The 56,501-nt window shown below is 40.8% G+C and overlaps 2 protein-coding genes across 2 annotated transcripts; one reads left to right on the top strand and one right to left on the bottom strand.

Moving 5' to 3' along the window:
* Positions 1 to 12,483: 12,483 nt before the first annotated feature.
* MDH1B (malate dehydrogenase 1B) lies at positions 12,484 to 37,029 on the bottom strand. Its single transcript, XM_060151170.1, has 10 exons — positions 37,008 to 37,029; positions 32,740 to 32,852; positions 29,018 to 29,152; positions 28,683 to 28,825; positions 26,058 to 26,554; positions 22,743 to 22,884; positions 21,234 to 21,397; positions 17,812 to 17,951; positions 17,456 to 17,507; positions 12,484 to 12,581 (listed from the first exon to the last, which is right to left on the bottom strand). Exons 1-10 carry the CDS (start codon positions 37,027 to 37,029, stop codon positions 12,484 to 12,486), a joined length of 1,506 nt encoding a protein of 501 aa, XP_060007153.1.
* Positions 37,030 to 37,264: 235 nt separating this feature from the next.
* FASTKD2 (FAST kinase domains 2) lies at positions 37,265 to 52,739 on the top strand. Its single transcript, XM_060152225.1, has 12 exons — positions 37,265 to 37,404; positions 38,087 to 38,903; positions 41,870 to 41,973; positions 42,664 to 42,772; positions 43,072 to 43,195; positions 43,465 to 43,604; positions 44,738 to 44,910; positions 47,894 to 48,057; positions 49,040 to 49,252; positions 49,655 to 49,742; positions 51,436 to 51,550; positions 52,532 to 52,739. The coding sequence occupies exons 2-12, from the start codon at positions 38,187 to 38,189 to the stop codon at positions 52,649 to 52,651; spliced, it is 2,067 nt and encodes a 688-aa protein (XP_060008208.1). The 5' UTR covers positions 37,265 to 37,404; positions 38,087 to 38,186; the 3' UTR covers positions 52,652 to 52,739.
* The last annotated feature ends 3,762 nt before the right edge of the window (positions 52,740 to 56,501 follow it).

Genomic DNA, 56,501 nt, shown 5'->3' with positions numbered 1-56,501 from the left:
GTAGTCCCTTACATAAATTACAGGATAATTTTATATACATATTTACATACATGATGAACAATTTTAACAAATCAAGTTACTAAAATTGACTCAAGAAGAAATAGAGAAAAGAGAACCTTTGTGAACTGTTGGTGGGAATGTAAATTTGTGCTGCCATATGGAAAACAATATGGAGATGGATCAAAAATTTAAAAATAGAACTATCATGTCATCCAGCAATCCTACTGCTGGCTATATAGCCAAAGGAAATAAAATCAGTATCTCAGAGCTATATCTGCACTCCTATGTTCATTCCAACATTCTTCACAGTAGTCAAGATATGGAAGCAACCTAAATGTCTGACAGTGGATGAATGGATAAAGAAAATATGACATATATATATAATGGAATATTACTTAGCCTTACAAAAGGAGGAAATCCTGCCATTTGGGACAATATGGATGAGCCTGGAGGATATTATGCTAATTTGAAATAAGCCAGACACAGAAAGACAAATAGCACATGATCTCACTTACACATGGAATTCTAAAAGAAAAGAAGGAAAAAGTCTACTTCAAAGCAACAGAGAGTAGCATGGTCGTTCCCCGTTACCAGAGGCAGAAGAGGGTGAAGGACATGCAGGGAAGCGGGTAGACATTGATCTAAGGGTACAAACTCATTCTTCGGGCTTCCCTGAGGTCTTCCAGGACCACCCTATCTGAAGTAGCTTCAACATATAACTCCATTTTATTCATAACTATTAGCACAACCTGTGGTCATCTTGGTACTTTATTTGTTTACTGATTTATCATTGTTTTCTCTACTAGAAAGCAAGCTCCTCAGGGGCAGGAATAAGAGCTCTTTTGTCTTGTTTGCTCATGTGTGATACTGTAACTCGTAATAAGAAAAATATATTTGGGGGCTTCCCAGGTGGCGCAGTGGTTGAGAGTCTGCCTGCCGATGCAGGGGACACGGGTTCGTGCCCCGGTCCGGGAAGATCCCACATGCCATGGAGCGGCTGGGCCCGTGAGCCATGGTCGCTGAGCCCACGCGTCTGGAGCCTGTGCTCTGCAACGGGAGAGGCCACAACAGTGAGAGGCCCGCGTACCACAAAAAAAAAAAAAAAAAAAAAGGAATATATATTTGGATTTTGTCCCTTTGTCCCCTTTCTGGCACTGAGCTCCTAAAACCCTTGGAATTTCCTAAGGGATGAAAGTGATAAATTGCCTTTTATTATGTTAATGAGATGACTTTTGGAAGCACTTAAGGATAGGGGGCTGGTTACCAGAGGAACCAACCACCTGCTTAGCGGGTTAGAACTTTAAGTCTCACCACTTTGACCTCTGGGGAGGGGAGAGGGGCTGGAGGTTGCAGCAACTGCCAATGACCAATGATTTAATCCATCATTCCTACAATGAAGTTTCCATAAAACCCCAAAAGGATGGGGTTCAGAGAGCTTCCAGGTTGGTGAACACTGGTGAACACATGGAGATTTGGGAAGGGTGGCATGCTGGGGAGGGCATGGAAGCTTTGCAACATTTCCCCATATACTGCCCTGTGCTTCTCTTCCATCTGGCTCTTGAGTTATATCCTTTTAAAACAAATTGTTAATTTGTTAAGTAAAATGCTTCCGTGAGTTCTGTGAGTTGCCCTAGGAAATTAATCTAACCCAAGGAGGGGATCTGATCTATAGCCATTGGTCAGAAGCACAGGTGACAACCTGGCCTTTTGATTGGTGTCTGAAATAGTATGTGTGTGTGTGTGTGTGTGTGTGTGTGTGTGTGTGTGTGTGTGTGTGTGTGTACTGGGGGGGCAGTCTTATAGGACTGAGCTCTTAGCCTGTGGGATCTGACCCTATCTCCAGGTAGATTGTGTTAAAATTGAGTTCGATTGCAGGACATGCAGCTGATGTCAGAAAATTGTTTAGTGGTGGGAAAGACCCCTACACTTCAGAATTAGGAGCAGAATTACTCTGCATCCTCAGTGCTTGCTTCCCATACTGTATGAGCCATTGTAAGCACCCAAGAAATGTGTTGAATAAAATCAATCAGGAGAGACTCGTTAGCATTGTGCATGGCGCGAGTGCCCCGCCTATGATCTATGTTGCATATTGCTTTCCTGTGGAGATGAAAGTTAATTATAGTCTGAGGCTCTCAGATTTCCAAATTATTTAAATACTCCTCCTTGTTCTGACTCCAAACCTTCTGATTATAATCTGTGTCTCCAAGTAGCTTGCACAGGAAGTGAAGTCACTCTCAGGGCTGTGGACATCTGCTCTCCTGGATAGGTTCTATTTTAAATCTAAGACTAATAAATTGTCATTCTTGTTCCATCATTAGTCTTGGTTGGTGTTGTGAGGATCATTAATAGTGCCCACACACTATACTTCTGATTGTGCAAGGATGAAGAATAGGCTTTGGTGGTGGATTCTACCAAGGTAATATCACCCTAGGAGATAACCTACTCACTTCCTTGGAGACTTACTGGTTTTCCTTTTTTATAGATACTTCAAAAAATAATAATGAGTACTGTCAGAATGTAGAAGAGAGGGACAAAAACATACATTGATTGATCGCAATTATGTGTCAGGCATTATTCCAGGTGCTTAGAAAACAGAGAATGGATGATGATCCTGCCATTTTAGTATGGGAGATGGACAATATGATAATAACATATGAACAAACAATAATATTGATTATTGTAAGTGCTATGGAATAAAATGAAAAGTAGAGCAGGATAAGGGGGTTTAGATATTGCTGAATATTACAGTCTTTCATAGTGTGGCATGTGTAGACTCCATTAAGAAAGTGAAATTTGAGCAAAGATGTGAAGGAAGTGAAGGTGTTCGCTAAGTACCATTTAGAGAAAGAGTGTTCCAGGTAGAGGCTCTGGGGTGGGAGTCTGCCTGGCAGATGTAAATTGTAGCTAAGAGGCCAGTGTGGCCAGAGCAGAGTGGGATGAGCAGGGAGGAGAGGAGTAGGAAAGATCAGAGGGATGCAAAGGTGAGGTGGGAACAGGCCAATGTACGGACTTGACCTTTACCCCTTGACCTTGATCTTTACTCTCAGTAGTAAACTGAGAGCCTCTACAGGCTTTTAAACATAGATGAGATACTACCTGATTTACAGGAGAATATTTTGAAGTTAGTGCCAACAGGACTTCCTAAGAGATTGGGTGTAGAATGTGAGGGAAAGAAAAGTAAAGGGCGACTCCAAGGGTTTTGGTTGGAGCAGTTGGGAGGATGAAGTTCCCCTTCACTGAGATTTTGAGGGAGGAACAAGTTTGAGGTGTGAGATGTTGGAATAAAAGGGAAATTTGGGGCTTGTTAACTTATTTGCCTATTTGCAATTTAACTAGGAATCTCAAGTAGAATAGAGGAGTATCAAGTTTGGAAGAGAGGACAGCTTGGAGATATAAATTTGGGAGTCACCTACACACAGATGGTATGTAAAGCCATGCAACTAGATGGAATTATTAACAGATGAGTGTAGATAGAGGAGATAACCAAGGATAGACCCTTGGGGCACGCCAACCTTACGAGAGGACAAGAGGAGGAACCAGCAAAGGAAACAGAAAAAGTGGGACACCTCATGGGGATGAATTAGGAAGAAAACCAAGAGAGTGCTGTGCGCTGGAAGGTAAGTGTAACCGAGAGGAGGAAATGATCCACCATGTCAAACACTGCTGATAGGTGAAGTCTGTATGAGAACTACAGACACATCCTGGGCTTCTTCAGTCATCGCAGTAACTTCTGGGGGCTGTGGGTGTAAACTTGACTTGATGGCATTACTCAAGTGTGACTACTGCATGCTGTTCTTGGGCAAGAGACACTCGGGCCTGGGGCCACTTTCCCTGAGATTGAGATAGGTAGTGTACCTACACGGAAGGAGGAAACCGTGGCTCTGCAAAACCCTTGCTTACGGCCCCTTTGTATAGAAACCATGCTTCCTTGGACCAAATGAGAAACTTGTGATTAGAGATTCCTGAGGGCTTATAATTTCTGCCCAGAAGAAATTAATCTAAGGCGCAGAGCAGCTGCTCAGGCTTGGGAGGGTTACGGGTTTTGCTTCCAGCAGCTCAGCTGTAAGCTTGGGTAACCTTTCTGTGTCCTCTGCAGAATGAGTAAGCGTGCAGCTCTGGGCCAGGACCATTTTTAGACGTAAAGATGCTCATGTTAAGGCCAAGAAAGGAGCAAATGAAGGTTATATATGACATTTCCCACCTGGTAGGAGTAGAGGGAGGAAAAGGTTCTTTAACCTATTTCTGTCTGTTGGAATCCCATAATTTTCATCTCTCTGATATAAAAAGAAATGATCTGGCCAACAGAGGGAAGGTCACCCCACTGTGTCAGACCTCAAGTAGCTTCAGTGAGGTAAGATTCTAGGCGGGGCAAATGGTCTATGCAAATGTGGTGGGGCAGCAAACCTAAGGCTCACAGGATTGTGGCGAACCCGTTTGGATGACATTCAGAAGTCCTAAAACAACATGCTGGTAAGTGTGGAGAGGAATCCTGCAGTCAGAAAGTGAAATTCAGACTGAAGTACCAAGACTGTAGATGTGGATAAAGGGAACTGGGGAGGTAGCTGACTGAGGAGGTGACTGCCCGTTGGCTGGAGTGGTGGTTGTGAAAGTGTGGCCCTCAGATCGGCAGCATCAGTGTCCCCTGGGAACTTGTGAAGAATGCAAGTTCTCAGGCCCCACATAAGACCTGCTGAATCAGAAACTCTGGAGATGGGGCACAGCACTCTGTTTTTAACAGGTGATTCCGATTCATGCTAATGCTGAAAACCACTTGTCCATTGAGCTAGGCTGATGACATTTACTCACTGGAATTGACTATTAAAAACATGAAAGCATATACGCACCATAATACATAAAATAGATAACCAACAAGGACTTACTGTGTAGCACAGGGAACTATACTCAATATTTTGTAATAACCGCTAAGGGAAAAGACTCTGAAAAAGAATATATATATATATGCATATATGTATAACTGAATCACTTTGCTGTACACTTGAAACTAACACATTGTAAACCAACTCTACTAACTTCAATTAAAAAAATAAAATAAAAAAGAAATTAAAATATAAAAAAATATGAAAGTCAATACAGGTTTTGAACCTGACTGAGTGGGAGAATTGTCTAAATTATCTAAATATATTTCTGATTTATTCCCCTAGAACAAATGACAATAACAAAGTGAAAGATATTTCTCGATCAAGTTATGTAGCTTTTGGCTGTAAGTATATATAGGCATATATATAAGTATGTATTTGTTGGATGTAAGTAACAGAAACCACAACTCACAGGGGCTTAAACCATAAAGTTATTTGTTGTTTATTGGACAGGAATTCTGAAGGTGGTCCAGGGTTGGCTCAGAGGCTCTTTGAAGTCATTGAGGCCTTGGGCTCAGGCACCAGGCTTTTTCTATCCTTCTACACTGCCACTCTCCTGGTGGCACCCTGCTGGTGATGTCTCACCTCATGGCCACAAAATGGCTGCCCAAGCTGCAAGCATTAGGTCCTGGTAGAGTAGCATTTTAAGCAGGAAGGAAGTAGGTGGAAGTCAAAGTGATTTCTCCTTGCATACCATTCATTCCTTCATTCCTTCATTCCCTCTTTCTCTCTGCCTTCCACACCCTCTCTCTCTCACACATACACACATCCCCACTGGAAGACGATTCCTCCTTATGTATCACTGCACAAAACTGGGTCACATGCCTGCCCCTAGACCAATCACTGGCAAATGGGACTAGCTAAGATCTATCAAGATTCATGGCCTAGAGTTGGGCCCATTGCCCATCCCAACAAAATCAGAGTTCTGTTAGTCAAGAGAATGGGAGCAGGGCTGTAGGGAGGGCAACTAAGAGTGCCTGCTACAGTTATAGGATATGTACACTTAACCTATATTTCAGTGACCAATAAAGTAATTACTTTATTCATATAATGCCTTTCTCTGAGTCATAGTCTAAAAGTTCTACTGAATTTTCTTCCCTCATGCCTTTATCATGACAGTTTTAATAACACGGAGAAATTATTTTTTAATAATCTCACATTAAAGTTACTCCTAATGGGAAGATCAGACTTGAGATTTCCCAAGTTGGGTCATTACAAATAATAAGCTAGTGTGAGAGCTAGTGCATCAGCTGAAAAATGAACAAACAAACAAAAACAAAATAGTAATTATCTGAAAGATATTATGTTTGAAATGGCACCCTCATTATTTTTCAACAAATAGCAAGCACATATAATTCCATATCTTGTATTAATTTTGGACAAATGTATGGTAGTAGGCATAGTGGTTAAAATCACTTTGTTCTCTTCTCCTATGGGAGTCTAACCTGGACCATCCTGGTCATCCCATAGTGGTTCAAACAAGCAATTGTTCAGATTCATACTGGGAAGTACAGCCTGCTGGGGATGGGGCTGAATATTTCCTACAGTGTCCCTAGAGAGGAGAAACTCTGCCCATGTCTCTCTCTAACCCCTTCCTAGATGTCCAGCTATTGGAGAAGCAGCGATTATCTGATTGGTCAGGGCTTGACACCCACTGGGAAGAGTCTCACTAAAGGGCAGGGCTACTGGATTGAAAGGTGATTGTGTTCATGGTTGTATTCTCTGTTCAGACTTTTCCTCTTGGTTCTGGCTGATAACTGATGGGCATAGCTGACTCCAGGGGAATGGAACCGGAAGCTTTGCTCGAGTTTCTTAGTCTGAGTCACACGTTCTAATCGAGTTCAATTTTACCGTGAAGAAGCCCTGTGTGCTGACGGGCAACTGCCACATGCCCCACTGTGTGTTGTAGAGCACCAGGGGATTTCCCCTCCAGTTACTGTTCTTTGTGGTCTCACCCCTTTGGTTGAGAAACCCACAAGAAGGGGCAGAGGAAGTGGTAGGATTAGGGCACAAAACCTCACCTGAAGTCCTTAAGTTTTCTTCATAATAAATGAGGTGCTGACTTCGGAAATAAGCCAAAGTTAGTCATGGTTTTAAAATCATCCATTTTATTATGATGGTATAGAAGCAATGCAGAAGCATCTGAAAGCTCCCTGAATTTTCAGAAAGTAACTTGTACCTGAAACACCATTTAAAACTACAGAGAGGGACTCCCCTGATGGCGCAGTGGTTGAGAATCCACCTGCCAATGCAGGGGACAAGGGTTCAAGCTCTGGTCCGGGAAGATCCCACATGCCACGGAGCAACTAGGCCCGTGAGCCACAACTACTGAGCCTGTGTGTCTGGAGCCTGTGCTCTGCAACAAGAGAGGCCGCGATAGTGAGAGGCCCGCACACCGCGATGAAGTGTGGCCCCCGCTTGCCGCAACTGGAGAAAGCCCTCGCACAGAAACGAAGACCCAACACAGCCAAAAATAAATAAATAAAATAAAGAATTATTAAAAAAAAAAAAAAAAACTACAGAGAAACACAGGTATCAGCAATTTTTAACATCACTCCTGGTCTTTCAAAAGTTCCTAACTGGCCTTTGTAAACGGTCTTATTAGCTCGAAATATATGAGCAGATGGGTATGACTCCTACTACTTTAATAAAATACTGTAATTTTCTTCTTAAACCATGCAATTATAAGGTAAAATATTACGCTTTTCTTTTAAAATTCCATTTACTCAGGCTACATATGGTGTCAAGAAACAGAAATCTACTCAATATAGACTAAACTAAAAGCAAATCCAAGGAAAAGCAATACACAGCCGGTTCTTATGAAGGCGGTAAACCTGACGGGCTCTGAAGACCTCACAGGCAGAACTTGGTGGCCTTCTCTTGTTCACTACAATTACCATCACTCAGACACAAACTTACTCATTTTTTCTCAGTTCAGATCTTTTGAGAGAGCAAGAGAAAACTCTGATTGGTTCTCCTTGAGTCAGGTGTATCCATTCTGGCCCAATCAGCTGAGGTCAAGGTGGTAAGGACATCTGAGCAAACATGGCCACCTAGGCCCATGTCTTAGGTATGGCCTGCGGGAGAAACAGGTTCTCTCAGAAGGATGTGTGGGCAAGGATGGAATGACTGACAATTTTTTTTTTCAATTTTATTTTAGTGTAGTTTTAAAAGCAGCAGTTAACACCAAACTATTTAGAGAGAGTGCAATAATAAGCAAACATATAAATGGATACAAGTAACAGAAAATGACTGAACTCTGACTTTTTGTGTGTGTGCTGTCACTGTTATTTAATTGTCTCACATAATGTTATCCAAGACTGAAGTAAACCTTTCGAATTATTCTTCTCTAAATACAGACATTCATGGGTCTTTCCCTATTTATTACACTACCAAATAATTTTATAGTTGATCTAATTTGATCTGCTACTCTTCCATAGTTTTGTCTTCAGAATCTGTAAAAGGAAGGAAATGAAACGATGTAACTATTTTAAAAATATGTTAGTAACATGTTTTTATTAGCTTTTCTTTGGCTATCCTTTTCCTTCTGTTTACTGGATTCCTGTATTCAATCTGATTCAATAGCTGAGGAAGTGCATGTGTGAGAAGGATCCTATGAGGGGAATCAAACCATATGATCATCATTAGACAGTTTCATATCAAAACAAAATTCTGGCCGCTTTCCTGACCTTAATCTATGTCTATGTGCCATCTCTCTTGGCTCCTTTGCTTCTCATTTTGAAATTTTTTAGCAGCTATATTGTCAGTTCCGTTTCCTCTTTTGGCCCTACTTTTCCTCCATGCACCAATTCTAATTCCCCATAGCTAACCCCACGCCAAAGCCCATCACACTGCACATTTTCAGACTGGAAGGTGCAATGGATCTATTAATCTTATTGGATATGTAAATGAAAGTGTGGAGCCATGGGTGAATATCCTGACTGGTCAACCACAAAGAAACCTACATCTGCCTTGTTTGCATAAAATATCATGACAACTCAATTACGATCTTTGAAAATCTGGACCTGCAGATATATTTGTGTCCATTTCCTCACTTACTCATTCTGAGGGGAGGATTCGGTTGTCACTGTCAAATATAAAAGTAGGAAGCTAAGCTCTAGAGAATCAGCAAACATGGCTGAATTTCTGGGGGTGTGGGAACGCGGAGGGTTTGAGAAGAATCATATCACAGGGACACTTGACCTCTTCTACCCAGTTCCATTTATAAAAGGAAAGTCCACCTTTTTTTTTTTTTTTTTTGCGGCACGCGGCCCTCTCACTGCTGTGGCCTCTCCCGTCGCGGAGCACAGGCTCTGGATGCGCAGGCTCAGTGGCCATGGCTCACGGGCCCAGGCGCTCCGCGGCATGTGGGATCTTCCCGGACCGGGGCACGAACCAATGTCCCCTGCATCGGCAGGCGGAGTCTCAACCACTGTGCCACCAGGGAAGCCCGAAAGACCACCTTTTAACATTAATGTTTGTCTACCAGCTACCATGTGTGTGTTCTTGACTTTGTGACTTTTCAGAGCTGGTTTGAGGAATCAGATCTAAAAAATCTACTGCAGTACATAGAGAATTAAAAGAACTGAGTTTTTTTAGTATTTAAAGGACATTGAGTTTTGCAGTTATTTTCATTTTTTCCTTTTTCCTTCTACTCCAAGTTTCTCTGAATGCCTTGTCCTCTTTGAAAGTTGCAAGATGCCAGATCACTTCTATATGGCATCATGGATAAACCACTGTCAGGGGCAAACAGGTGTCTAGCCAAACGGCTCAGTGTAGCATCTTTCTACCAACTTCCCTGTGAAACCTTGGTCCCCACAAGATAAATCACTGGCAATGTTTCAGTGTTTGCCATCTCCCTCCTGTACACAGAATTTTAAGTAAAGAAGTAGTAAAGATGGAAACAGACTAGATTATTATTATCTTCTAGATATACAGGTCGTATAGGCAGATTTAGAAAATATATAAGCCTATATACAAATATATACAAGATACATATATGTATGCATGTATAAAAATTCCCAGGTTTTCCCTGTTAAAGAGAATTCTAACTTGGACTTGTCAGGGTCTTCCTTTCACCCACATTCTGAGGAGGATCCTGACTTGCCGTGTCAGCTATTTTGAGCTTTGTAATGAAGGACTGAGAAGAAAAGGTGAGAAGGATGAGACATAGAGGCTGGAGCTGAACTTATTGGAGAGAGTTTGAGGTGAGTATGACATGGAAGCAATTTCAGCATTAAAAAAAAATTTGCTTCCATCTTTTATCCCTCCTTCAAAGTGTTTATGAATAAAAGAAACAGAGTTATTTCAAAGTTACTTCGGTTGCTGGACTGTGTTCTCTGACCACAGGGTCGTTCTCTAAGACTGGACAATGTGTGTCACGACCATTAGCACCACGCAGACTGCTTATCACTTGACAGACGTACCATCTAACAAAATTAGATCTTTTTCATCATCTGGCATTAGATCAGAAAACAAATCTTTATATTCTGAAACTAATATTAGATAAAACATGGTGGTTTAGAATATAACTAACAGCCCGTGAGATGTTCTTTGTGAGTGCTTTTCAAACTTTGTTGACCAAAACCCAGTGTAAAAAAAAAAATACATTTTACGTTCCAGTCCAGTACCTTCACTTGTGTGCATATAATGAAACAAAAAAGTTAAATGAACGAAATACTCACCCTTTTCTAATCTATTCTTATCCTTCTCTTATCTTTCCTAATACTTATCTTTTTCTTTCTATCCTATTCTCATTCATTGGGAAAAAAATCTGCTCTCCTTACTTACCCTTTTAGCATCAATTTTATTCTAGTTCAAGGAAAAACGCCAGTTATTAAATCCATTTCATGACCCACTAAATTTTTTTCACAACTCACCAAACCCACAATATGGAAAGCACTGTATCTCGTTATATTTGATTCCAATGCTCATTGAATAAACAGCCCTCACAACAACCTGAAATCAACCCCATTTTCTTCACTTAATTACCACTAAAGTTCTTTAAGATTATGAATTAGTTAAGCCTAAGAGCCTTAAAATTTGAATGACCAACTTAAATCGCTCTGTTGCAAAGACTTGGGAATACATACTCAACAATCTGGCTTTTCTTCCTCCATCCTGGGAAGCTGGTGGTCATCCCCTTCATGAGAGACCGTAGACCTTTTTCTCAGTTCTCTCACGGGGGCTGTAGTGCCCTCCCTCCTTCCCATGAGTGTTGCTTATCACCAGCTGGGCCGACTAGAATAGTGGTGCTGCCACCCAGGTACCCAGATACACTGTCTGACTGGGCCTCTTAACGATATGTATTCTGGCTGGAACTGAATTCGCCACGCTCTTCTGGACGGTGACTTGGGCTGCTTGAGCATCTTCCGGAGGGTCAGTGATGAAGCTAGATTAGTTCTCTAAGCGTGCCCCCATCGATTTCATGTTCTCAGCTATGTTGCTGAGCCCTCCACCAACTATTCAGCCAAACAACGATGGCCTCTACCTACCTTTTCCAGCTTTCTTCATCCTTTTTGGATCCCCTACTCTAGCCCAGCTGCCCTACTTATCATCTTCTGAATATAACTTGATGCTGCCTCTGGTTCACACTTCTGGCCATGGCTTGATCCCCTGAAATGCCTGCTTTGCCCCTGTTTTTCCTTCTGGTGGGACACCTTTCACAACCTCTTCCCTACCTGCCCCTCTACTTGCACACCTCCTCTTCACCAAATTACATGAGTAATTCCTACTCCTCCTAGACTCAGCTTCCATTTCATCTCTTCCCGAAAGCCTTTCCTAACACTCTCTATGTCAGGAGACCCCCTATGTGGTCCCACTATACCCTCTATCATAACACTTACCTCTCCATAAGGTAGTTTTCGCTTTGCTTTGCAGTCACCCACGCTAGATGGTGAGCACTTTGAGGGCAAGGACAATGTTCAATGTATGTTTATGTCCCTAGCACCTCTCACAGTTTCTTCTTTCAATGGTGGTAAAAACATATAACATGAAATCCACCTTCTTCACAAAATTTTACATCTACAGTACAGAACTGTTAACCACACGCACATCATTGTACAGCAGATGTCTAGAATTTTTTCATCTTGTGTGACTGAACCAGCACAGCTTCTGAATAAATACATGCTATTGGATTATTTTTAGCCATCTTAAGTCTCAACTAGATTTCTAGATATTATTAAAGTTTTCCCTTCATACATCACAAGGATCTTTTCTTTCCTTGTGAGTTTCTAGATTATATACTTTCTTTCCTTGTGTACTACTTTGCCCTGTTTCATCAAGCTTTTTAATTTATTGTGTGTCTTCGCATTTACTTTCTCATATTCTCATGGCTCCTTTCCCCCAGATGTGATTGTGTGGCCACAACTCCCTTACTGTGGGCCCCGGTGTCTCTCACAGTGACCAGCATCTAGAAGGTGCTCAGTGAATGTCTGGTACCTTCCTTCAAAGATTTCAATAGATTTTTAACAATGATTTTTCTTTTTTGAATATAGGATGAAGGTGATGAAAGACTTAACTCTCATTTTTTATGGCTAATAAATGATCAAACTCCTTTCTTTGAAGTTTAGTATTAAGCCTTGGATACAAAGGGTACTTTTTTTTTTCAAGTGATATACCTACCATCTGAGACTTTCCAATGTTCCCGGTTGTCATTTGTGGTAGGTAAGGTGGTCTTTTCATCTTCTTTGGCTAAGTCGGTTTCTGAAAGTCAGGAAATTAAATTAATTGAAAAGATTAAACAAACCTCATACATGAATCATCTCATTGATATGGTAATAAGCAGACATCTCCAAACTCTACAAAGTTCTGATTATTTTCAATGCTCTGAGCTTGGAATCTCTGGAAAAGTGTTTTAATGGTGACAGAGTTAAGATCAATGAATGAATATATATATATATATATATATATATATGCCTTGACTTTTATTAATAAAACACAGCATAAAATCAGGTCATTTTCTTTCACAAAACCATCTACAGTGCAAGTGTTATGGGAAATTTAGGACTACCTACCAGTCAATGGAGTCAAATTTAGAGTGACTGCCTTACAGCTCATTATCGTAAGAGGAGTTTGCAACTCTAGTCTGCTAGGCAGGAGGAGAGGGCCTTAAATTCTGAGAATAATTCGAGGTAAAACCAACTGGTCATTGGACTTCTGTGCCCACCCGCTCCACCTCCACGCTGCCTTGGGGCTTTGTTTGGTTTGGCCCACGCCTGGTGACTTGACCACCAGCCACAACCGGCTCTCAATTCCCAAACCCCACGCTCTGCCCTTCCTCCCAGTGCTGGTGCTGTGACCTCACTAAAGCCTCTTGGGTCTGACCAAGGGCGGTCCTCTGTCCCCTGCCGGCTTCTTTTCAGTGAATCCATTCTGAGAGGCAGCAACTGCTCTGATTGGTTGTCATCCGCGCCATACTGATTGTTAAATATTTTCAACATCACCCCTGCCTGGGGCTTTTAAATTTTATTTCTATTTATTACGTCCTTCCTTGTCCAGTGGAGACCCCTGTAGTCCATCACTTCATCAGCTTCCTTGCAATTGTCCTCATCTTCACTGCCTCACCTGCTTCCTTCCCAAGTGCTAAGTAAAGTAACAAAACTGTACTCATTTTCCATTCCCATATTCAAAGCCAATGAGCAAATCACCTCAGCACTCATTTAGGGCACCAGTAAAACAAGGACACAAAAAAATATGAGAACAATAAAAACTTTGGGAAAAAAATTTGATATTCCAAATGAAGTCATCATGGAAATACTCAGAATTTTGTTGGAATACTGTACAGTGTTAGTTTTATTCTAATTGCATTTATTCTAATTGCAGGGGTGGCAGTACTCTCTAATATTTCAGGGCTCACTACAGATCATACATCTAGGTTTCCTCTCCTGCATCCAGGCAGCCGAGCACCGTTGCAGGGAATCACGCAACTGTACATTGGAGTTACTACAAATTTCACGGTCTCTAAATTCCACTGAGCCTTCAGCTCTGAAAAAAAAAAATCTGGCTTTTTCCATTTTTCTTCTTTCCTTTCCTCTTAACAAATTATTTCAAATCTTCACCTCTTCCCTTATAACCCTAGCCCTTCCCCTAGATTTTAATCTTTGGGACCTGGCCTTGCTGCCCATTTTGTTCTGAATCCCCCCATCCAACATAATTCCCTGCATCCCATCCATCACCTCTTCCCTTCTCTTAGGTCTCAGCAGCAGAGACGCTTCCTGTGTGAAGCTGACCCCGTGCTCTGAAGCTTGTTTTCTACTGCTGTCTTGATGATTTTTCTCTTCCCGCCCCTCCATCTTCACCCTCTCACTCTCCAATGGTAGTTAAACGTTAACACCCATCCATCCAGATATCTATCTCTCCACTTATTTATATTTTTGAATGTGTCAAACATGCACCTGGAATGAAATTCAAAAGCCACGGGAGACCATGCAGTGAAGAAGTCTTCCTTCCCCAGCCACTCAGGCCCTTCCCCACAGGATCACCATGGTTATCGGCTTCTAAAAAACTACCACCTAGTTGCTGATGACTGCGTAGCCTCATCTCCAGCCCAAATCTCTCTGCTGGCTTCCAGAGATATGTGTCCCTCACCCACTGGACATAAATTCCTCTTGAAAATCTGCTCCTTCTATACTCCTTACCTTGCCCACAGCTTCCCAATCATTTTCATGACTTAGCACACACAGCAAATGTCAAGGACAATAGAGGTAACCAGCCTGGAGACTCCAGCTGCCCCATACTCAGTCTGTGGAGCTAAGGGGACCATTAGCTCCACACCCCCAACCCATTTGTGGCTGATGGTTTGGGAACTGCTGTCTTAGGGCATGACACCACCATATGTCGAGATGCCAAAAACATTGGGACATACTTGACCCTCCGGAGCTCTCTCTTAGCCTCTATCTCAGATTGGTCAAGTTCTGTCAACTTTCTATCTTCAAATCTAGCCCCTTCTCTACATCTTCATGGCCACTTTTTGGTTAGGGCCCTCATCATTTCTCTACTTGCAAAAAGATTGGTCTTACTACTTTTGGTCTCTCCCATCCAATTCATTCTTCTCATTAAGAACAGAATGATCATTTCAAAATTTGAACTTGCTCCTGTCCCTCCCCTGCCTAAAATCCTTCACTGGTTTTAACAAGATAAGTAACCTCTCCACCTCCTGACATTTCTCACTTCAAATTTTATTTTCCAGATAAAATGAATTGGCGGTTCACAGAAAGTTCTGCCTTATGTCTTTACCTTTGTACACCTTGTTGCTCCCTCTGAATGAACCAACCCTCCCATTTATCCCCACCTTAGCTAATGTCTCCTTTCCTCTCATGACTTGGTTTAGATGTCACCTCCTTCAGAAAGCCCTTCTATTGTGTGAAAATCCTGATGGGGCCCTTCTCCCTGTTCTCAGCACCCAGCATGTTCCTCAGGCCCGCAGCACTAAGCACCCCAGCTCCATAGGGAGCGGGGTCCTCCCCTCCCACTCTGGTCTCACTTCTGCCTTCCTCATTCCACAAAATTGCTCTTATCAAAGTCACAAATGACCTCTGTGTCCTACATCCATTGGGTACTTTTCAGGCCTCATTTTATTTGACCTCCTCGTAGCATCTGACAGTGTAGACCAGCCCTCATTCCTGAAACACTCTCCGCCTTTAGGACTTCCATGGTGTCAGATTTCAGGGGCTGTCCTGACTGATCACCCCTTTTTCACAGTCCTCTGTCAGCTGTTCCTGTTCTACTTAACCATTAAAGGCTAAGTTCCTCCAGGTACCCCTGCTCTCTCCAATCTCCATCATGCTCATGGCCTCATTCCTATTTATAGGCAACAACTCCCAATTTGATTAACTGCAGTCCCGATCTTGCTGAGCTCCAGAAAGTATGCAGTTCTCTATGTAATGTATCCATTTGAGATATCCTGTAGGTATTTCAGAATCAAAATGTAAGAAACTAAACTAATCCTTCCTCTACTCTTGCAGTGCACCCGTCCTCTGCCACCCAACAGACACACGCATAGGCAAACACACACACTCTCTCTCTCTCTCTCTGTCTTTCTCAGATAATTTCCTCTACTATTATTTCCCATATTGGTAAACCCACCCCATTGCTCAAGCAAACGAAGTCTGAGTCCTCTGACATTCCCCAGAGCCAGTCTGTCATCAAGTCTTTGATAATTCCACCTCCTAAATATCTCTCAAAATTCTCCAGCCTCCAGCCTCAGCTGTAATCACCGCTTCCTTGTGTCACTCTGCTACCCTCCTGATACCGGTCTCCCTGCAAACAGCCTAGCCTTGTTCCAATTTATTTTCCAAACTAATCACAACCCGATTGGGTCATTCTCCATCCAGAAGCCTCTGCAACTCTCATCTACCCTTCGTGTCTCTCTCAGCTTCATCTCATTAGGCTTTGGCCACACAAACTATTTTTGGTGGTTTTTCAAACAAGGTGACATGATTTCCTGCCTCAAGGTCTTTGCTCACATCCCCAGGTATAAGCTCTCACAGCACAGCACCCTGTACTTCTCGTGCCTAAGACTCACCACAGCTGCAGACATTTGTGTAAATTATGATCCCCTGATGGACTGTAGGTTTCAAAAGGCAAGAACAGGTCTATCTTCATCACCCCCATATTTCTAGCTCTTAGCACTGGCTTACAGTTGACACTCCATAAACACCGGTACATGGAAGGGATGTTGGGCTCTCAAAAGGCACTTGAGTGCCTGTAAGTGAATTAATTTATTTATGTTTGTATTTTCATATTTCAGATGAGATTTTCTTTAAGACAAAAGAAAGAAAGATGAGACCACTTCCTTGTAAGTTTACAATTAGAGAAAATACCAATAGGAAAAACAAGCTTATTGAAATTTATTTTTTTAAAGTTACCTAAAAGTAACTGTAGTGTTGTGGGTTGTATTGTGTCCCCCCCAAAAATGTTGAAGTCCTGCTCCCTGGTCTCAGTAAATGTGACCGTACTTGAAATTAGTTTTAGCAGATATAATCAAGTTAGGATGGGGTCAGACTGGATTAAGGTGGGCCCCCAATGCAATTACTGGTGTTCTTGTAGAGAGAGAGATTTGGCAACATAGACACACCCAGAGGGAAGACAGACTTGTGAGGACCGTGGCTGAGACTGGAATGAAGCAGCTACAAGGCAAGAATGCCAATCACTGCCACCAGAAGCTAGAAGAGGCACGGAAGGGATTCTTCCCTAGAGCCTTCAGAGGGAACACGGCCTTGCTGACACATTGATTTAGGTCTTCTGGTCTCCAGGACTAGGAGACAATAAATTTCTGTTGTTTTAACCCACCCAGTTTGTGGTAATTTGTTATGGCAGCCCTAGGAAACTAATACATATGGTATACATAAACTTTATAAGGCAATAGTGTCTTTAGGATGTGATTTCTTTAGCATTCTTTTAAGAAACTTTATTTCAAAGGACACACTAAACCTGGTAGTTTATTTTGTCAATAAGTTACCTTAAAAGTGATGAAATATGAATTATACTTATTTATATTAAATAGTGATTCCATTTTAACATATATTTTAATACTCTTTTAATAGCAGCCCAGTAAAACATCGTATCTAAAAGATTACCTGATTGATACGGCTGAAAATTTATCAACTCTCCAAGTGCAACAAGTTTCTCCTGTGGAAAAATTTTGTAATCAGAGAATTAAATGACCACAATTATTAACGATCATTCTTTAATAGAAAAACACTTTGATTCTTGATGTTTAAGTAACCAACAACTGTTTTTAACATACTAGCAATTACATAACCAAATGAGGAGTGTTCTTCTGCTGATTTCTTCAAACCTTTATTGCCTCCTTATTGTTCTTAGGAATAAGAGGCGAATCGAACCCACAGAAAATCAGTGTATGCCTTGATCTAGGGCAATCGGTTTCAGGCTATTATTGAAGTCAGTTCCCTCGGAGCTATTCTGACATTACCTGAATTAGATCACTTGTCATTCTGGTCATTATTTTTTCACTTATTTCAATATCTTCGAGATCTGTAAGAACCACCCAAGTTCCATTCTCAAATTTCACAGGCATAGAAAAGACAATCCCTTCAGGAATACCAAACTGGCCTGCAGGGAGCAAACACAAAGCAAAGCAAAATGAAAGCACTCAGATAAATAAACCTTCCTGGTAACACTGTAGATAAGGACAGACATAGTACATGCTTTTTAATGATAATGGTGGATTTAATGATAATGGAGGAATTCCTGCAAATTCCTCCCCAGGGAAGATTGAAACACTTACTAGAGAAGTATTTATTGAGCACCTCTCCAAGTTCTGACAACTTGCCCTTCTGTGTTTCTCTCAGAAGGAAGAACCATTGTTCCGTCTTTATCCCTTTTGTCCCTGCTGGGTTCAGATGCCCTGCCTCTGCCTTGGGAACTAATGCAGTCCTTCTCTTCCACCTTTTCTGGATTCCTTTTGTCTGCTTCCTTGGCTTTTCCTTGCCCCCCTAGGTAGCCCCTGAGCCCGAGCACGTGTCCAATCTTGCCTTTGCTCTTCCAGCCTACTGCTGCAGTCACAGAGCCAAGGGGCAGGCAGTGGGAAGGGAAAGTCGGTGATCTCACAGTTCCTAGTTCCCAGTTGAAATGTGCTCCAAATTAAAGAAATGGATAATGCTTATTACTAACTGAGCAACCTTCAGATAAAATGTCTCCCGTTTTTTGTGTCTCAATCAAATAAGAAAATTATTCTTGCCATTCTAGTCATCAAAAATGTTGTCAGTATGGAGGTTCCTTAAAAGACAAAAAACAGTTACCATATGATCCTGCAATCCCACTCCTGGGCATATAGCTGAAGAAAATTCTAATTTGAAAAGATATATGCACCCCAATATTCACTGTAGCACTATTTAAAATAGCCAAGACGTGGAAGCAACCTAAATGTCCATCGACAGATGAACGGATAAAGAACATGTGTTACTTTTATACAATGGAATATTACTCAGCCATAAAAAAGAATGAAATAATGCCACTTGCAGCAACATGGATGGACCTAGAGATTATCATACTAAGTGAAATAAGAGAAAGACAAATACCATATATCACTTATATGTGGAATCTGAAAAAAAAGATACAGATGAACTTATTTATGAAACAGAAATAGACGCACAGACATAGAAAACTCACGGTTACCAAAGGGAAAGGAGGGGCTAAATTAGGAGGACGGGATTAACATATATACTCTAAAATACGTAAAATAAATAACCAACAAGGAACTACTGTATAATACAGGGAACTATACTTAATATTTTGTAATAACCTATAAGGGAAAAGAATCTGAAAAATAATATATATATATAACTGAATCACTGAACTGTACACCTGAAACTAACATGACATTGTCAATCAACTATATTTCAATTAAAAAAAAATGTTGTCACTAGGGCAAAATATTGAGGAGAGTCAAGAAACCAGGATCTAAAAGACTTTTCCGTAGAGGATGTCCCAGGCCCTCTGTTCACTCTCTGTTTGAGAGCCAGCCTTATGAGTGAACAACGGATGAGGGTCTACATATGTGTTACCATTTCAGGGACACAATGATCCCTTGCTCTTCACCTCACTTGCCCCCAACACTGAACTGCTTATTGATGAATTCCTACAGAGATTAATTCAACTTTTTTTTGTCTGCACCGCGTGGCTTGCAGGATCTTAGTTCCCTGACCAGGAATCGAACAGTAGAAGCGGGGAATACTAACCACTGGACAGCCAGGGAATTCCCTAATTAAACTTTTACAGATAAAGATGAGGTTTTAGGTGTCTATTTCATTAAAAAGGTAACACAGTGATTTGAACTCACACTTGCGGATGTTCGTGCACATTAACTTTAATTGAACAAGACACACTGAGAGTCTACCCATGAAGGAGCAACAAGTAGACCCAGCCAAAGCCCTGCCCTCAGGGTGGGTGAACTCTAATGCAGAGGGCATATGCAACTAACCACCCCATCCGTAAAGGCAGGCTGTGATACGCTCTCTGATAGAGGAACAAATGCTATGTGAGTACAGAGGAGAGACAGAGATTAATTCTGACTTGGGGGGCTTAGGGAGATTTCCGTGAGCTGCACCATAGTCACTGAAACAATGGGAAGGATCGTGGTTCCATTAATAACATAAAGGATACAAGAGGTGGATCAGACTGGGGAGGATGACAACAGGTTCAGTTTGGTGTGTGTTGGTTTGAAGTGACAGCATGACATCCAGGTGGCAATGTCTGACAAGGTAGGGCTCAGCAGCAAGGCTGAGATGGGAATGGATGGGCTTGTTCAGGGAGAATGTAAAGCACAAAGGGAAGACATGCTTTAGGTCTTCAGTGCACAGAGCACCAGCTATTCTCTCTTTCCTATTTTTCAATAAATAGTAGAAGTGCTCTGAATAGCTTTTAGCAGATTAAAATACTAAGGATATAAAAATATATCCACAGTATTTGTGGATGGAGAGCAAGCTTTCCACATTCCGGCTGCTGCCTGGTACTCTGAGATCTGGGTCTTGCTGTGCCCTTTGTATCGTGGGTCTGTGTCTTTGCTCCTGCAGCTCCTGTGCCCAGATGTTCTTCCCATACTTGTCTGTCAGGTAAACAACTACTCAAGCTTGCAGGTGGGACTTCCTGAAGTGTCACCTCCTTTATGATGCAGGTCCTGATTCTTCCTGCTGCCTGCTGAAAACTGACCTTGCTTTCCCTTCCTCAGTAGGGATACAGTGAGAAAAACTTAACAGAATTATTTCATTTATGTATGTGGCTCTCCTTTACTGTGATGTGAGCTTCCTGAAAGGCAAAAGCCGGGCCTACTCCCTATGTGTGTTCCCAGTGCATGCACACAAAATACTGTTGCACTGCTGAATGGATAACTGAAGGAATGCAGGCATGAATGAATGATTATGGAATTGTGAAAATCCGGAGAGCTTACAGAGCCTTTAAAGAGGTAGGAGCGGGCTTCCCTGGTGGCGCAGTGGTTGAGAATCTGCCTGCTAATGCAGGGCACACGGGTTCGTCCCCCGGTCTGGGAAGATCCCACATGCCGCGGAGCAACTAGGCCCGTGAGCCACAACTACTAAGCCTGCGCGTCTGGAGCCTGTGCTCCGCAACAAGAGAGGCCGCGATGGTGAGAGGCCCACGCACCGCGATGAAGAGTGGCCCCCGTTTGCCACAACTAGAGAAAGCCCTCGCACAGAAACGAAGACCCAACACAGCCAAAAGTAAATAAATAAATAAATAAAATTTAAAAGTAACTGTACCATTTAAAAAAAAAAAAAAAAGAGGTAGGAGCCTGTCTAGGTAAGGACACAGAAGTAGGAGCACAAGGCATACATGGAGGTTTTAAAATATCGTAAGATATGAAAAACCCAGATTTACCTTCACTCAGTACCCCTAAAGACACAATCTCCCCAGGGGGTGAGCCATGGTACCAGTATTTCAACGTAGTGGCTATACTGTGTGCAGCTAAGATGCCCCCAAATTGTCTTCCTGTGGCGGTGAACTTTTTAAGACCTTCCACAAATTCTCTGTTTACCCACTCACTGTAAGGAGAGAAAGAAACAATTTTACAATGGAGGAGGGAATAGGAATGAATAAGAATGTTCCCTGGGTCAATGGATCTGAGTACAAGAAATCACCTCCACAAAACAGAAATATGACTTCCTGTGCCCCTTCTTCAAGCTTCTTTAATCCCATAAAGAGTCAACTGAAAAGTAATGAACCAGAGCAGAAAGGAGTCCTAAAGTTTCAAACTAAAAACTTGATACCATAAATACGGAACACAGAAAAGTGGCCAAAGGCTGCAAGAACAATTAATTTCATCACAAAGAATTTATTCTCCATAGAGGCTATCTTGGAACCAGTGGTATCCTTCATTTTAAATAAAATAGTATCATGAAATGTTGAATCAGTCACATTGAGAACTAAGGAAATAATTAAGTTTTCTAATCTGAAGTTTAAACTCGGGGAACAGTCCAGCTGGACTAGAAAAAGCACGAAACAGCTGCCCTTGCTAAGCCGGCACGATACAGCTCCAGGAGATGCTGCCCACACCCACGCAGCAATGCAAGACAATGAGTCCAGGGACACAATTTCTAGGTGTGGGTAAAGGAAGGGAAGGGAAGAAAGGGGTGATGGAAAGGACATGCTACCACTGGGAAAGTGCTGCAAAGTTTCGAAACTTGTTACAAAGGCGTTCCTCCCCCTTCCTCCTTCCATGCCCTTTTCGTAATGGTGGTGTTGACTGTGACAGGCACAGTTTCTAAGTGCTTTGCCTGTCTTAACCCACTTCATCTTCCCAATGACCCTATAAGACCCGCACTCTGTTACCATTTCCACTTGGCAGATGGAAAAACCGAGGCACAGAGACGTTAAGTAACTTCTCTAAAGTCACACAGCTAATGAGTGGCTGAATGAGAATTCCAACCCAGGTGGCTTGGCTCCAGAGATGGTGCCCCTTACCACGTCTCAATTCTGCCTTTCCTGGAACCCAACACCCAGCATGGCCTGGGCCTGCTCACCATTATAATTCCTTACTCTCGAAGCTTTTTCAACTAATTTCAACTTGGACAGAGGTCTTTACATTAAATAAGATTCACTTTACATATGTTTGCTTTAGTGATAACATTAATGGAATCTGTGAGCCACTTTAAGGATAATCTGAAATATAAAAATTCAAAATTCCAAAATCAAATAAATTGGGTGTGGGGACAGACTAGTTGAAATTCTGTGGAATTCTCTACATTTCTTCAATAGAAAGCATAAATGAGGATGAGTGTGAACAGTTACTTCTGCACACTGATTTCTAAGATGATTTTTAAATGATTATAATAACATTACACGTTTATTCAATATTGTTAGACTACTTCACTTAAAAAGATACTGTACCTATCAAAAATCAGGCTTAAAACAGGGCGTGAATAGTGAGGAGGTCCCCAAACAGCACTCTCATATCTGTAAACTTTGGCTTTTCTCAGATCGACGTAGTTATTTCCACTAATATTACCCCAAATTATCACATCTTTGATGCCTGTGAAGAAAAGAAATTTTAAAAAATAACGTAATATAAAAAATTGACTGTAGTCTACTTTCTGTTTGTGTGTTTGTTTTACAATTGGTCCTTTTGCTATAAAACAAACTTAAGTTTATGCTCCCTAAAAATGTGCAAACAATGTGGCTCATCTCCTTTATCATCAGGGTCTGGCCATTCCTAATAATGCACGTGGATGGCGTGAACATAGGACTGACTTCAGGGAACACTGAAATGCTCCCTGAAAGAAAGCGCTACTGAAAATTATACCCCCGCTCTGGTCCTAACTTCACCACTCTGCTTGCCATGAAGAGGATTTTTTATCTGCTTTGATTCTGACAGAGAGTCCCTGATTTTAGACTGGAATAGAAATTCGGGCAAGTCACTTGACTCCCTGGGTGGATCTCGTTTCCTGCAGAATGGAGGTGCTGGAATAAGAGGACCCCGAGGAACATCTTAATCAAAGAAGAGATATTGAATTAGCTTGTATGTGTGAGGCACCTTTAGGTGGCAGGCTCAGAAGAAAACAAATCAGCCCAAATCCTTGCAATATTCTGGGGGTAGAGGGGAGTGGGTGAGAAAACAACTACTATACAACATGATACATACTACCAAGAAAAAGAAGAGGATGGGGGTAGAGAGAAATAGGAATTGGTATTTCATATGATTCTAATATATGAAATTCTCTCTAATAATTCTCTCTAATAATTGTGGATTTTCTGGGAATGTATCTGAAGTGAAAATAGGGGATTTTATGGATTTATTTATAAACTTATTTATTTGTTTAAAAACTTAATTCTCTTAAAAGGTCATACCACTTTCTATTACGGAGATTAAATTCTTTCCTGTTCTGTATGAGATAAGATTGCTGTTGTCTTCAAGTAACAGAATATCCTTCTGACCTGGCTTAACTAGAAGGAGTTTACTTTTCTCAGATAACAAGTCCGAGGTAGGCAGTGACACTGGGGCTTGTTAAGCAGCTCAAAGATGTTACTCTCTTGGCCTTCCCCTCATGGTCCTAAAATGACTGCAGCAGCTCCAAGTATCACACCCTTACAGAGTTGTGTTCAAAGGCAGGCAGGAGGGAAAAGAATTTTTCTTAAAGCTTTAAGGCCCTTTATAGCTCTAAATGCCTTAAATCAAGCTAGAGAAAATTATAGCGGACATCTGCTTTTTTTTTTTTTGTCCTAACATCTCTTCCTCCTTTTTTTCTTTAACAGCATACTGGCTTTTCTTTAAATAGGTACGCTTCCCCAATTTCAGTCCATTTGGTTTGGGTGAAGCTGTCCTTACCCCTCAGGTCTATCGATAGGCATCCGACCTAGATTCCAGATTTCTGGCCACACTGATTGACTTGGAGAAGGGCATGTTGTCCAAGCCCAGTCAATGAGATATTATTCTGCTACTTTTATACAAAGAATCGAGAGAAAACGCTCTTTTTCTACTGGGGTAGTTAAGCTATGATGCCGGTAGCCGTTTTGCCACTTTTTAGAGAAAGCCTATCCGAGAATCAGATCAAAGCTGAGGAAAACAGAGCTGAGCGATGAGCCAGGTGAGAGCACAAACCAGGCTTGACCTCATCACTTGAACCCCAGCATCCGGCTATGCCCCAAATAAGAACTACTCCTGCACTCTTCAGTTATGTGGAAAAAAAGCTCTGACTCTGGTGGCTTTGAGTGGACTTTCTGTCACTTGTACAGAAAGAGTTCCAACTAAGCCGATGTACATAGTCTGAGAAACAGGTTTATGTGTGAACTGAACTCAAGGGATATCCTGAAAAGGTTTGCTCCCCTCTTGGCATCTGGAATTCTCCTGGAATAATTCTCCCTGATGGTTTTTCTAGTTCATGTTACTTTCTTTAACTCTGTCTTTGTCGTTGCCAACTTCCTCCTTACTACTCCACTGACAATTCCACTTTAACAGCCGTCCCTCTAACATTTCCCTTTTTTGTCCCAACTTGTCTCCACTTTTCTTTTTTCTGCTGCTCCTGTGCTTATTGGCTTTGAATATAGCAGGGTTTAGAAGTTATGGTACCACCAGACCCACAAGAGAGCAGCTTTCTGGTTGAAAGTGCCTGCCTTGTTTTAAATTTGGTAACACTGCCTCTTCTTGACACTTTCATCAGTGTACCATAGATCTTTTGTGAGAAATCAGTATCTACACATATACATATAAGGTTGATAACAGAGATAAAATGATTAGGAAATGTCTTCCTACTGAATAATTTTAGTATCCATTTGGCTGAGGTATGCAGTGACCCTGGGGGTAAGACACTAATGATTTGTATGCAAGAATACCAGAAGTTATGGTCCTAGGGCTTCGCCCTAATGTGTTAGGGGCTCACCGAAATCCCTTAGAGCTCTGACTGAGAGCATTCTAGGCTCACGTTTCACTGTCTTCCCAATTTTGCTTGATGTCATGTCTTGCACTTCCTGGCATTCTAAATGGACTTCGTTGCACCTGCTCCATCTAAGGGCACAAATAGCTAAAGTCTGTCAAACATGACAAATATTTTTAGATACAGCACTCCCCCTGTAGATACAAAAATCCATTTTCTAATTCTGTCTCATCCTCCTATAATTTTGACCTCTATAAGTACAAGGATTATTAGAAGCAGAAACTGATCAGATAGCATAATCACCTTAACAAGTTTACTACCCTTGCGTCCGGGCACTCCTCCAAGCACTTTAGAAACATTATCTCTTGAAATCCTTGCATCAATTCTGGGATGTAGGTGCTATTTACATCCTCATTTTACAGGTGAGGAAGCGAGGCACAGCAAGGTTAAGTGATTTGCCCCAAGTCACACAGGTGGGAAGTGGGGTGGGGTCACTTTAACAGAGCCCTGAGTATTTTTTTAAAAAACACCGATTACATTGGCTGAAGGGGGGGGGGGGGATATTAAGTTTCAAATTACTACTTGAAAAATAGAAATCTTATTATTTAAATATTTGTTTCTTAATTTTTAGAATGATGGGAAAAGATCAGCTAGTCATAAAAGCTAGTAGAAAGAAAATGCACAGTAGCGAAATCACACAATCAGAAGTTCTTGGCCTCTGCTTCATACTTTCTAGTCCGGATATCCCGACTGATTTTAGAGGGGACAGCGTTCTTCCTAGCTGCTATGCAATCACGCTGTTTAAAACCAGACACGGAAACGGGAGCTCACTCACATGACGGAGTCGTTTTCAGTTTTCTGGCCAGCTCCGCCTTCGCTTTCCCTTCTACGCCCAAGGCCACAGCGATAATATTGTGGGCGAAGTTTGGGGCGTATCTCATAAGCAAAGACGTTTTGAGATTCACAAAGGATTTTCCTCCCACAATAATTCTGACGGAATCATGAGCATTTTTCTCAATCAGGGATCCGTAGAGGTGGCACAGAGTAGCCCTGCTTCGGATGCAGTCTTCCAAACTGTACACCTCCTTGTCCACGTGGTCGTCGAGGAAGATGATCACGTGGGCCTGGCGGAAGGCCTCCTCCGCTTGGGTGCAGACGGACACACTCCGCAGGAAGGGCGACGCCAGGTCCTGAGCCTCCTTCACAAGGCTTGTGAGTTTCTCTTCCGCCTGCTTGTTGTCAAATAGGTTTATGCTAATTTCCATATGCGGTCCAAACACTTCACCACTTGTCAAGATGGGAATTAGGTTGTAGCAGGCAGGAGCCGATGCACTAATAAAAATGCAAAGTCGATTACGAGTGGTTAAATCTTTTGCTCCTTTTCAGGCTTTATTCTTTTTTTTTTTTTTTTTAAAGTACCAACCATGTATAGAAGTCTTTTTTTTTTTTTAATAAATTTATTTATTTTTGGCTGTGTTGGGTCTTCATTGCTGTGCACGGGCTTTCTCTAGTTGCGGCGAGCGGGGGCTCCTCTTCGTTGTGGTGTGCGGGCTTCTTATTGCAGTGGCTTCTCTTGTTGCAGAGCACGGGCTCTAGGCAACCGGGCTTCAGAAGTTGTGGCTCACCGGCTCTAGAGCGCAGGCTCGGTAGTTGTGGCCCACGGGCTTAGTTGCCCCGCGGCATGTGGGATCTCCCCGGACCAGGGCTTGAACCTGTGTCCTCTGCATTGGCAAGTGGATTCTTAACCACTGCGCCACCAGGGAAGTCCCCAGGCTTTATTCTTAATAGATATTCTTCTGCATGTGCATTAATAGGGTGATATAAAATATTAAATTGGCATACACAGCTGCACAGACATTTTTAAGGCTAGAAATCAAAAGTAGAAAAAAATAATTCTCACTGCTAACTTCTTGCTTTGGCCATCTGAAAACAATACCAAAGTAAGAAATGTACTTGTTTATAAGGCTTTTCAAATTAAATAGAATAGGCAGAAAGCAAAATTTAAAAGAACTGTGTCATATTACTGTATATTACTGTAATTACGTGTTACTGTAATTACGTGTTTATATTCTTTTTAAAAAAAGATAAGGAAATCAGTTTCATTTAACCACAACTCTTTTCTATTTTGTACCCTTATCTGCAAAGTAATGACATCTTTTAGAAAGGTCTATTTTTCCAAATCCTTATAAAGAAGCCTAGGATCAACACAGGCGAGGTATCATGTATCTGCACCCATAATTCAGCTACTATTTGAGTACTCTATAGCTTGGCTGATAACTGAGAGCCCTAATGACCCCTGAGGGGGAGTTTAGAAATGCATCTGGGCATTTTTTCACAGTGGGTTTGGAGAGAGGCGCAGTGGTGTTTTCAAGAGCATCTGTACCATTTTAATCCTTTAAAAATATCTAGGGGCTTCCCTGGTGGTCCAGCGGTTAGGACTCTGTGCTCCCAATGCAGGGGGTCTGGGTTCGATCCCCGGTCGGGGAGCTGGGTCCCGCAGGCCACAAGGAGGAGCCCGCATGCCGCAAATAAAGATCCCGCGTGCTGCAGCTAAGACCCAGCGCCGCCAAATAAATAAATAAATATTAAAGAAATTCTAAAGCAGATGTAATATTATTAAATCTGAGTGTAAAGTTCATGTACGGTTATTACATCATTCTCAGTTCTTTTCTGCATTTGAAATCTTTCATAATAACAAATAATTTTTCAGATGAGCCTGTATATTAGGATACACACATAGATAGTAAGAAGGGCAGTGTGAGAGACAGATTGAGAGGTGGGGAAAGGAAAGGGGGAGGGAGAGATAGAGCAAGATGGACAGCAAAAGGACAAAGAGAGAGACAGAGCACAGAGATAGAGAGAAAAAGCAATGACAATCATCGAATGTGTCCACCCACCACTGAGAGCGAGAGTGATGAGAAAAAATGAGAAAAGGGGTAAGAGTGACGGGGGTGAGGTTAGAGAGAATGAGTGCAACATGGAAGAGCTAAGGATGAGGACAACTCTAGCAAGTGGGAAAGAGGAAGAGGGCAACAGTCAGGAAGATGGGGGAGGGAAGGAAGGAAACAAGGGAGAGGGAAGGAAGGACAGTGAGGCGACGAGCAGGATCGTATGAGCAGCAGACAGCATGAGACACACAGAATGACGGCAGGAGAGCTGGAGACGGTTATGAAAAGTAAACACCTTTGCTATAAAGTTACTCTTAGATTTAGTATATATGTGTATTATATGCATATTACATACACATTGAATCTATATATAGTCTAAAACTCATACATGGGGCTACACTAGGGGATATATAGGCATACACATATATTACATATCTATAATATTCGTATACATACACACAAATCTCACACTTGACACTCAGATATTCTTCCATCATGTAATTAATCCTACGTCACTGTCCTTCTAAACATAAAACGTCAACCTCACGAATCCTGGGATTTGACGGTCCCACCTGGTGATCCAGACCTGCAAGGGGTTGATGAGACCTTTCAGGGCTTCTTTCTCCAGCTCTTTTTCTATGTGTGCCCCCAGGTTCTCTTGAGCAACTGTCTTCATCAGCTCAGTTGTCATGCTAGAGGTGACACCATAGTAAAGCTAAATATTGGGAAAGAAAAAATCAACACCTGAATAGCTGACAATGGCTATAATGGAAAGTTCTTGTTTAAAGCCCAAATAGAGTAAAAAGAGAGCTGAGAGAATACCTTAGAAAGCAAGACATTGGAAAAATATAAATAATAGGAGAGAACAATAATGTTTTAGACAGATAAATCAACTGAATTTGTATACCTGGGCATGTTCTAGGAACTCGTTATATCCTCCCAAAAGCAAACCCTTTCCTCCACGATCCAACAGCTCTCTCCAGATGATGGGGGAATTTTTGTGACTCCACTTATTCTTTTTACACAACTCTTTCAGCCACTCCTATTGAATGATAGAGTCCATGAGAAGTCGCACATTGAATCTGCCTTGGAATTCAATTCAATGCTTTAGAGTTCAAACGTTAAAATACTAGTTTGTTTTTTTTTTACTACCTCTGTGTATACATAATAAAATTTAGATATCTTTAAACTGTAAAATATAAATATAGAAATAGTGATGAGTTGAGTAACAAATTAATCAAGTAAGAAAGAATATTCTTCGAATTCATCGACCAAATAAAGGTACTGAATGTTGCTCTCTTTCCTGAGTAGACCTGAAGTGCAAGGTTTTGGCTTAAAAAAGGAGCCGAGTTTTCCAACTCAAATGGTCTTCTGTATGAGATGTCTCTGGTCTTAGGGCCATATAAATTTGATATTGCTTTCCAAATATGTGAGTATAGTTTATATTTTTTAGATTGAATTAATGAGCTAAAAATTATCTGGGGATTTCTGATAATATTTACTAGAAAAAGTTTAAATCATCATTATCTGGTTTCTGTACACCAGGCCTTCCAATGACAATATCTGCATAGAGACAGAATGCAACATTTCTATGGGTAAAGTACATGGCAACATTCTTGTCTTTGGAGGAATGTATCATGAAGCTACCTTACAAATGAATTTCCCTCCTTGATGTTTCCCCCATGGCCTCTCTAGTCACAACGTAGCCTGACCAGTGAAATACTGGGAATCTAGAAGAAAGAGACTCTACCTCAAAGGACCTTCAGCAGTGAGCAGGGCATGGTGATGTCCTGGCAGGAGCTGGGAGAATATGTACAGGACCAGACCCTGAGGGTGCTGAATCAAGAGTGGAACATAAAGCTGGACAAGAGAGAATTTCTCAAAATGAATCACTCTTCTGCTATTCAAGAGTGTGCACCCTGACAAAGACCTCAGAAGAGAGTCCAACATGTTGCTAGGATGGCTCTTCAGAGCTCGGAGCAAGGGATGAAATAAAGTGGAAATGCCAGAACTGTCATGGAAGACCATGGAAGAAGGGATGAAAAAGCTTAGAAAAAATGGGTTCGCTAGAGTGGATATGCTATGACGGAAGGCTGGAAAACTATTGGTCACCTATGTTCTCTGGAAGGGCCTGGAGGACACTACATTCACCAAAGTGACAAGGAATGCACTGATGAGAGGGGTCTCAGCATCACTGAGAAGCCTGGTGTGGCTGTCAATTCTGGGCCATGGCTGTTAAATGACATGCTCTTATAGAGCTGGGCCCCATGGCAATTGGGATGATAGAATTCTGAAATAAAAGAGGACGGGGAGCAGTGCCCACCAGAGAACGTCTATTATGACAGAAGCACTAAGCAACCCAGCAGTAAGATAACTTAGACAGCTGAAGGCACAATGGGGACATGAAAAAGTTAGAGCTTATGCAATGGTCTGAGAAAACAAGCTATCACTCATCAAAGCTGACCTAGCCATTGCTGCTGCCATTAACAGAGATCAACGCAGACCTCCTGTTAATGGCACTAACCCTCAAAGACGACAACCAGCCTCTTGGTGGCAATCTGATCACATTGGACCCCTTCTACCCTGGAGAGAGCAGTGATTCACCTTGATTTTAATCAACATATATTCTAGATAAAGAATTGCCTTTATTGCTTGTAGGATTTTGGCCAGCACCCTGTTCAAGACTTTTCAAAATATTTAACCTACCAACATGGGATCCTGCATAACATCACTTTGAACCAAGAAACCCATTTTAAAGTAAACGATGTATGACATTGGGCATGAAACCAGGGACCCACTGGCCCTATCATATATGGCAACATCCAGCAGCATGATAGAGGGATGGAACAACACACTGAAGATGCATGCACCAGCTTAGAGACTGATACCTTGCAAGGATGGGGTACCATCTTTCAGGATGCAATATATACCACAAATCAATAGAGTTTTGCCCCAATAGGTCGAATACATGAATCCAGGAACCAAGGATGGAATTAAGAGTGACCCTGCTTACCATCACTCCCAGTGACCCACCCAGGGTGAGGGGTGCTTCTATCAGGAAGAGTCCCATTAAACTTTAATCTATGCTGCCACATGGTCACTTAGAGCTCCTGTGCCAAGAGATCAGCCAGTAAGGAGAGGAGTTACCATCATGGAAGGGGTAATTGCCCCGTTGATCAGGAGCACGTAGGGCAGCTATTACCCAATGTTGGCAGGAAAGAATGGTTGGCATCTAGGTAACCCATTGGGGCATCCTTGGTAGTGCCTTGTTTAATTTTGACAGCACATGGACAGGTGCAACAGTCATATCCTGAAAAGGGAATAGAGACGAGGGCTCAGGCCCCTAAGGATACAGGTGTAAGTCACCACCACACCTAATAAGTCACCTGAATCAGCAGAGGGTGAGGGGAATCTACAATGGATAGAAGAGAAGAAAGGTGATGAGTCAGTTATGGTGATGAACGATGTGTAGTGCTGAAATGATGTGCAGCGGAGACTATTATTCACTTAACTTCCTCTTATAAAGTTTCCCCGGGGAGAGATGCCAACCAGAATTCTGGAAGAGCTGTTCCCAGATGGTGTGAACGTATTATATGCAGCATGTGGATCCAAAAGGCACAACTGGTGAACTAGCAGATCCTGTCACGTGTAGTCCCTATTCCTCCTTCGTGACCAAGGCACTCATTCCCCCTGCCACGAGGCGTATTGGCTGTTGATGGCTCAGTGCTGAGTCTCTCTCTGGAAACTGACCTAGCCAAAGGATGTTCCCTTGCCTAAGGTTAAGTCTCTTCCCCAGGGCAGCCCACATCCTCTGACTGTTAGCTGCAGGAGAACAAAAGCCTGGCCTCCTTGCCTGTTTGGGGGAGTATCTTTGAAGGGCCATCCCAGCTTCAGAGTTCCCTGCAGGGCTGGCTGAGCCCTTTGTTAGAGCTGTATGGCAGTTCAACTTCCCCCATTGCCCAGTCCTGCTGTCCTCATTCCTTCTAAGGATGTTGTTCCCAAGAACACTCCCCAGTAAAGGAAACTCCTTCCCCCAAATTTCCATCTAAGTCCCAAAGAAGGGTGTGTCAAATAAACAAGTCCCTCATGTCATTAGAAATCAATATGAAGGAGAATTGAAAGTTAAAAAGTGCAATATACGGACTTCCCTGGTGGTGCAGTGGTTGAGAGTCCACCTGCGGATGCAGGGGACACGGGTTCGTGCCCCGGTCCGGGAGGATCCCACATGCCGCGGAGCGGCTGGGCCCGTGAGCCATGGCCGCTGAGCCTGCGCGTCTGGAGCCTGTGCTCCGCAACGGGAGAGGCCACAACAGTGAGAGGCCCGCGTACCACAAAAAAAAAAAAAAAAAAAAAAAAGTGCAATATAAGCTATGTGGATTCTTGGGGGGAAAATACCAGCCAAATTGATTCTACTTACTGGTTAGGGCCTCATTTGTTCTATTAGGTACTAGGAAAAAAATATAAATAATGTTTTGAGGCTGATAAGTCAGGACTGATTTTACTAACATTAAAATATCAATAGTACATGAACATTCCTGGAAAGCTATCTGATACACTAGCTAATATTTAATTAAATCAGAACACATTTTTCTGTGTGTGTGAGTTTAACAAACTGTAAAGGCCTCTTACCTCCCAAACATCAGGATGCTGTGTAATTTTATGTATCCGAAAATCAGGAAGATTCTTTTGTAAAAGATCTGCCAGAAGTTCTGCTTTAGCATAATATGGGCAATCTGCTCTACCTAAAAAATTCAAATTAGCAATATTTTCTTTCATCACATGGAAATTATCATGTAGTTACAAGCATTTGTCATATAATTACAGAATTAATCACACAGTTACAATATAATTTATATAGAGCTATAGCATAAACTGCCATAACACAAACTTTTGATTTTTATTATATTGGCAAAATAAAATGACTTTCATAGGAGATCAGCATCATTAGTAATAAAATGTGGAAAGGAAAAAAGACTTGAATATTTATTCTCCTCCAGTGCTGTATTAGACCTCACTTCCTCTAAGAGGCTCCCAGGCTACTAATTAAGCATGAACTACTCATAATGAACTACTCATTAGTAGCTACTAAAAGGCAAAGCGTGAAGTGAGGAGTGGTGGTAGAATCACATGTGGACTTGCTATGTGTGCAGAGAGTATTGGGGGAAGGAGAAGTGCCGGGAGAGAGAAGAGTCTGGCTTAACTTCTTTTTTCTGGCGTGGCTAGGTGATCCTGACCTTACTAGAGAGAAATCATGGGTGAGAAGTTTAAATTATAAAGCGCAGCTGGAAGTATCTGTAGTATATCTAAGTGGATATGACCAGCAGGCAGCTGCACCTGCAAATCTGAAGAGCAGGCCTTCTGTAATAGCTTAGGATACAGGTATTGCAGGCATAAACACAGAGAAAGTGACAGCCACTAAAGTTGGTGGGACTGGACGTCTGGTAGAGTAGGAGGGGCAGGGGCCAAGGGCAGAACCCTCTCTATAGCCTTCTTCCCCGATTACTCCCAATTCACCAGTTCTTCAACCTCCCGGTGACTTCTAAGTCATCATCCCCTCTCAAACTCCCCCTGGCTATTAGCCTCCCTGTTTAGTTCAAATCCATGACTCATGAATTCAGACCACTCTTCTGGTTCATGTCTGCAATTCTCTTGCCCCACGGTGCTTCTGGCAAGTAAGCTTGGTAAAAGCCCCTTACCCTGAATGAACCCAGTAACTTGCCTTTTCTGTGCCTGGGTTTCATGTACTTGGCACCCCTGGATAAACATGGTAGAACTAAGCAGAGCGGTACCATTATAAATACATGGTCACCAGTCTCAACTGGCCCTCAACTCTTCCTGGAGATCCCTCTGTTTCCCTGGGCAGCACTCTCTTCTGGTCTCTACAATTACCATTCCAAACTGCCTACTTCCTTCAAGCCCCTTCCTTCTCTCCAATATTTTTCTGTACTATCAGAAGACAACAGAAAACTCTGCTTTCTACTTTACGCAAACTAAACCAAATCATACAAAAAGGCATCAGTTGGGAAATCCCCCAAGCTCCTGCCATCAAACCTACTAGCCTATCTGCATTTGGATTCCTTCTTTCCTTCTTTCTTCTATTCAGTGGAAGAGGGATCCTACCTCTTATCCAGATCCAATCTCACCACTTATGCTCTAAACACCACCCTCTTCCACCTCCACTGGTTATCCCCTTTTTCTAGCATCTTAGCTCTGTTTCTAATGGGCTGTTTCTACCATAATTAAAATATACTTATTATGTTTAAGTTTCTCCTGTCCTGAGAAACAAAAAGCCCCTTCAGTCATTGCCTTCTACCTGCCCTTTTCTATTAAAACTTGAAATAGTTCTTGAAATAGTTCTCTACACTTGCCATCTCCAGTTTCTCACTTCCATTGATTTCTCATGCCACTGCAATCTGGCTTTTCCCATAATTCTCTAGAAGGTCACCATGGACCTCCATGTCACTAAATCCAATGGATACTTTTTGATCCTTTTCTTGTTGACCCTTGGTAGCATTTGTCTCCCTTCAACTCTTGAAATACCCACTGTGGTGGGGGCATTCTTCAGGTTTTCTTCATACTTCTCTGGCCACTCCTCATTACACTTTTAGGTTCCTATTCCTTTATTAATGCATTAAAAGGTTAGCATTCTACAAGGCATCTTATCTTCATACTCTATGATCCTTCCTGGATAATCTCCTCCACTCCTTTTGTTTCAAGTAGAAATCTGTATTTCCAGTTCAGAACTATCTCCTTATCTAGATGTCTACACCGTCCTGTATTTTTTCAACTCCTTCTAAATGTCTCATAGGCACTCAGCATGTCTATGACAGATTTTGCCATCACTCCCCTACTAAATTTGCTCCTTCTCTTATGTTCTTTATGTTCATCTACCCAGTTATTTAAGAGTATTAACAGTACCCAGAGTATAAAGCCTACTCTTCTGCTTTTTTTCAATGACTTCCCATCTACCCAGTTATGCAAACTACTACTTGGGAATAATTTTAACTCTTTCTTCTCCCTTCCTTTCTTCCTCCACCTAGTCAAATGTCTAGTTCTATAGATTCTGCTCCCTAACATCTCTCCAATCCATTCACTTCTTTGCATTTCCATTGCCCACCTTCCTAGACCAGGCCACCAGTATTTCCTTCCTGGACTACAGTACCTAACTGGGCTCTGGGCGTCCAGTCTTTTTCTTCTCACATTGTAGCAATAACACTGAGATAAAATGCAAATTTTATTATGTATCTCCTTCCAAAAACCTTCCATGTACTTTAGATAAAGTTTAAAATATTGAGGGCTTCCCTTGTGGTGCAGTGGTTAAGAATCCGCCTGCCAGTGCAGGAGACAAGGGTTCGAGCCCCAGTCCAGGAAGATCCCACATGCCGCAGAGCAACTAAGCCTGTGCACCACAACTACTAAGCCTGCGTGCCGCAACTACTGAAGCCCATGTGCCTAGAGCCCGTGCTCTGCAACAAGAGAAGACACCACAATGAGAGGCCCGTGCACTGCAATGAAGAGTAGTCCCCACTCGCTGCAACTAGAGAAAGCCTGCGCACAGCAACGAAGACCCAACGCAGCCAAAAATAAATACATCTAAAAAAATATTGAACGTGGCTCACAAGAATATACATTATCTAACTCTGGCCTTAACATATGATAGTCTCTTCCTTGTACTCTATGCTCCAACCCTACTAAATCTTTTTCAATTTTCTGCTTATTGTATACTCTCAAAAATCACCAAACTAGCTTTCCTCATTGCAGCCCCACTCCCTGCTACCCGTGCCTAATTTACTTTCCTCCTCCCTACTTATTTCCTCTCCGATAGGTAACACTCATCTTTCAGGACCCTGATTAAAAAATCACTTCTTCTGGGAAGTCTTTGCCTAAGAAAGGTCCCCTGCCACTGCCCCTGCTCCTATAGAACCCAGCCCTGCCACTGCCACAAATGCAACATTCTCAAAAATACTCTTCTGAATGAATAAAGGAGCAAAGGAAATAGGTTTTCAGGCAGATGGGAGATGACAATTGTGTTAAGGCATCAAAGAGGTCAAATAAGACAAGGACCGGACAGCTTCTGTAAAGTCATTAGTGACTTCGGTGAGGGCCATTTCTGAAAGGAGGCAGAAGTAGAAACCAGATTGAGTGGAAGGCGGACCTGGAGATAGAAGAGCAGTCTACCCTTTTGAGAAACTTGCTGAGAGGAAAGGAGGCAGGTACAATAGCCTGCTGCAGTAAGAGCCTCTTTGGTGGTTTTCTGGATGCCAGTCGACATTTCCAGTCCGTCCCCTCCATTGCTGACAAGGTGGGTTTCCTAAAATGCAAGCTCATTAAGATACCCTCCTGCTTAAACATTTTAAATGACTCCTCATTGCTTTCAGCATACAGTTCAAACACCTTTGCTTGGTGTTCTTGAAGTGCAAGGATCTGGCTTCTGCTCCCATTCTTGCCCCAGGTCCAGTCACTTCCTCCATATCCAGAGGCCATGACACTTCTAGCCTCTGTGCCTTTTTCTGGAATGTCCTCCCTATTCCAAACCTTCACAAATCGGCTCTTGTAACACCCCCCAGAGCCCTGTGTACATACCCCTCATTGCATTAATCACACTGTATCAAAAGTACTTGTTTACATGCTTCTGTATCCCAGGAGACTGAAAGCTCCTCGAAGGCAGGGATGTGTCTTTCCCCTCACTGTATCCCCTGTGTCCAGCAGTGCTTTGTACACAGTCACTGCCCAACATACATTTTTGAATGAAAGCATAATAAAGCCTGGGTGGTCCATACAGAGGCTGGAGTTGCTAGAACATAGGCGAGTTAAGAAGATCACTGGCAAGCGGTCATAGGAGGAGAGTAGCTGTCGGTGTTTTGAGCGATCTGCGGGTGGACGCGGGCATCACTCACCAGCGAGTACGAATTTGGCCATGGTGAAGCCAGGACCCGCGGGCTTGAACCGCTGCTCCACCGTTTCCAGGCAACCACGCCGCTCGGGACTTGGCGCAGGCGCACTCTGAAGCTGAGCGCGGACTCTGGCGTCCAGCTGCAGAGGTTGCGTGTTGGGGTACACAGTTATACACTGTCATTAAAAGCTCTGTGGTCTCCCCCGTGCCTATTCCCTGCAGCTAAGAAAAACTAGTCAGTTTTTTGGTAGGCTTTCTTCACTCCAAGTAAACTATTTCCAACCTCCCGCGAACATAACACTTTTTGACCTATGAAGGATCCGTAAAATCTCGCGATACGCTCAGCTCGCGGGGAAGCTGTATGGCCGCGCCTCTGTGTAACCAGGGGGCTCTGAACTAAGGTGAGTGGAGGACGAGCATAGGTGGAACAGGTGGTCGTACTACGCTTTAGAATTCTCGCCTTTCAGAGAAAGGTCTCAGGAGTTGCCCGGGAAGTAAGTTTAGGGAGGTGGGTTAATACTAAGAGGTCCAGCTCCGGAAGGACGGACCCCTGACACCGGTTCTGAGACCTGGTGAGACTGTCTGGTTGTTATCTCCAGACAAGCGCAGGCCACGTGCATCACTTTAGTTTGCTGCTGCTTCTGAGCCGTTCTACTTGTCCAAGTCCTTATTCTTAACAGTTCGTGTTTACCTGTAGTTAAATTCTTGTGTTAAAAAGTATCCATCAAAGTTAAACCCTTGTTTTTCATTGACGACATCTTCAAGGCAGTGGTAACATAAAATGCCTTACTGCAAAGAAAGCAGGAAAACTTTTCCGTCAGAAATCCACTTCCTTTTTTATTTTTTCAATACCTTATTTGTACAACGATTACTTCCAAAGTAACCTTGCACCTTTAAGGCTGTGTATATACACATTGTGGTAGAAATGGAGAAAGCCCATATTGCTAACATGGTTTTACCTTTTTAACGGAAATCTTAATGCCTCCCTAGGTTCTCACTTTAGTCTCTGTTAAATGCATTTGATATTTTTAAGTAGAAGTTTTACTCTAATTTTTATTTCTCTTATAACCCCTTCCCCTACAGGAAAGCGACGACATGTGTTTTCTTTCATATTTAGAAGCGACGTGTGTGTGTGATCTTGACAACTTTAAAGCCATTTGAAAGTGTTTCAGTGGCTAGGAAAATGAATAACAGAGCAGGTTCCTTTTTATGGAACCTCAGACAATTCAGTACTTTAGTTGCAACAGGCAGAACTGTGAGGCTGTATCCTTCGGGATTTTGCAGACCAAAAATTGTTTATTCAAACTGGAACCCAAGAAAGCTCTTAAGTAACTTTGATAATAGAATGCAGTCATCTATGAGATATCTCTTTCAGTATGCCTTAATTTTTAAATCAGGAGGTGATGGCTTTCAAACAAAGGGCATAAGCACTGCAACAGTCCTTGCAGTTGACAGACTACTTTGTCCTAGAAGGCTGTCCTTTAACTCAAAACACTTTGTCTCTGATAATGGATTGAAGAAAAACTTTCATCATGAGCCTTCCAATGAAGATGTTCTCACCAAGAGAACAAAACCAACCCCGATCAACTGTAGAAAACTGTCTCAGGAGTGTAATTCCCTGAGTGACGTGTTAGATATATTTTCAAAAGCACCTACATTTCCTAGTAGTAACTATTTCTCAGCCATGTGGACAATTGCCAAACGGATGTCTGATGACCAGAAGCGCTTTGAAAAACAATTGATGTTTAACCACCCTATGTTTAGCCAGCTGTGTGAACAAATTATGAGAGAAGCCAAGATCATGCACTACGACAACCTGCTGTTCAGTCTTCATGCTATGGTGAAGCTCGGGATCCCTCAGAATACGCTACTCGTACAGACTTTGCTGAGGGTGGTCCAGGTAAAATCAAAAGGAGCCTTACATATACTTTTACTTGGTTTAGCATATCTTGAAAGAATGATGGGACGTAGACATGTAGCTTCCTTGAAAGAAACTTATATTTGGAATGGTAGTTTATATTTGTTTCTTCATAGATATTATATGATTTAGAGACCTTAAGTTAGCCAGATCTTTTTGCTGTAGAAATTTATGAAAGCTTGCCCCATTTTTTTTCTCTGGAGTTGAGTAATAGTGAATAAGCTAAAATGGGGAGAGGTACACAATATACAAGGAAATGTTGGGTAGTTGAAAGAAGGAGAGAAGGGAAGGGAACTAGTATTTATTGACTACCTATACCTTTTTCTTGTGTTGTCTTATTTAATCTTCACAATAGCCCTGTAAGGTTGATGTTACCTCAGTTTAGCACATGAGGAAAGAGATTTAGTGATGTTAACTTGGCTAAAGTCACACAGCTACTGGATTGATTTATTCATACAGTAAACATTTATTGGGTGTCAACTATGTATGAGTTACTAGACTTGTCACTAGGGATGTAAAGATATAGAAGCCATGATCCCTGCCCTTATAACCTAGAGGGGACAACAGATATTTTTTAGGTAATTACAAAAATAACCAATGTTCATCTGATGAGTCATACATTTACTATGTTGTAGGCATGGTGCTGAGCATAGGGAATACAGTTACAAAATAACGGCCACATAGAGCTTTCAGTGCAATGAAAGAAAAATATAGAGAGTGCATTACAAGGGCTTCAAACCTAGCAGGAGTACGCCTTCATGATGGAAAAGGTGATGGGAGAGGAGGATACAGGATTACTGTTTGAAGCAGTGATAGGTACAAAGTTTGAAAAGAGGATTGTCTCATGTAATTCTCAGTGTAGTTTTTAAAAGTAGGTATTGTTACTTTCATCTTACCGATTAGGAAATTTAAGCTTAGAGCGGTTAAATAACTTGCCCAAGGTCACATACCTGTTAGTGTCACTATCTGTAGGTACTTGATAAATATTTGCTGCGTGAATGAACAAACACCTCGACATAGTAGAGCTAAAATTGAGGCCCAGTGGGAGATGATGGTTAAGCTGAGTCCAAGAAATGGCCAGCACTTAGAAGATGGATAGCGAAGGGGATGGTGTTTCAAGCAGAGAAGACTATATGTTCAAATCCTGGAGAATAGTTTGTGGCTGAAAGTAGTTCATTGTGGCTGGAGGTACAGAATACTGGGGTTGTGAGTTTGAGAGAATGGAGAGGAAATTGTGTCTGTGGTTGTCAAGGAGGAGGGGTTGGGTGTCATGGCAAGGCATGAGGTTGGGGAAAAAGGGGATGAATCGTGAAGAGCCTTTTCTGCCTGGCTAAGGAGTTCGGATTTATCCTGTAGGCAATGGGGATCCAGTGAAATATTTTAAGCGGAGGTCATCAACGTGCTCCAATTTGTATTTAGATTACTGTGGGAGTGGGAAATGGAATGGAGGAAGGAGCCAATTTTAGTTTCAAACAAAGGAGTCAGTGTCCTGTTTGATGTCACTGAAATGATGCCAGATTGGCTGAGGAAAAGATGAGTTCATGAAAGTAATCATTTACCTTTTAAGAGTGGACTCTTCAGACTTCTGAACTCAATGATCATAATTAAATAATTATTTTTGAAGACAGGAGTTTCCTGAGGATGATCTGATATATATCCTATCCTACTATAGAATTCAAGAATTGGGTTCATAGGTATATGAGAGTTTTTAACTTTAACTTTTTACATTACTATGATTTCCATGTTCTCGCCCAGGAACTAATTTGTGTGTCGTGTGTGAGTGTTTAAACCGCAGAATATCCGTGTTTTTTGGTAGACTGTGTTCCCTATATAGTTATTTAAAAGTGATTACAGTAAGTTGCTCTACCTGGTCAGTGATGCTCTAAATGAATTTTGGACAGGTATTCATATCAGCATAGTATCTGCATTGGTGAGGAATGGACAGTGGATATTTGGGGTCAGGTTAACTGTATGTATAATTGTATCTCACTAACATGTTGGAATGTTGCGAAGACATTTTAGCTAGGGATGAAATATGTCATCAGTGAAGTTTGCCCTTCAAACACATAGCCAAGTGGTCTTTTCTTTCACAGTAGGTATTGATGGAATGCTATAAATTGTTAATGGAAACCCTCTCATGGGAATGAGACCTTTTTTCCTTCCAGCAGTATCTATTTCTTATCATAATCTGGTTCTGACTTGAGACTCTGTGACTAGTTAGCCATGTATTGTAATTTTAGCAAAAGAGCTTACATCTTTCAGATGTGATCACAAGTACTCTTATGAGGTGTATAAGCTAGTTGTGATTAAATTGTAGAGCACTAGGTAAGCTGTGTTGTTACTATTCGTTTTCTAAATTAGGCCATTTCTAGAACCTAAATTAGTACCCTAATTCAGAGGATTTGAAAGAAGGATCCATGGAGCCTGGGCTCCTCTTGAGATCCAGGTAGTGGTGGTAACATGTGACAGCAGATGTGAATCAGAAGGTTCACAACTGAGGTTGCAGTTTGATACCCAGGAAAGGATATAGGAAAATTGTAAGCGCAGCTGTGTAATGTTCTTTAGGGGTAGGAAAATTGTCCTGTAGCTCTAATATTACTACACTTGTCATCATGATGGCTTTGGGTCTCAAGAAGAGGTAAAAATAATGTTTGATAAAAGTTATTTCAGAAGGGGAGGAAGGTAATCAATATCAAATCATTTTCAGTGATAATGGAGAATGTAAAAAAATGGTTGATACATAAAAGAATGTATCAATTATTTGGAAAATTCACTTACATATGACATCTTGTTTTCCAAAGATGCTGTTTATTGTGGACAGACTCTGTGAATTATTGGTTTGATACTTCATCCTTTAGTTGAAAGCATCAGTTCAGTGGTTTTGCTTGGGTGAGATAGTCCACTATGAGCTCATCACCTGTGGTATTTTTGTAATTATATTTCAATAGGAACGTATCAATGAGTGTGATGAGAAATGTCTTTCAGTTTTGTCAACTATCTTAGAGGCAATGGAGCCATGCAAGAATGTGGATGTTCTTCGAGCAGGATTGCGGTGAGAACTCTGTTACCCTTTATTCAGGTGCCTTTCTCTGTTTCTCTTAAATCAAAAACGAAGATGAAAGTTGAGCTCCCTTTTTTGGAGTGGGGGCATGGAAGACTTTGTTAGTAGTTATGGTCTTTAATACCTTATTAAACTTAAAATAGTGACTCTGGATCAGGTAAAGCTGGAAATAATGCTTCTTTCAGGGTCCACCATAAAATAAAAGGCGTGGGTAACATTAAAATCTAAAATTATCTGAAAACATAGTACTGATGTGGGCTGGGGGATAACTGACATGTACTCAGTTCATAATGGTTAATTGGGTACTATGTGGAGGTCACATGACACTGGCCCAGCTTGAAAAGGAGGTGAAGTTTTACAACTTATAAAATTGATGCACCTAATCTAATGTCATAGGTTGATGAGAATAATTTTTAATTCCCTTTTTCATTGACTATGCATTAGGATGTCTTAATATAATCTCCTGAAATTTGTTCATGCATAAAATAGCAAAATAATGTGAGAGAAAACAATACTAGGCTGGTCCTGGAGCTTTCACTATTTGCACTCTTGGGCAGGTAGATCATTTCTTTGGGCTTCATATTCCTTGCCTAGAAGTAGAAGCTGGACCAAATGACTTTTACGATTTCTCACCTGGCTTTAAGATCCTAGGACTGTGGTATTTATTGTGTTTGATGACAGGATGCTAGTTGATCAGCAAGTTTGGAAAATAGAACGTGTCTTCACATTACAAGCTGTAATGAAATGTATTGGAAAAGATGCACCGATTGGTCTTAAAAGGAAATTGGAGGTAAATACCTTCTGAATTTTCTCTGTTGGGTAAAATTTGAAAAAAATATTTCTTGTGATTTGCTGTCACCTCCTAAAGTCAGTTTATTAGGAGGACATTATGCTTTTGTATGTAACTTTGCTAAAGTGAAATAATAGAAATAGATTTATTTTTATCTGTATATATATTTACGTATATTTATCTATATACCTGTTTGTCCGAGTCATCTTGCTCAAGCTTTATCCTTTTTTATTTAAATATAAGAGTTTAATTTATTTTGCCACAAATGATAAATTAAATTTAAGTTTACTTTTCTTTAGATGAAAGCTTTGAAAGAATTAGACCAATTTTCTGTTTTGAATAGCCAGCGCATGTTTGCAGTACTGGCCGCCATGAATCACCGCTCCATTATCCTTTTGAATGAGTGCAGTAAGATAGTCACAAGTAAGGGGAATTTTTCTTATATGATTTGTAGCATCCGATCTGTTCTGGACTATATTTGTTTTGTTTGCTTTAACAACTTTGCTGTTATATGAAAAATATCTGATGATATCGTTAGATCTAAATTTTATTTTTGCCTATAGTGTTTTTTTTTTTTTAACAAAATATAGTGCTGTTTTTTCTAAAGAAACAAAAGTACTGTGTATATAGTATCTTGGATCTTACAGTCAAAACCATCTGGTGATTCTTGTTTTTCTAACTCATTCTTAAAGGTAATATCCATGGGTGTCCCTTTAAAATATTGATCAGCATATTGCAGTCTTGCAGAGACCTCCAGTACTTCAATATAGATCTTTTTAAGGGAATAGCAGATTATGTGGCTACAACTTTTGACATCTGGAAGTTGAAAAAAGTAAGTATGTTAACAGTTTAGAGTAAGCCTCAGAAACTTTCAAGAAACGTATTAATTTATTTAGCATTCGAAATAATTTCTCTATCATTTTAAAGTGGTTTAGATTCCAAAATATTCCAATGCTAAATCGGCTTGAAAAATTAGCTCCTTATAATTTTTGTCTGGGGGTTACCTATTAATATATTATTCAATGTCTGGACCATCTTTCTCTCCAAAACAAAAATTATATTGTCCAAAGTTTGTTTTTCTATTTGTTCTTCAAAAGGTTGTATGGTACTTTGGTTGGATACTAAGGATTATTTCTGTCTTTCTACTTTTCCTTTATTAGATTTAGAATAATGGAGATAGGTGATGTGAGAGGCTTACGCTTTTTGAAGAATAAACTGTCATTACTTAATGATCATGTGTGTTTTCTATTTATGGAAAGTTTGCTTGTTTCTTCCAGAGTAAGAGCCTTTTAATTCAGGGCATGTGTTAATTAAACATCTAAATGAAGCAGGTGGTAAAAACTTCTTTTTGTAGTTAAGTAGTGGTAACCATGTTAGGTCACTGGTTTAGTTCACTTTGGAGGGTGAGGTTGACTTTAGTATGGAAATTGTTTTGGAAAGAGAAGTACTTATTGTGAGAAAGACTAAGAGGGAAATGAGAGGTGAACTGGAACATTTAATCATTGTATTTCAGCTCTATTCTCAGTTATAGAAATTAGTACTGAACATAGAAATTTTTGAGTTATCTCTTAGAATCTAGGAAGTGTCTAGGTTTGGAAGGGAGAGCAGTTCAAAATTGGCTTGGTCATTTCGAAAAATTTCAGAAGAGGTATATTTAAAGGTAATTTTCAGAGCTGTTATATGAAAAGCGTATAGGAAAATATTTATTTTAAATGAGATGGAAATATGGAAACCGTTCTGTGCTCTGGTTCTCAGCTTATAAAAAGAGGTTGATTGTTAACTCGATACTCTGATTCAAGAATAACTGGAACAGATTTTGTAAGGAAAAGATAATTTTTCCTTTTAAGGGAATATTTGGTCAGTCAGGACAATTCTATTGCAGTTTAAATATTTTGAGATCTAAAAGATTGCTAACAGCATACTGTAATTCTTAAGAAGTTTTCCCTCAATTCTTTCTTTTTTTAGGTTCTTTTTCTCCTCATCTTATTTGAAAATGTTGGCTTTCGACCTGTTAGTTTGATGGACTTGTTTATGAAGAAAGCAGCAGATGAACCTGGCTTCCTAAACGTGAAAAGCCTTGTCTCTATTCTTCATGTGTATTCTTCTCTCAATCACTTCCACAAATGCTGGACTCACGAGTATGTACTTGTTCTTTTTTTACTTTTTTATTGCCACATATCGTATTTATAGAAAAGATTACGAAGCTTAATGAATTCTTACATGTGAACCCATCCATGGCCTTCATCCATGTCCAGAAATAAAACATAATATTCCTTATTTATGAAGTTAAACAGAATTTTATTTTATCTTTGCTAAAGATATGTGCTTTGCTTTTGCCAGTTCCTTTGTTCTTTGCAATATATTTGGTAATTCAGCATAGGAGTTTTCATTTCAAACTCTCCCCCAGCTTATTCCCTCAGCTCCTGAGTTTATAGTTTAGTTTTGACCCTAACTCTTCATTTGGTCCCAAATTACTGCTTTCTATTCTTTTCATTTTAACCACAACCGTGCATTTCTGCTATTAAACACAGCAATTCCTCAAACATGCTGTGCTCTTTCATCTTCTTTCCACCCAGAACATCTTTCCTTCCTCTCTAGGTCAGTTCTAAGTTTCATTAAAAACCAGAAACGCATATAACATGTCCTTTGTCATTTGTTAGAAGAGTGATTGAAAGTGCAGACCCTGGAGACACCTTGCTTAGGTTTGAATCTTAGCTCTGCGATTCATTAGCTACTTAACTTTGGCAAGTTACTTATCTGTGCCTCAGTTTCTTCATCTGTTAAAATGGGGATGAGAAATAAAGAGTTATTTCTAATCGTATTGGGTTGTTATGAGGATTAAATGAGTTAATCTGTGTCCGGTTCTTAAGGCAATGCCAGACACAGTAATTGTTAGATTAAAAAAAAAAACTAGAGTGTCAGTCACAGAGGCCTTGGAGGAATAAACTAGGGCAGTTCTGAGGGTCTCAGTGGCAAGGTTCACTGGTCATCTCTTTGCCATCGAGTAGCTTGACTCCAACAGCTTTTTGTCCCTGTGGTTTTCCCTCAAGATTCAGATTTCCAAAAGAGAAAATCTGATCGAATGAGTTTGGGTCACATGCCCATTTCTTTGGGGCAGGTAATCAAAGAAGTGCTGGGCCAAGAAAAGCAGCTGCCCACTGTGCTCTCCATTGTTGTGAGAGACTCAGTTCATACTGCATGTCATGTGCCTTCCCGTAATTGTCTCCATCAGAACCCCTGTGCTTGTCATGTCTCATATAGCTTTGTCATGTGCCTTCCCTTAACTGTCTCCATCACAGCCCCTGTGCTTGTCATGTCTTATATAACTCTTTGGTGGAGGCTTGACACATAGCTGCAATTATTTGTCAATAAGCCTGTCTCTGCTCTATAATTGAAAAGCGCTCTAGAGCTTTTTAAACCACTTTATCGAGGTATGAATAACAACATGTAAAATGCTGTGCATATTCAATGTATACAACTTGGTGAGTTTTTAGCTCATTATTCTTGATTCTTCCTTTTCCATTAACATTCTCCTCCTCCTCATCTAAGTTTATTTGTTCATTTAGTCGGAAAACTTGTACCAAGCACTCAGGTACTTAAGACAAAAATGAATGAGACATAATTCTTTCTGCAGTTAAATACAGCATGAACATTGAAGTGATAGAGTTTTATACAGTGTATATAGGAATAGAGGAGGGATGTACCAGGATGCTAGCTTGGCGAAGTGGAGGGTCAGGGTGGGTGCCAAGCATCCTGCCTGGAGGAGTTGGTACCTGAGCAGATCTTGAAAGATGGAGAGAGAGCAGTTAACGATGGAAAGACCATTCTGAGTAGAAGGGGCTCCGTATTCAGGTCAGGAAGGAAAGCAACAGCAGAGTACATGCGGGGAACGACACAGATTTTGGTGTCGCAGAAGCATGAGGTAACAGCATAAGAAGTGGGATGCGAGGAGACTGGGGAGGTGATTACTGCTGGGCTCCAGATCGGTCCTCTGCAGCCCCGCTGTTTCTTGCTGCATACTCCAAACTCCATCAGTTCTTCCTTTAGTAAGTGTTGCCTCACTGTTGTCTCTAGGACCTGTTAGCAGTCCTGCTTAGCCTGTCACAGCCTTCCTCACTCGGCCATCTGCTCCTCACGGGACCTCCCAGTTGATCTTAGACATTTCCCTTTATGGCTCATTGGTACTAAGGGCTTACTTCAGGGCATACTTGCCCTGCTGTGGGCATCTCTGCCTGTGCCCCAGCCTCGCTAGTTATTACAGCATGAATGGCATGTACTTTCAGGGGTTAGTTTCAAGTGGGCTTCCCTTTTGCCATCTTTTCCACTTAACTGAAATTCTCCTTATCCCCAAAGCTACCCTATCTACTTTCTTTCCTGTACACTATCACAGTACTCTGCAAGTATCAGTACTTCCTTTTTCTTATATAATGATATATAGCTTATGCCCTAAGAGTCGAATTGACCTGGGTTCAAAGCGTATCTGTGCCGTTTATCAGCAGTCCACCCTGCACACGTGACCTTACCTAATTTTGATCTTTCCTCTCTGCCTCTGTGCTTAGCTGCTTTGTTATACTGCGTAACATTAGCTTGGGTGGTAGGATTAGGCTAGCAGTTCTTTTAACTCAGAGTATTAATAGCTAGAGAATTGTAATTGATTATAAAACTGCAGTGGAGTTCCAGGTCTTAAAGACTTACTCATGATAAAAAATCTAGCACAACGGTTAAAAGCCTCTGGACCCTGACAACTTGGATTCCAGTGCTGTCTCTGCTACTTCCTGGCTGTGTGTTCTTGGACAAGTTAGTTGACCCTGCTTAGCCTGTTTACTCATCTTTATTATGAAGAAAATAATGATACCTATCCCACAGAGTTTGAATAGGAATTAAATGAGTTAAAGCTTATAAACATTTGCCCTGTGTAAGACATGTAGTAGTAGCTAACATTTATTGAGTGTATGTATTTATTATGAGATAGTCACCGACCTGAAAGATGTGTGAAGACTTATTGCAAGCCTGATTGTTTTATCCCCTTAAAGCTGTCAGTTCTGTGACACCTCACTAGCTCTACCATGACCTTGTCTACTCTTCATATTTGAAAGCTGACTCTCCTTTCTGCCCCTGTAGGTTCCTAGAAGTTATGGCTAGTGCTCTGACTGGTAGTCTTCACCACATCTCTTCTGAAAACCTGTTGAATGCTGTGTGTTCGTTTTGCTTGATGAACCATTTTCCCCTGGCCCCTATTAATCAGCTTCTTCAAAAGGACATCATCCATGATCTGCTGACGTCAGGTAGGATGTCAGTGCACGGTGGTGACTAAAATAAAGCAGTACTGCCAGGCTACCAGGTGATTCAGATTGGGGTCTCAGTTGCCGCAGTGTTAGTTAAAACGTGTGGAGCGGGTGCTCCTGATGAAAGGACCAATGATGGTGAAGTCAAAGGACCATGCTTCAAACCAGCAAACCGGTGGAGGCTCCTTTAGGGACAGATCCTGCCCATAGATGGCAAGAATGAGAAACACAGCGTCATTGTTCTTTTTATTTACACTTCATGCACCTGTGCAAAGGCTAAATGTTCAGGTTGTTCTTTATGCCTTGATCAGAGGTGTTTGTACTTCTAATCCATATGTGTCACGTTTGAAGCCAAGTTAAGTCAACTTTTGCAGCTATAAACACTTTGTCACTCATGGTCTGTAATGAGGGCACAGCCGTTAGATCAAGAAACCAAGTAGTTACCAAAGTAGTGAATTTATTTACTTTTGGAACCAAATTAATTGTTGTCTTTCAGTCTTTACTATTAAATAAGGAGAAGCAATATCAGGCTAGATGTGTAAAATTTGATGATTATCTGGGAATAGAGTATTTTAAATCCTTTTAAAAACAACAGTATGAAATTCCAAAGTTGAAGTGTGGAAAAGGAACACCATGTGCTGATTTTTCAAGCAGTCTAACATGGAGGAAGCAGCCGTGAACCCAGGAGACCTGGAATCTAGTCCCAACTTTGCCTTTAATCAGGAGGCATTTTAACATTCCTGAGCATTTTCCCATCTGTTCAGTGAAGAGTTGAGGCTAAAGCACCTTGAAAGATATGTTAAAGTTTAAAACATTATCAGGGCGCTGACCTACACACTGTGGGACCTAGGGAGACACAGAGAGATTCCTCCTGATAAGAAGCAAATAATCAGAATTATAGGTGCATTAATACAATTTCTTAAATGTAGCATTTATATTTTTCTTAACTATAATTTTCTTTCTCTTTTTTTTTTTTTTTAAGGTGATGTGGAGAGGAATGTTCACAAGCTTCATGTTTTGGCTGCCTGTCTAAAACTTGATGATGTTCCTTGTCACAAGGACACACACTTAGTGCTGCCACAGCTGCCCTCCATGCCATTACATCCACATGCAAAGGTTGCCGAGGTGCTGAGTAGCCTTCTGGGAGAAGGATGCTTCTCAAAAAGTGTATGGTTGCCACATAATTATTATATCGGTATGGGACTTCATATGATTTTCCTCTGTTTTACTTCTTTTCTGACAAAAGATAAGGAGTTTACTGCAGCAGTCTAGTGTGGTGCAGCATTGGCTCTGGAGCTGGACTGCTGGGTGTGGATTTTCACTCTACTACTTACTAGTGCTGTGTGTTAGGCACTCATCAGCCTCTTTCCTTATCTGTAAAATGGCAATAATAATATTACCCACCTCACAGGGTTCCTGTGACCAGCAAATGAGATTATACATATAAAATCCAGACTAGTATTTGGCACATGGTAAATAAGCTCAGTATAGCTTACCTGCTGCCATTATAATTATTGGTAGTGGTAGTATACCTTTTCAAAGAAAAAAATCACTCGGAGCGATGGTTGAAAAATTAGTATCAATTTTTTTCTTTCAGATTTTGAAATCAGAATGGATGCTAACAGGAGCCAAGTGCTTCCATTTTCTGACGTGGATGTGGTAACTTCTGCTACAAATATTCAAAGGTTGTTTACACATACGCATTTGCTGAGCTTTCTAAATTTAAATCTTAATTCTCGAAGACTTCATATTAAATAGCAGTAACAATACAAAGACCTTATATTTGTATAGATCTTGTAATGCACCAAGGGACATCCATTAATTTACCCCTTAGGTATAAATGTGGGACCCTGTGGTTGAAGACAGTGGATTGGAGTTGTCCATTTAATGAAACAGGCAACTTTTTAAAATCAGGTTTTAAAGCTAAACAGTTCAATAAAACAGTGCTCATATAATTGAAACCATCAGTGCAGTGTAAATTTTTGACAAGATAATGCAGTAGTGATCATAAAGAATGAAGGCTTCTACTAAAATCAAATACCCAAAAAATATTTTTCTCTACCGCCAAACCTTTCTAAAGGTAGAGAAACTTTAGCTTTTTAATTAAGCTGTATTGTATATGGATCAAACCATACTGAAGTTAATTAGAAGTAGTTTCCTTGACTCACACAGTACAGAGGGTGTTTCTGGGAGAAATTGATGCTACTCCCTGAGAGAATATTCTGCCTTGTAAGCATCTGGATCAGGGCATATTGCACACACCCTGTGTTCAGTCATTCTTTGTGGAAAGGCTCTGTTAGGGCCTGTGGGGCACACAAAGATGAGTCAGACGTGGATCCCGACCCCAAGCGACGTATATCCCCTACTGCTTAGTAGCACATGCACGTAAGTATGGTAGAGAGAGGTACAGAAAAAGTCTGTAGGGATTCAAACTCTTATCTACTCATCCCTCTCCACTCATACACAGCTCTGTAACTTTTGCGCCTTTCTAAATCCACCTAGCTTGTTCCTTGGCCATCTTTTTCAGCCACTATCTTCCTTCTACTTATTACCCATCTTCCCTCAAAAAGAGGCTTTCTCTCTGACCCAGTTGAAAGATCATTTTTCTTTTTCAGGTGTTCATCTGTTCTGGCATGATAATATAATGTAGTAGCTCTCAGCCTAAAGTACCGAGAAAAAATGAGGAATCAGTGTTCCTTTAAAGATACGAAATTTCTCTTACTTTATCTCAGATAACAGCCAGAGTATGACAGAAGACAGTAAGGATACAAATGTCTTTGTCTCCCCCAATGAACTTAATCTTTCCAAAAGGCCATGAACAATGAAAGACAAATTACACCTTCCACATTCTTGTTACACGTATACATTTTATCTTTTCATCAGTTTTGCCTATCTCTTAGTGTTTTCTTTTTTGTATTTGGTCTCCCCATTCTGGCTTTTAAATGTGTCTGTCTCTGGGAGACAATATTTACAAGCAGAGCATCTTCCATTTGGTATTATCTACATCAGTGCTTCTAGCAGCATAAATAATTATGTTTAGATCAGAGATTAGCTCTGCACAGGAAAGCCCTAAAATGGGTGCTTTCATATCTGAAAATTTTCCTCATCGAGAATGTAGCCATTCTTAAAGATGGTTAAGGGATACTGTTTGTATAAAGCATTTTTATAAGCTTGTGGTTCATAAAATAGTCTTCATGTACTGGAATATCTGCATAGTCTAGGTAATGAGGAAGTGAAGGACTAACACAGGAGGGAATGGTGAGGAATGTGGTAAGTGGAGAGCTCAGCTTTGAAATCTCCAAAGAACAAGGATGCAGCAAGATTGTACATGGTCATCTCGTTAGTAACTGGTCTCACGTTTTGTGTTTTTGTTTTCAGAGTAGCTGTACTCTGTGTTCCTAGATCTACGTACTGTTTGGATTCAACCCACCCCAGAGGATTCCTTGCTATGAAAATGCGGCATTTGAAAGTAATGGGTTTTCATGTGATCTTGGTAAGAAAAAAATGCAAATGAAATAGTCTTCAGTTACTGATGTTCATTCTACTGGGAATGTTGTGGTTGAAGTTGGTTACTAGGACTAGATGAATTGTCAGCAGTATCGGAATAAGTGTTTTAGTAATTGTTTTCTTTGAAAAAGAACCTTTCTGGTACGTGAGTTGGCTCCTACTCAGCTGATACTATTATTTACTTGGGGTTTTATAAGTGCTACATTTAGTCAACTTTAATCATTTTTGTCAAGTGAAAAATGTAAATAATATGTGTACTTCTTTAATTTAAGACACATGAGACCATATTCGGTTTCTAGGTTATCTTGAACAGGAGAAGAAAAGATGTTAATTAAAGCTTTGTTTTCATGGGCCACAGTGAGGCTGTTAAGGATGTTTGTCACTAGAAAATGCTGGATGACTATAAGGATGCTTCTTCCTCTTCCCTCCTTCTGCTTTCTTTGATTCTGAGCACAACTTTTCTTGAACAGCCTCTCTAGATGTCTCTGTATGGAGCAAGAACCATACGAATAAATGTATATTTATGTTAATGTTAGGACCTATCTAAATGCCACTCATTTGGTCCTGCATATAATGTGGAATGTAAATATTTGAATCTTCGTTATGGTACTTTAGTATCCAAAACTGGATCATGCCCGGATTACCAAGGTTAAGATGGCCCATTTCTCTTAATGGGCTAATCTGTAACACTTTTTTTTTTCATATTGGCTATTATTTATATTCTAAGGAAGATTATCCCAAGAAAGGATCTTTTGCACCCTTTAGAGGACCTTTAAAGTTTTTTTATAATTTTCACTGTGAGAGCTTTCTTCGACCCTAGCACATAGTCTTACTAAACTTCTAAAATGTGCGTAATTATAAGTGGTTGGCTGATGTTATTTTAATATCCTTGGATCTCGAAACTAGCTTTTATTTTATACATCGTCATCTTCTTGCAAACTGATTATTTTCCTCTTTCTTTGGTAAGGTCAATAATTGGGAGATGGAAAAACTAGAGATGAAGGATGCAGTCACATTTTTGAAGAGTAAAATCTATTCACAGGAAGCACTTTCTACTGCTGATATAAATGTGCAAAGCACATGTTAAAGTAAAAAGCAACCTTTTAATGTTATTAGACATAAATTTATAAAAATAACTTTAATAAAGACTACAATTCAGTTGTCGATGGAACTTACCTGACTGCTCACCATAATAAAAAGTGTTATTTCAGTTCACTGCTAAAATTAAAGTTGAGAATGAAAGAAATATTCTTACTGGCACTTTAGAAAATGCTGAGAAAATTCCAGAAGGGTCATTTTTGCAGTCATACCTGTTCCTTCCAGTGCCCAGATACTTCATAAATTCATGAGCTATAGGTTTTACTGTTTCTCATTAGCTTTGATGCATTCAAAACTGGTTTCTTAGTTGTGATGGGTTGCAGGTAAGTTGCTGTGGGCAGTCCTCAGGTTTGGAATCTAAGCTGTTTTAGGACTCAGGTATGGACCACATTCAAGCACTGGCCACAAAGCAATTGGGCTAGGGTCTCAAATTGTAGAATGTATAAGAATTAACGAGGTAGCATGTTAAAAATGGGTGAGGATCAGGTATCTGCAGTTGTAACAAGCATTCTAGGTAGAAGTGGTTTGTGGACCTTACTAAGAGAAACGCAGATGAGATAGTACAGAGATGGCAAGGAGGCCTAATTTCTTAAGATTGATAGGTTGTGGGTTGCTAACACCACAGTCCTTGCCATTGGTGAGGTCATTCCTTTCTCCCTCTTCCCCTTTCCCCTCCCACCGTTTCACAAAGTCTTTTCAAGTAAATATATAGCTGAACTGTTTTGTGAGCCAGACCTGAGGGCTGTTTTTCAGTTACGTTTGTTCATCCTTTTGTGGAAGTACTTGTTCAAGTTTGTCACACGCCTGTCTACCTAGTATTTGACTCACTGGGGATACAGCAGGTTCCGCTTGTGAAACCTGAGTGCCACATAAGTTGGTATTGTCTTAGCCCCGTGTGAAAGACCGAGCGCTTGTGCCGCCCCTCCACCCCATCCCCGCAAGTCCTGTGTTGGAACCTAACCCCTAGTGTGATGGTATTTAGAGGCAGAGCTTTGGGAGATGATTAGGTCATGAGGGTGGAGGCCTCATACATTGGATTAGTGCTCTTGTACAAGAGACCTCAAAGAGCTCCCCTGTCACTTCTCCATGTGAGGACAGTGAGAAGATGACCATCTCCGAACCAGGAAGGGGGGCCCTCACCAGACACAGAATCTGCCAGAGCCTTGACCTTGGACTTCCGAGCCTCTCCCACAGTTAATTTGTGAGAAGTAAATTTCTGTTGTTTATAAGCTACCCAGTCTATGGTATTCTGTTAATATCATCCTGGATGGACTAAGTTACCCCAAATACGCAGACGTGCAATTACTGGACGTCTTACTCTGTGCCAGGCACTGCTAAGTATTGGGATGTATTCTCTCTTTTCATTATCTTAACTCTTTGAGGTGTAGCTGCTATTAATCTCTTGGGACCCTTATTTCCTTTTATCTAATAAGAGGATAAACTATCAAAGCTACATAAATAGGATAGGGCGAGAGTTTGAACCTGAGCTGACATGGACGTACAAACAAAGTAGTCGAGAAACCCCAGGTTGGCAATAAAAGGTCTCTAGCAGTATGACTGCATCTGTCACAGGTTTTATCAACTTATGTTGCCTACATTAAGAGAAGGTTAGAGCTGGAAGGAAATGTATCAGTCATTTAATCCACCTCCCTCATTTTATGGATGAGGAAGTAAAAGTTCAAAGAATTGGAATTTTCTGGAGCCTCAGCCACATCACTGATTTCCACGTTATTTCCACGTTTCATCTCCTGCTGCTCTTCAGCTTGTACCTCAGGAAATCTGGACTTTTGTTCCAGGTTAGACGTCATCTAGTTTTGCATACTTGACCAAATGATTTAACCTTATAATGCTTCAGAACAAGAGTTGAAAATATTCTATTAAGGAAACTAAAATTTTTATTCTTTACATGGTAAGTGCATATCTCTTTCTTCTGGTGTCTAATTATGACTCATTTTCAAAGGATTGGACAAATTTATGAATACTTGTAACTACCTTTTGGAGGAGCTAGTTTTCTTGAATTTGTACCAATTGGCATGACAGATAAAGAAGCATTCCTCTTTTACCAGTATTACTAGTATTAGCATTCTTCATTGCTGTGTTGTCTAAAAAAATCTTGTGAGACTCAGGTATAGAGTGAAGGAAAACAGTTTAAAAATGTGTCTTCTCGGGCTTCCCTGGTGGCGCAGTGGTTGAGAATCCGCCTGCCAATGCAGGGGACACGGGTTCGAGCCCTGGTCTGGGAAGATCCCACATGCCGCGGAGCAGCTAGGCCCGTGTGCCACAACTACTGAGCCTGCGCGTCAGGAGCTTGTGCTCCGCAACAAGAGAGGCCGCGACAGTGAGGGGCCCGCGCACCGCGATGAAGAGTGGCCCCTGCTTGCCGCAACTAGAGAAAGCCCTTGCACAGAAACGAAGACTCAATACAGCCAAAAATAATTAATTAATTAATTAATTAAAAAAACCAAAAAAAAACCCAAAAAGAATTCATTGCTCTGTATCCTCATCAACACTTGGTAATGCTAGACCTAAATTTAAAAAAATATATATATATATGTCTTCTCAGGATTGTTAATATAAAGATTTACTCTCCTCTCCAGGAGAATATGTAAATATTCTCCTTTTCTGGTATTTATTCAGTTGATTCAAAACAAACAAAAACTACTCAACCCCAGGTTGATTTCATGGACCCATTTTTAACACAATTAGGGTCAATAAATAAACAAAAAGTGGGAGTTTATAAATCCAAATTCTGACTATTCCTGATTAAATCACAAAATATGTTATACCTCAGTACCAAACTCTTCATGTTAAAGAGGATAATACTAACCTACTTTACTGTATTAATCAACTAAAATAGTGAATATGACAGGTATAAGGTTGATATGTTTATGTATATGGCTTCTGATGTAGTTTTATGCTAATAAGTCAGCCACCTTGTGGAAGAAATAGGTGTTGTAAAAGATTTTTGATTTTTTTTATCTTTAATTCTGTGTCCTGACTGAGCTTTTTTTGTTTGTGTTTTGAGCAGTGTTAAGACTGGCTTTTGTTTTTGTTTTTTTGATTCTTGAACTTATTTAAAATGTCTGTTTATGTTATAATTACATCACATACACAAATGTAAACATCTAGCCAAGAGAAAAAAAATAGGTGATTTATTTATGACATATCTAAATAAAGAGCTCCTATAAGTTGATAAACACACATTACAAAAGGAAAACGAGTGAAGAGCTGATCAACATGAAAAAATTTCAGTCTACTAGTAATCAAAGACACACATTCAAACAAGTGAGAGATTTTGCCTTTTAAATTAGCATCATGGGTTTTTTTCTTTAAGAATTACAGTGCTGACAAAGGAAATGAGGCAGGCGCTTGCATATGCTGCTGGTGGGATGTAAATTAATACAACCTTTCTGGAACACATTTTGTGGCTTTTTTCCCCATATTAAAAAAAATAGGTTTATTGAGGTATAATTGACAAACAACAAACTCCATATATTAAAAGCATACAATTTGATAAGCTTTAACAGATTATATATATAATATATATAAATATATATTATATATATATATATATATATAAAATATCCATGAAAACATCACCACAATCAAGATAATGAACATCCGCCACCCCTAAAAGTTTCCTCCCTTTTTGCCTTTCCCTTTGTTCCCTAGAAACCACTGATGGGCTCTCTGTCACTGTGGAATGCCCTTCAGCTATATGCATGCAGAGTCTTGAGAATATTGATATCTATTGACATTGACCAGGAGTTAGATTTTTAATTATCTTTGTGCCTGTATGCACCCTTAGTATACACTTGATACATATTTTTATTATTCCC

The sequence above is a fragment of the Lagenorhynchus albirostris genome, chromosome 6, assembly GCF_949774975.1.
Source record: "Lagenorhynchus albirostris chromosome 6, mLagAlb1.1, whole genome shotgun sequence".
Taxonomy (NCBI): domain Eukaryota; kingdom Metazoa; phylum Chordata; class Mammalia; order Artiodactyla; family Delphinidae; genus Lagenorhynchus; species Lagenorhynchus albirostris.
The sequence above is the reverse complement of the archived record's forward strand: the minus strand, read 5'-3'. Positions and strand labels throughout refer to the sequence as shown.

Coding starts and splice junctions, on each gene's coding strand:
- MDH1B (XM_060151170.1), bottom strand. CDS start 37,029: ATGGCCAAATTCGTACTCGCTG. Junction 29,153..32,739: donor AGCATCCTGATGTTTGGGAG/GTAAGAGGCCTT, acceptor ATCATTCAATAG/GAGTGGCTGAAAGAGTTGTG. Junction 22,885..26,057: donor ACTGAAAACGACTCCGTCAT/GTGAGTGAGCTC, acceptor TTTTCTTCACAG/GCATCAAAGATGTGATAATT.
- FASTKD2 (XM_060152225.1), top strand. CDS start 38,187: ATGAATAACAGAGCAGGTTCCTTTTTATGGAACCTCAGACAATTCAGT. Junction 44,911..47,893: donor CACAAATGCTGGACTCACGA/GTATGTACTTGT, acceptor CTGCCCCTGTAG/GTTCCTAGAAGTTATGGCTA. Junction 49,743..51,435: donor TCTGCTACAAATATTCAAAG/GTTGTTTACACA, acceptor TTTTGTTTTCAG/AGTAGCTGTACTCTGTGTTC.